This window comes from Pinus tabuliformis, chromosome 7 (assembly GCF_031772625.1).
Source record: "Pinus tabuliformis cultivar Carrire ecotype Pingquan chromosome 7, CPIR1, whole genome shotgun sequence".
Lineage (NCBI taxonomy): Eukaryota > Viridiplantae > Streptophyta > Pinopsida > Pinales > Pinaceae > Pinus > Pinus tabuliformis.
In genome coordinates, this window is record NC_142293.1 from 1,098,172,335 (window position 1) to 1,098,244,423 (window position 72,089).

General features: G+C 37.0%; 1 protein-coding gene across 1 annotated transcript; it reads left to right on the forward strand.

Annotated features, from left to right (window-relative positions):
* The first annotated feature begins 18,783 nt into the window (after window positions 1–18,783).
* On the forward strand, window positions 18,784–22,917 carry LOC149251383 (putative membrane protein At4g09580). The gene is given in 6 exon segments (XM_089453869.1): window positions 18,784–18,928; window positions 19,077–19,139; window positions 21,157–21,233; window positions 21,235–21,450; window positions 21,936–22,106; window positions 22,786–22,917. Coding segments are annotated over 6 exon segments (804 nt in total).
* The last annotated feature ends 49,172 nt before the right edge of the window (window positions 22,918–72,089 follow it).

Below are 72,089 nucleotides of genomic sequence, written 5' to 3' on the forward strand. Positions count from 1 at the left end.
TTTGATGAATGGATGGATCGAGATTTATTTATGTTTGCATTTTAATGTCTGTTACTGATGTTGCACTTCTGTACTCTTAGCAGATATTAGAACAAGTAGAAATAAATCGTTATTGCTTGAAGTTTATTAGTGAAATCAGTCATAAATGGTACTTTTATCTCTTGACTAATTTCTGCTTATATTCCTAAAGTGATATGCAGCTGAGTTCTTTATATGTTAATGTATGAATGTGTGTATTACCATTTGGCACTTCTGTACGGTGGAGTCATTTATTTGTGCTTGACATATGAATAACTAATTATGCGATATGCTGTTCACAACTGTTTTGCCTAACTTTTTATGCAGAATGGTTTATCTTAATGGATTTCTATTCTTATGATAGCTGAATGATCTTTATTACCAGCTATTGTTCGAAATCTTTTTAGATCGCATAATAGAAGAAAAATACCCCGGGTTAGCGTAGATTAGATGTATTGTTTTTCATTAGATTATAATAACATAGAGTTAGTTTAGAAGTTAGAATTAAATTAGCTTAAAATACCCCTAGATCAATACCATCAAACTCTACACACACACGCACCCCTCACATTGGGAAACTGGTCCCATTACCCCCAGTCGGACCCGCTACACCAAACGGGCACGGAGCCGCCAACCAGGTTCCCGACCGGGTGGGTATCCCCCTTGTTGTTGACCCGATTTCGGGGCCCTCAACAACTTACAAAGCTGAAATGAATTTAATTTTTGCTGCAATAAAGTGAGTTTGCATACTCAACTTTTCCATTCACCTTATTGGTAAAACCCTGCAACTTGCATCTCATTAGCAAAGAAATGCATCAAATCAAAAGACATGCAACCTTTAATTAGATAAGAATTCTAACCATATCTTACCAATCCCTTTCAAAGGTGCTTCCTTTGTCTACACATTGACATTAACATGTGAATCATCCTGTTAGCGCTTGAAATTTCACCTCAGGCTGAGAAAGGTAAACTTCAAGGCAACATCAAACCACTTAGCCTCGTAGCTAGCCCTATGGGGCAGGAGAGGGCTCTCTCCGGTCTATCTCAGTAAAGATCTTCAATGGGTGAGATGACCAATAGGAAAACACTGATTTTAGGCTAGTAAACTGATCAAGAGGTTTAAATTTGGGATTTTTAAAGTTTTGGTGGAAAATTGGGGAATGGCAATTTCGGGTGTGGGGATTGGACACAGTTTTCGCAGGGAGTTCTTTGGGGCGAGGTAGGAAACAATATTGATGCCTTTGATAGAGATGGATGGATGAGAATGACTGGTGAGGAGTTAAGGAGAGCAAGCAATAACCTTGAATTCCCCTTAAACAGTTGAAAACATTGATATTAAGCAAACTTAAAAGCAGAGCATGACAGTCATGAATTCTACTTTAACACTTCATTTGCCTAATTTGCAGAAGGAAAAGTAAGGAAATGATTCACATAACACACTTACAAGTACAAAGAGAAACACACCATCAATACATGTGACCACAAGAATCCCAAAAAGGACTGCAAAACCCTGGTCTTCCTTTGCCAAAAATTGCAGAGATACAATGAATAATACAATAAGAGCTTCTCCCTCAAGAGTCCAACCATGAAAATGAGCAAGAGAGTACATAATATAGATCATCTAACATCTTTCCCTGCCTCTAGGGGTCGAGCTCACTATCTTAGGAGTTGTTTCAACCAATTCTAAACTAAGCACTGGAAACTAGGCAGTCAAAACAACTTGCCTCTATAAACTTGGAAACCAATTCATTCATTTAATTTTCACCTATCTCATGAATGAATCTTCTAGAAGAGATACATAAGTGTAAAAGTGTCATAAAATTACATCATTTACAACAAGGAGGATAAAAATCAACTCCAAAAAGTCAAACATAGTCAAAACTGCGTTTTTCTGAGCTGTAGGCTGAAATCCTGAGCAATTTGCCTGACGGGTCGCGTGCCAAATCCTGATGGGTCGCGCGACGTTGAGAGCACTTTTGGGGCACTTCCAGGTCTCCAAATGGGGCAAGAGTAGGCTTGTTGGAAAGGTATGGATGTCTACTTTCCAACCCAAGTGGAATTTCTGAATTTGGTGGTCATTTACCCCTCCAAAATTGCAATCTCCCAAGACTGCTTTATGTGTGTCAAAAATGTGGCAGAAAGTCATTTTTTGCTTGTTTTTTGACTTTCTAGAGGCCCAAAACTTCATAAAATCTCTTGGCAATGGGTGAGCATGTGTAAATTTTCATGACAAATCCAGAAATGCTGAGTTTTCCCGGAATGGAGTAGCCAAATGAAAGGGTCGCGCGGGGGGTGAGACCCGTTGAGGGGACAAAACCTGTTTTTTGCCTGAAAAAACCAAAATGACCCAAAATGCTCAAAATTTCTTGGAATTTGTGTTGGGGCTGAGCTATTTAGTGCCATGCTCCTTCAAGGAAGCCTCGGCCAAGATGTGGAGGGGGTCGGACCTTTTTCTTCGTTTTTGTGCTTTGGCCAACCGCCTTTGGAGCACCTTCATTTTTGCCTTGCATACATGCATTCGGGCCCAATAGTGGTTTTTCATGTTCCGGAGCAGGCTCAACTTCTGGTGTTGACTCACGGTCATCACTTTGCTCATAGTCGGTTTCGGTTTCTGACATGGTTTCAGGGGCAAAGTGGCTGAAATGTACTGCTGCTTCTGCTTTGAAATCTGCTCTTTTAACTGTTTTGAAATGCTGTTTCAAGGGGACAAGTAGCACAAGGGAAATGTTAGGGAAGGGAGACTTGGAAGGAAAATTGGGAAAAATATATGAAACAGGGGTTAAAGAGAGGAATCATGACATCAACATCATCATACAATTTCATTTGCAAGGATGTTATGAGAGGTAGGGTTTAGGGTTTGATTTTTGATTTCTTAATATTTTTGGTAGGGAAATTAAATAACAGTGATAAGGGAGTAAGAAATGGGAGGTGGGAAAATGTAGGAACAATAGGAATGAAAAGGAATACCTTAAAACAACAAAACAAACCCTAGCAACTTTGATATTTTCAAGCAAAAGCACATGGAGTCTTTACTTGCAAATGAAGGCTTTTAAAATATTATCATGATCTTCTCAAGCTTTAGCAAACCATAATTTATATGATTGAAGACCTACCAGACAAGCTTGAATAATTTGTGGTCGCTTGGCAGCTTGCTGGTAATTTTCTGTGGAGGAAACCCTGATGGGTCACGCGCACTGCCCAACGGGTTGCGCGCCCTCAACGGGTCGCCTGTGTAATTTTTACACTGCTGGAGGTGCCCTGACGGGTCACGTGCCTTCAACAGGTCGCGCGCCAGTCTCGACGGGTCGCGCGCCTCCCAAACTCACCGAATTCACTCAAACGCTCTTGCAACTGATTTCTCTATCACTTGGATGCACAATGGAGCTTGATGGAGGGAAATAGAGCCTTTATAGCCTGGCTTTGAATAAATTTCATGTCACAACCCACTTTCTAATGTTTTTCCATGACACTTTTTAAACTTTGAATGTTGTTGTCTTTTTGGTTTCCTTTTGTCCTGAAATTGATTGATTTGATGTTTTTCCTTGATAATTTTTGCAGGGATAGCTTCTGAGGGGTCTTGGCAAGGGAGCCAGGGTTGTATGCTGTCCTTTGAATCATTTTGAATTTTTACAAGTTTTACAAAATTTTGTGAAATGACCTTGGCTTTAAAAACAAGGTTTTTAAATCCAAGGTGAAAATTAGCTGCACAAGATAGAATCTTTCGAAGAAACACTTTGAAAATCATCCCTCTGGCTTGCTGGGCACTTATTGACCTTCAGAGACATGACCTTGAAGACAAATTTGACCTAAACCCTAGACCTAGAAATTTTGACCTCAAGACAAGACAAATAACCTTGAAAAAGTTTAATGACTGAAACAACTTGATCCAGCAGTGCCAAGAGGGGAATAAAGACACCAGCTCCTCCATCAGGGTTATGGCATGCCTAATGGAATGCAAGACACTGCTGAGACACCTACTTATGCAAATGCAAAGAGCTTTGATCGCTGATGGAGGGCTACTAGACCGACTCTAACATTGGCTCCAATGGGGATGGTAGCTCCTTGGAGGTGCCAAGAACCGCAGATCTCTGTAAGAGCTAGACCAGTGCCTTTCAACCATTGGGCAATGGAGTCAAAAAATCAAGCTGAAATGCATGACTAAAAACTGATAAATCGACAACACAAATTGACTCTCACTCAACTAAAAACTGACTCAATACTTAAACACAACTGACAAACTGGAAATGATGCTCAAAGCGGAGCTTATTCATCACAACCTACCCTAACAGTTTCATTCATCACCTGATCAAGTGAAATGAAACAACCAATGCAACCAAGTAAGTATTCCGTCTGCTGTTTGAAATCTCCGCAAGTGCTCACTTATGAACAACAAAAGAGTACTACTGAAAGGCAACTCCCATGACAATTTAGAAACAGATCCGTTGAAAGATATGAATTCTCTATCCACCTCCAAAAACACCGCATAAGGATCTTGAAATTCAAGCACACTGGAACTTAGCTCATCCAATGGATTACTTCTCTTTCCTTCATACCATGAATGCAAACTTTGATCTGAGCCTTGTGACAAGACCTCTGCTAAAAATGACAAAGAAACCAGCTGCCAGATCAAATTCATATCAGCACATGTTTCAAGCTCACATGTAGTCAATGGAGAAAGACTTTGACTGCAAACCTCATCCAAAACATCAACTATTGGATCATGAAAAACTTGAAAAGACTGATGTAATGTATCCATTGAAAATGTATGACATCCTTCTAGTTGTTCATCTTTTTCTTGAGAGATTTTACGAAGATTCTTCCTTATAAACTGAAATGCTTCGAAAGAAAAGGGTATAGAATCTTCCTGCATCATCAAATCATGTATTTCATCTTCCACAGCTTCATCTGTAATTTTCCCTTCAATTTCATTTGGTGGCTGCAAATCTGATGCTACAGGCTGCTCAAGCATTTTGTTATCTGTCTCATCCTCAACATTAACACTAAGAGATTGCTGATTTGTTATAGGCTGTTCATTTGAAGATTTACTATGCAATCTACCCTTCAAAAACTGAAATTTCAAAACAGAAGGGTACGGAGTCGCCTTGAATCATTAAATCATGCGTGTCCATTTCCAAGTCTTCAGCTGCAACTTGACAATCAATGGCTTCCGGGGGTTGCAAATCTGAATATGTAAAGTCTTGAACAAAATTTTCATTGCTCTCAAGATGATTCAAATCAAGACTTGTTGACATTTGATTTCTGATTGCATGGTAGTTATCTCTGATGAAATGAAACGAATCAAAACAAAAAGGCAAATATCCTTCACTTACTTCAAACTTTGATGCACTTTCCTCAGCAATGTCATAGCTGATATGTGATGGCTGAACATTGTATTCAAGCTGCTGTAAATGAACTTTCTCCTCCCACAAACTAACTGCTGGTTTATCTACAAGATTAGCTTCTGTTTGGAGAACATAATCATCGTCATACTGATCAAACTGAGGCAAATCATCAGTATAAAAGACATCATCAAGCATGCAGGTCATATCAACAGTTCTTTCTTCGCCAAGGTGATCTACAAAACAATCATCATCAGATCTATAACAATTGGGATAAGAAACAAAATGTTTTGGATCAGCAACTTGTTCTTCTTCAATCAGCGAGCCTTGAATATCATAATCATTCCTTGCGGTGATCTTCTCCATCATCTTTTCCACTGCACTTACCAAAATGTCAAGCTTCACCTCTAGAGATGTCGATTCGGCCGGATCTATGTTTTTCATCTCTTCTTCTTTCAACCTTGCCCTTCGGATCAGCAGATGAGCCTCTACATTTACTGCACTGTTCTGCATCTCGTGAAGTGTTGCAATATCCCTTTCTCTCAGCTGAAACTCCATCTCCGGATCAAAGGCACCCGGATAGTGCAAGAGAGCAGATCTAGGAGAAGGTCTAATATCAACTGGCATCGAATAATAAACTTGGTTAAATCTGGCTAAAAACTGTTGTACTGTCTCCCCTGGCAATCTTTTCAGCTGGTTATACTCTTCTACAATCAAGAGAAGGTTCTGTCCGATCATCCACCAGTCGAGAAAAACTTTGACAAACTGCTGGAAATCTGAAATGCTTGCATCAGGCAGGGTTTTGAACCAACTCTTCACTTTATCTTGCAAAGAAAGAGAAAAAAGCCTAATACTAACATCTTCATCATCAACTTCAAAAAGATCTAGAAAAGTCTCAACATTCTGCACATGTTGCTCAACGTTGACATTCTTACTTTCACCGTCAAACCTCGGCAAGTATAGATCATAGTTTTTGGGGAAAGCATGGAGAACATAAGGTAAAACAAGAGGTTTATACCGATCTGGAATTTTACAAGGTATAGGGGTATGTACAGAAGGTATAGAATCAGTCTTGGTCTCTTGAGATTCATCAATCTGAAGATGGTCATCACAAAATTTAGAAGAAAGGTCTTGATCAAGCTCAAAGGTATGCAAATCTTTGGTATTCACAATCTTCAAAGGGAAATAATCAACTGCAGGCCGAGGATCTCTTCTCAAGCATAGTATACTTTGCAAAGCCTTCTTGACATTCTTGGGAAAAGAGAAGAAATAATTTATGACAAAGAACAAAATGTCTTGGATGAAATTCCAACTTGAATACCTGATCTGTTCATGTTGTCCTTTCATGTTTTTGCTGGTCGGGATCATCCTCCAGTGGAGTCTTTGGATCTGATCTCGAAAATGATTTTAGAGTCGCCAAGTGAATGATTTCAGCCTTTCAAGTGTCTGATCATTGTTCACCATCAACAATCAGATCTGAACTTGATACATGTACTGGGGTAAAATGCAAATGAAGTGCTCGTATTCACAAGCTCACGGAGATTGACTGAAGCAGCATTTATCTACTGCCACTTATGCAAAGCAAAAGCGTTTCGAAGGCTACCTGGCATAACTTCAGGCTCCGTCTAAGACTTATGAAACAAACACATCAATCCACAAACAAGTTTGTTCTCCCAAGTCAATATTACGTTACATGCATGTTTTAAAACAAATCAATCGACCCTTCAAGTCAATTACACATACATGTCCAATACAAGGAAATCATCAACATCCCTATGTTCATACATATCATGCTCATGTATGTATCCCATCCTTCAACTTTCTCTTAAGCACACTGTACTTACAAAGCTGAAATGAATTTACTTTTTGCTGCAATAAAGTGAGTTTGCATACTCAACTTTTCCATTCACCTTATTGGTAAAACCCTGCAACTTGCATCTCATTAGCAAAGAAATGCATCAAATCAAAAGACATGCAACCTTTAATTAGATAAGAATTCTAACCATTTCTTACCAATCCATTTCAAAGGTGCTTCCTTTGTCTGCACATTGACATCAACATGTGAATCATCCTACAGTACATTAATTATGGAAACTTCCTTTCCATTCTTGCCATTCTCTCTTTCCACCTTCTTCAGATTTTGTGGAAGCATTGTTGGATTCAGAGTCCAACAATTTTCAACAACATGTCCTTGCTTATGGAAGTAAGTGCAACACATGTGCATCTTCTTGACAACATGATTTTCCTTGTCGAGTGGACCTTTGGCTTCTTGTCTCCTTTCCTTCAATAGTTTCCTATACGTGGCCATTCTCTTCCAACATCTAAAAACACTATGGTTATTCAAACCACAAAAGGAACATGCAATTCTTTTCCCATGCTTATGTGGAAATTTATCATGCTTTACATAATCAAAAGGAATATGATTGAAATCAGATTTATACCTTTTTCTTTCACCTTTATTACCTTCATGAGGAGGTGAATCGAATGAAGAAGTGGCTTCCTTTGGAACACCATCGATCTCTTCAATGCTTTTAGAGATTTTACAACTCTCTATTTTAAGTGCATGCTTATGAACACCTTCTTCTTGCAAAGTGTGTTTAAAACTATTGCACTTCCCAAGAATACAATCTTTACACTCTTGAGGTAGAAGACCTGACATGATACTCCTTCTAGGAACTGTTTCATTTGCCTTCATGGCTACTTTGGAACTTTCTCCATAAGCTTGTCCATAGCCAAGACCCAAATACTTAGGCCTTTCCTCAACCATTACTGGCTCAACAATTCCCTGTGCATGTTTTCCAATCCTTTTCCTTCATAGCCCATTTTCGACATCAACTTGGACCCCATGCCTCTTGTATGCTTTTCAAATGAACCAACATAATCATTTTTAGAGGAAATTGAAGAAAAACTAGAATTGTTTACCTTTTCTTCAAGTTGATACTTGACTAAGGCTTCTCTGGCAACAAGGAGTTGTGTCTCCAACTCATGCATCCTTTCCAGGTTCATATTTGCAATATGAAGTTGGCTTTCCACTTCCTGCAATTTGTCAGAAAGCAACTGCTTCTCTTCCTTCATGGAATTCAACTGCTCTCGAAGTTTGGTGCTCTTCCTTTCATCCTCATACATTTCTCTCACCATATTCATCATGATGAACAAGTCTTGCTTCATTTCTTCATCAAAGAATCTTGTGAAGGAGGAAGATTTTGAGAACTCACTTGTAGAAGTTGTCATTATCGAAATGAACAAAAGAACTTCAACAAAATTCACAAAGAGCTTATTCAAGCAACCTTTAGCAATCAAACCTCTTGTGCTTCAAAGATTGCCTTGAGGTCCTTGGGGTAAGGAGAATGCCTTCAGCCCTTCTTCCTTCTTGTCCTTCTTGGACTTAGCTATCAGTAGCTTTCCCTTCACCTTTGAAAACTCAAACAATAGTCAGTCTACAAACAATCAAACAGTCAAATCCCTTGTACTGTTTAAACACCTTTCAAGTCAAACAAGCAATCTAAAGCTTTGTCAATCAAGCAACTATGCTCTACCAATTAAGCAGCTAGCTCTGATACCACATGATCTGAAATGAGGGTTTAATAGATTGTTATACTTACAAGAACCTCCCACTCCAAATCTTAACAAATATATGATCTAGCTTATGTTGACAATTACAGAATTAAGTACTTGAATTAGGTGTATGTCTTTGTTTATACTGTTTAAGTGCCTATTTGTTCATGTTGATATTAAAGACAAATAACAGTAAATGCAACAAATAGACAAACACACATAACAACAATATAATCTAGGAGTTCACCCTGATATCATGGGCTACGTCTCCTTGAGCTCTTGTCAACTTGACTAGGCTCTTTGGGATTATGGTAAAAGCTTCTTTTACAAGTTCCACACTCAACTCCAAAGGTTTACAACTGAACCAATGGGCTTAGAATACCATCTTATCCCTGGTTGTCCTTACTTTGCAAACAATAGGCTTTCTTAGACTTGATTCCTTCAATCAGAGCACTAAGCTGACTTGAGCTTTTGGATGGCACCAACTCCCTCAGAATTCTGCAACTATCTCTAGAACTCCTTCTTTTGTCTTCAACACATATCAGACACCAACAAACAAACTGATCATTTGATCATTTGTTGTTCTGAAACTTCCCTGTAGCTTCTTGGCTCTTAGAAGTCTTCAGATGCTTCTTAAAATCCCTCCAATGGATTTAGAAGGTCCTTTACAGCCGGAATTGACTATTGGATCACTGAGAATGAGCTCTGGTAGCTCCTGCAACTGCCTCCAACCTCTAGTGGCTTCTGAACTCTAGAATCAACCTTCTTGGATGGAATTCTCCATGAATATGGCTTCTTTAGCTTCTATGGATCATTCCATTAGCTTCAGAAGGCTCTCTTTAGTCTAGCAAGCCTCTTGTTTCACTCTCTCTGAGTTTTCTCTAATTCTTGGGCTCTGCCTTTGTCTCATTGGACTCTCTGGACTCCTCCTTTAAAACTATTTTGTGTTTGCTTTTATGTGGTATCTCCACCAATATTAGCAATCGCACCTAACTCCCACTAAACTTAGCATATCCGCTAAACTTTAGCCACTCTGCTAGGCTGACCGTCAGGTGTAGCCGTTTAACCTTACCGCAATTGTTGGGTGCACATATGTGCGATCTAACCCCGACGGTTACGGACATTAAGCCATAGAGCTTTTGCGATCGGGTTAATCCTAAACTGTCAATTTATCCCATCCATCGAATGACTATCATGTCGTCCGCTGGCCAACTTTCTCGGACAATCTCCACTGTTGACGTGACCCCGCTCAATCCGACGGACATCGCTCATATTGCGCATATTTGCTACACGAACGATATCTGACCTAGGGTGCACGATAAAAAATGGTTTTGCTCTGCTACGTGTCGCCTACTGAATGGAATCGTGTGCTCTTGGTCGATTACCGCCTCTAGCCTTTCACCCGTGCGATATACGTTTATTGCTTGGCCAATACTGCCCATGTGCTTTATTTGGATTTAATGAAAAAAGCGCTTTATAAAGTTTCACGCTTAAACAAAGGTTTTAGCGCTTAAGGCCAAATTTAACCCTTTAACACTAATTCACTTAGAACTGGTGGTCATGTACAAACATTTGTTCTTAACCTTTGTTCTTTAACCCTGGTTAAGGTCTTGGATCATTTTCTGATCACTAAGGATGGATAGCAACCTAATGTAGTGCTCCCATATATACTCGAAAGTACATGAAGGCCCAATCCGTGTTAGCACTGTCTAATGTGAAACGTACGTGGAATGAGGTATCGCACTCGGAATGTATCGCAGACAAGTTAGCAATAGCTGCTATTTTTTACGACGCTGGAACACGTCTCTAGCCTAGAACCTCTAAATGTTTTGCGTTAGGTGACAATGCTCCATTAGGTTAATTGATGTTAATTTTAAGTTGATCTTGATTAAGAATTTGCCTTTCAAGGTTCACCACGTGATGTATTTGAAATTCCTAGAATGCAACTAATATGATAAGCATTCTTTCCATTCAATTTTAACAATGAAAACCTTAGCTAGTAGGGATAGAGCAATCAGATTCTTTTAATCAAAGAGCAGAGAACACATCTAATGCAATTTCCCTAAACTATTCCTATGAACACACACAAACTCTTTCAATGCACAATGCAAGTTTTGCTTTTCAATTCCCTTAATGTTATGATGAACAAAAGGAAACTAATGCACATACAATCAATCAATCTTTTTGAAAGAACAAAGACTTTACGACAATTCCCCTTTCAAGAAAAGATTGATCGATTATAAAATAACTTTGACAATAAATTGATAGTGATAAAGAAATCATTTAAGAAACACTAAACAACCAAGGTCAAAGTAGGGCTAGCAAAGGAAACACAAATTGATTTTAGAGACACAAGCATCATTGATCTTTCAGCAAGTAGAAACAAAAGGAAATTTGGGAAAAATCAAGTCAAAGGAGTGATTTTTGACCTAAGGAGGATCAACGCAGCCTTGAATGGGAGACAGTGCACTTCAGAGCACTGTCCTCAAGCCAGGGCTGCTCTGCAGTGTTGTCTCTTGACCAGACCTGCGCTGGTGCCAGAGAGGCCATCCTAGGGGCTTGCAAGCACAATTTTTACCAAAAAACACTTCAAAAAAGGCTGAAACAAGATCAATGGAAGCAAGTAAAGTCTACTAGGGTGTACTAGGATGAAGGTAAACTACTTGGAATGATGATCGTTCCCTAGTGTGGTCACCAATTTGTTATGTGGAATTTTGCATCTACGGATAAACACAATTTCCCTAGGTGGGTAGCTACACCTAGAACAACAGATTTAAAGTGCTTAACCTTTTTCTATAGAAGATAAATAAGACAAGGGACCTACTTGTTATCTTTCACTTTCCCTTTGTCTCCTTTGTATGGCTCCCGTCGCTCCTTCTCGAACTTAATCTACTCGACAAGTACCTGCAATCATAAACAGAGGACAAAAACCAATCAAAGCAAGAGATCTATCTACTATAAGCAAATGGAATCGAAAGCATTTACACATATAATCATCACACATAAAGACAAGAATATGGGAAAAGGTGTAAACAACTTTATTAAGTAAAAGGAAGAATTACAACCATGAAGTCCGATCCATTGTCACTCTTCCAGCTTGGGTTCCAACCAACATCACATCAAAATCACAACACTCTGGCAGCATAACAATACTTGCTTACAATCTCAAACCTCACACCAATAGTATCTCCTTACAAATTCTCAAAGTCCAGCCCCTGATCACTTAGATGAGTGCTCAATTTATAGGAAAATGGAGGAGGTTTGGTCATAAATGAGGGTATTGAATGGCCTTCCAAACTTAGAGTTAGTTTCCATGGAGGAAGGGATGAGAGGATAGGAGGTTACTTAACTCATTCCCTATCCAATTTCGAGCTCATAGGAGATGATAAGTGTGGGAATCTTCTAGATGGCTCTAGAAGATAAGAATATTCCCAGAACCCTATGATGATTTCGCTCAATCTCGCCCAGCGTAGGTCAAAGTGGGCCTAAGTGCTCTGGAAAGTACCCTGGCATGGGCCTACTTGCACTGAAGCGCACTTACCCCTGACCAAGGTTGCGTTGGTCCCTCAAGGAGGCATTTCTGGAGGGCTTCAGGCCAAGAAACTCTCAGGGAAGGAGGCATTCAAAGTGATGACTTGTCTAGGGCATGTAGCAACTGAATTAGGGTTTGATGAGCCCTAATAGTATTGATATGAATGATGGGAGTGGTGCGACCAAATGGATCTGTAACAGTCTTTCCAATACAAGATTTTGTTCAAGATACAATACCTCATAGATTTTAGCTTGACAAATCTGGCTTTTGATTTTGATAATTCAGGAGGAGTTCTATGATGCTGTAAAACAAAAATGACATCCTTATACTAGTTTGACATAATGAATTTTTGTTCAACAGGGATCAGCTCTTCATCTGCAATTACATCTGAAATTTCTACTATAAAATTAATGTCTAGACAATCAAAATTTTACTGAGTCATCAACTCTTCAAATCCTTTCCTTTCACCAACTTTGTAGGTTTGATCTCCAAATCATATTCTAGCAAAGTGGAAATCCACTTACTTCTCTTACCATATGGATAAGCTTGAGTTAATATGTCTTTTACTACAACATTAGGTACGAAAGCAAAAATGTGTGAATGGATAACATATACCCTCAAATCTTTGAGTGCTTTCACCAAATAATAAGCTTGTTTTTCCATAATGATACTTCAATTCATAATTTCCAAGTGTCCGACTGAAAAAGGAGTTACGCTGTTCATTACCTCGCTGTTTTTTCTACAATAATACTCCTGCAATTGTATGTTCCGAAGCAAAAGTAAAGACCATAAAATCTTTTGAAAAATCAGGATTTATGAGTAGTGGAGCTTGAGTAAGAGCCTTCATTATCTCTTCAAAAGAATGTTTAGCCTTCGATGTCCACTTAATATTACAATCCTTCTTAAGCATCTTGGTGATATGCTTCATAATTTCTGCAAAGTTAGGAATAAATCTTCTAACAAAATTCACCTTGCCTAAAAAAGATTGAATTTCTTTTATGTTTCTGGGCAAGTCTATCTTTTGAATAGCAGCAACTCTACTTGGATCAATTTTAATCCCTTCCTTTGATATTATATGACCCAATAACTTTCCAGATGTCAAAGCAAAAACACTTTTCGTGGGGTTCAGAGAAATACCAAATTTTTTGCATTTTTGAAGAATCTTTTCCAAGTGCTTGAGATGTTCCTCTTCCTTCTTTGAAAACACAGTGATGTCATCCAGATATACAACCACAGATTTGTCCTTTTCTTCTGCAAATGCAATATCCATGGCCCTCTGAAAAGTTGCTCCTGCATTCATGAGTCCAAAAGGCATCTTGGCATACATAAATGTTCCCCAGGGCATGGTAAAAGTTGTCTTCTCTTGGTCATTAGGATGTACCAATATCTGATTATAGCCTGAGAAACCATCTAGCATTGACATCCTTTGTGATCCTACAATGTTCTGTAGTATGTAATCCATCTTGGGAAGAGGATAATTATCCTTTAATGAGGCTTTATTCAAGTTTCTGAAATCAATACATATCCTGATCTCTCCATTTTTCTTCCTTACAGGAACCAAATTAGCCAACCAACTGGAAAACCTCAATGGAACTATGATCTTTGCTTCAAACAAATTTTTAATCTCCTTTTCAATCAATGGTAGAAGTAGTGGATTAATCCTCCTCAACTTTTGTTTAAAAGGATTTTCATTTTCCTTTATTGGTATTATATGTTGTATGATACTAGGATCATAACTTTTCAAATCTACATAACTCCATGCAAAGACATCTATGTATCTTTTCATCAAATCAACATATTTTTGTTTTACCTCAGAAGAAAGATACTTGGACAACTTGACACACTTAGGATTATCTACAGTACCAAGATTACAATTTTCGACCTCTTCATCATCAGATTTTATCTTAGGATTCTTGGCTACATCATTCTGGTCAAACAATTTTTCAAGAGGAATCAACCCTTTAGGAATACAATTGTTTTTCAGCTGAATGACTTCTGTACTGGCTTTGGTTTCAACAAACATATTTTGTTGGTCAACATGAGTAGTTTCAAATTCTTCTTTCAATTCTAGAATGTTTTTGACTTGTTGATCATTGTCAAATACCTGCCAGTTTTTTATGTTATCAGGAATGGCTGGCCTATGTTTGATTTCAATCTCATATTTCTTGCTAGAATGAGTTGGAATTGTAAATTGGCTGGCTGAAACAGCTAAGGAATCTGCAATATTGTTCTGTTCTCTAGGCCTGATTGTGAAATTGTGTTCTTCAAAATTTTCCAGTAACTCAAGAATTAAATTTTTGTATGCTCTCATTCTAACATCTTTGGTTTGATAGGTGCCATTTACTTGTTTGATGACTAACTCAGAATCACCAAAAACTGAAATCTTTTTAGCACCTAAGTTTTTTAAAGCTTCTAAACCCAAAACCAAAGCTTCATATTCTGCCATGTTATTGGTGCAATCAAAATTTAGTTTGTAAGAGAAAAACTTACTTTCATCTCTTGGGCTGATTATCCAAATGCTAGCACCAACTCCATCTCTTCCAGCAAAACCATCAAAGCTCATGTGCCACCAACCTTCTCTGTCAATTTCATCAACTCGCTGATTTTCTGTTTGTTGATTTTATGTTTCATTAGTGATTCCAGTGAAAATAATAGAGGATCCTAACTTTGTTTCCACTGCATAAATTGGAAAATTTTGAGGTTTTTCTTTGTTTTTGATCATATATGTCGTTCTAGATTCTCGATATAATCTTCTCTTATCAACAAAAATAGGGATAGTGGCATTGGACATGTCCATTTGTATGGTTCCCTTGATTTTAGCAGCCCATGATCTAGACAACAACATGCCAAACTTTAGTGGAATATCTGCTACAATTATGTCCATCATTACAGTTTTAGCAGGAACTTGAGTTAAACCAACCACCAGATATTTGATTAAGCCTATACATTGATTCCTTTTAGAATTAAATGAGAATAAATCTTTGTAAGGTCTAGTAATGTCCAAGCCCAATCTTTCCATGATGACCTTTGGCATTAAATTGTGAGATGCCCCTGAATCTAACATAGCATTTTGTAATGTCATGTCATGAATATTTAAACTTACATAGAATGGTGGTACTTCTTCATTTTGTTCATCTTCCACTCTTGGCCCTAAGAAAATGGTTGGATGATCTTCTTGCAGATTTAGAGTATCAGAGGGTCCAACTTGAGTGTTAAGCATTTTCACAATTTGATTCCTGTATTCTGTAACTCTCAATATTTCTCCAAAAGGGACAACAATTTTTATCTTTGAAATCTCATTTTCAAGGCTAAAAACTAATTGAGTTTTTTCAATTTCTTTCCCAGGAACATCCTTCTTTTGGACCATCTACTTTCTTAGGCTGATTCTTATTAACAACTATAGGGACATTCCTATTCCTCAAGTTATATTGCTTTTTCATCTCGAAAATGGCATGATGATATCCTTTCAGGTAATCTGATTGTTTTTTAGTTTCATCAATACACATGTCATTACTAGATTCATCATGCTCTTCTTTTGTTAAAAACATCCATGTCTCATCCTCATCTAAACAATGTATGATGTCTTGTTGATTTTCTGCCTGCATCTCTTCTTCATCAACTAGATAATACTGAAAAGGAGGTCTAACTTGCTGATCGGGCTGGTTTCTTTGTTCTCTGGTTCTTTGTTGAATCCGAACTCTCCTAAAATTAGGGTTTATTATCTATGGTTCTGGTTATGCATCAGGAGGATTATTTTTGAGTTTTAGTTTGTCCATAAGTTTCTCCATGGTTTTCATCATGCTATCATATTTTACATATGAAGACGAAGAAGGTTGATCTTCCTCCTTTACTCTTGCTTTCCCAATCTTTGTCCTTTTTGTTGCAACCATGTTAACCTCCACCTTAACAACATCATTTTGCATGTCAGCCAAAGTGGCAGATTCTCTCTCTCTTAGAAAAATGGAAAACTCATAATCAAAAGCTTCAACATAATGCAACTGAGCAACCCCTAGGGGAGGTTTAATATGAGCAGGAATGGAATTATACACTTTGTTAAACCTTTTTGTAAAGTCTTGAACTGATTCATTACTTTCTTTCTTCAAATTATTATATTCGGTCAATGCTTGAATAGGATTCACCTTACTCCCCCATTTCCTTACGAAAGTGTCTTCTAATTTATCCCAATCCTATATACTTCTTAGGGTTAAGGCTTTAAACCATTTTCTGACTTCACCAATGAAACGTTATACAAACAATGTCATTTTAACAGCTTCATCATCTGCTTCCTCCAAGTCTATGAAATCATTAAATTGGTCAACATGTTGTTCTGCAGTAATTCCCTCCTCACCTCCAAAAGTTTTTATTCCAGTGGAATATCCTTGTGGTAGGTCATGAAGTTGAACAGGTAAGATAAGAGAAGCATATCTAGCAGGGCCTATAAGAGGTGGAGGAGGAGGAACTCTTGCCATTGTAGAAGTAACAACAGAAGATGTACTAGTAGAAACTACAACTGGTGGGGTAATTATCAAACTAGTATGAGTGGTAGTAAAAGCATATGTGATTGTAGGAAAATGAGTTACATGGATCTTCAACTCATAAATAAAAGAACTCTGCTCAAGTAAAGGAATACCAACTCTTCTTTTCAACAATAATTCAAAAGGATCAAGCTATTTTAGTTTTTCTAAAGACTCTTGTTCCAATAATAATTCTAGTGTGTTAGTTTCCTAAAACCTTTCTTTATCTTCTTTGAAAACAATAGTTGTGGTATCTACCCCTAATATTTTTAGATCTAGGACAATTTCTGTTAATTCATTTTCTGATTTAGACCTAAAAAGTGTTTGCTCAAACTTTTCATCAAATTTTATGCCTTCAAAACTTTGAACACCTCCAGGGGGTAAAGATGAAGACCTAAAAAGATGTGGAGTACTTGATTTTGATGAGCTAGCAATTTCTTTGAGAATTTTCTCTGGATCGTCAACTATCTTTGGTGGAGTTGGACCTGGATTGCTCCTTGTATAAATCTTCTTGGGAGCCACCTTTAAGTTGAAAAAGTCAATGAAGTCGCCAAGGTAGAAGTACAAACTTGAAATGTCTGATCTCCTGCTACCTTTAAGAGCTCAGGTACTTTGAAAAGAATCACCCATGATAATAAAACTTTCGAACTCTATCCATGATAACATATTCCATCCAAAAAAACTATATAGATAAAACATCTCTTATACTTACTCAACACATATATAGATCAATTGTATTATGTATTGTCGAACTTTATCATACAATTTATCAAATCTATGTGCATAAAACATATCTCTCCCATGTTATACATATTATATTATTATGATCAACTACATTATATATCTTTTTCAATTTTCCACCTAAAAAATAATAACCATTAGAATTTACCCTTTTCTATGTTGCTTAAAGCTTCGATAAATTCTTCTTAAAAGCCATTTACACCGAGCATATCTTATCTAATACTCCATACTTTTAAAGCAAATATTCTTGAAAATATTTTTAATGAGCTTCGACATTTTTGGTCATGGATTTTTAACAAAAATGTAATGTTTGTGTACTCTAAACACCTTACAAAATTCATTGATGTAGTTAATAAGAATATCGTAAGATTCTTCAAATCTTAAAATTCAAATATGCTTAAGGTATTCAAAGTAATAATGGGTAGTTTCATCGCCATCTTTAATCCAATGCAAACACTTTTGAGTACACTAACATGGTATTACACTAGTTTATTTTTCTTGGTTGGCGATTTATATTAAAAAGAAAAGTATTATAAATTTGAATTATTATGTCATTGCCATAGCAGTGACATCTAGTGACTGGGTTGTATTATTTCTGCCAATACAAGTATTTTAAAGCAAATATTCTTGAAAATATTTCTAATGAGCTTCGACATTTCTTGTCATCAATTTTTTAACGAAAATGTAATGTTTGTGTACTCTAAACACCTTACAAAATTCATTGATGTAATTAATAAGAATATTGTAAGATTCTTCAAATCTTAAAATTCAAATATGCTTAAGGTATTCAAAGTAATACTGGGTAGTTTCATCACCATTTTTAATCCAATGCAAACACTTTTGAGTACACTAACATGGTATTACACTGGTTTATTTTTCTTGGTTGGTGATTTATATTAAAAAGAAAAGTATTATAAATTTGAATTATTATGTCATTGCCATAGCAGTGACATCTAGTGATGGGGTTGTATTATTTCTGCCAGTACAAGTATTTTTTCTTATTTACAATGTTCAGCCTTAAGTTTTGAGTTTTTATAATGAATGACATCAACTCATTGTTGCATGCCCACTCCATTTTTCGAGGATGGACATAAACGATAGGAAACATGCTCTAGTTTTCAAAGTGTACAGTCCTGTAGCACTATCACTCTCCAATCTTTTCATAATGCTAGAAGCAATTATCTCGCTGTCAATCCGAGTATTTGTAGTTTCACAATTTTTTGTGGGTGGTTGGTTAGGGTTTTACGTGCAAATAAGAATTTGGAGCGGTGGTTCATCTTCTCAAAAAAATGAGGAAGGCTAAGAAATGGCTTCCTCTCGCAAGGGAAGGAGCCAAGTTTGTAGTTGCTTTTACAATTTTCATGTTATTTTCTATAGGTCTCCTAAGCATATATCTGGAAATGCTAGAAGCAGAGTATGAAATCCTTAAACTTCCTCATAGTATTATAGATCTCTGATTACTTAAGTAAGTTTCATATGTTGCTTTGACTTATTTTTATTGAGGCATCATCATTTCTATCTTGCATGAATATTCTTGAATCCTCATTTTTCTTTTTCTAAGATGCCTTTAGTTTGAAAGTTTGGAAAGTTTGGCACTGATGTAGTAGAGAGCTTGAATGAAGGACTAAAGTTTCTTTCTCAAATATTCATTAATTTTATTTCCAATCAAGTCCTTATCAATAAATTCTAAGTTAGTACCATGTATGCCTTAATACTTTATATAAAACTCAAGTTTTCAAATGAAATTGTAGCGATATAGTGGATCTTTTAAATATTGTGGCAATCAAGACCAGTTCGTTCTATTGCAAGATACTATTGAAATCTCCCTGGGCCCTGTATCTCTTGATTTTTTATTATGAACTTATAGTTTGAACCTTGAAATTCCATTTTTAGGAAGAGTTTTTTAGGGCTGAAACAATACCTTCGAACCCATTCTCAACCAAGTTGCCTTCACCTAAAGCATATTTACAGATTCCCTTACCAACTTTTGAATCCAAAAGATTTCATCACACTTTTCAAGAGTTATTAAGGATGTGTGATGCTGATTGTCAATGATTTTAAAGGAAGATTGGTAGCTTCAAAAGGTTCAGGGCATTGAAATCATTGGTCATAAAAAGATTCCGTGAGAAGGCTTGAGTTCTAGAAAACTAGAAAAGTTGTCAAACTTCCTGGTCAAGATTGTTAGTGCTCTTCTTTTACTAGAAAAAGCAAATTTCTAACCTAACAATTCTCATAAATAAATTATCTCTTGATATGTTACTTGGCCCCCAAAAATGTTCCTTTGTAGAACTTAATTGTGTAATTGAAAAATGGCCTCAAAAACACACTGCACGGAAAGTTACAGATTTATAGATTTTCTGTATATAGATATTGTACTCTTTTAGGAATAAAAGAAACCATATAATAACATAACCAATTTTGTCATTGTTTTTCTTGTGAGACAGTTATGTCTTCCTCTGATAGAAGTGATTATTCATCATCTGCTCAACAATATATCTTCTTACTTATCATTTGTGCTATGTTTTTATGGGACACTGCAACCCTTTTCTTTTCTTTGTGTTATTGATTTGCTTGAATGAATGAAAAGAAGGATGTTAAATAAACAAACCCAAAGACATGATAAAATGAGTCTATTCGTTTCGACACCATCCTGAGGCTTCCTTATCTTTTTAAGTTCTTTATCCTATACCTCTTGTCAAAAGGGTTCGTTATAAAAGTGAAGACCAGAGTACTCTATTTCCAATGCATCCATATGACCTCATACCATGGTTAAGTTCACATATTACCCATTACTAGGTATGGTGATTTGGTGCCTAATATATGTGATCCTTTTAGTCCAAGTGAAGAGAGTTGATGAATTTACTCGAGTTTTTGCCATCATATCACTCGTATAAGTTTTTTACAATGTTTTAAGTGTTTTGCTGAGTTGAACATGAGTGTTTGGATGGGCTGAATAGTCAAATTGCATAACTATTAGAAAAAATGTTACGAATGGTTTGGGAACAATTTGGGAACTTGGATGTGAAATGGGAATGATTGTGATTGTCATGTTTATTTGTTTGATTTTTCTATTATGTTTTTTCCTCTATTCTGGCATTAGGTTTTCAGTTGAGTGTGAATTTTTTTTTTAGTATGTGCACTTCGACCATTAGTAATGTAGGTGGGTTGTTTTCTACATTCTGCATTGTGCAAGTTGTAAATAATTGTTTCGGTGTGTTCTAGATGGTGGAAAAGTATACTACTTGAAAATGTCACAAATTGGGTGTGGTTTCAAAAACCTATAGTTTGTCTCATCTGGGTTTATATTCTTAGCTTGTACATGTTTGCATTGTCAACAAGCAATGTTGTATCTACATATTCAAATAATTGTCTCATACATGTAGAATGGAACATTTAAATGCATTTTTCTATTAAAGTGTTTCTTATTTTATTTTATTTTTTCAATTTTAAAATATAGTAATTGTTGATATTTCAATTTGTAGAGACCAACTTGCAAACTGTACTAGAGACTACACAACTTAGTTTATACTGGGTATTGTGCCATGTGCATTTTATGCAGACATTTATGTTTCCTGGTACCATATTCTTGTCACTGCTAGCAGGAGAACTCTTTGGAGTAACCAAGGGCATGACCTTGGTTTTATTTGTTGCAACTCATGGTGCATCATCTCGTTATTTATTGTCAAAATTGATTGGGAGGCCCATTTCTTTTTGGTTGTGGCGAGAGAAACTAATATTTTCCCGAGCTCAAGTATACGTTTTATGTACTTTATTAGATACTTACATACTATATGCATATTGACAATAGTGACACATCTGCTAACCTTCCCAATACCCTTTTTTTCTCTGGCATCCTATTTAAGTCTCATATGTAATTATTAGCTTCTAGTGGGAGAGGGGGGAATTGAAATGCCTACATTATATAGGAATGCTCTACTTAATTTATAGCTAAACATGCAAGTGTTGTAGAAATTTATCATTGATGTCATTGGTGTCATTAGATTATCTTATGCTATCTCGAGGAGAAAACTGACCACCAACTACTTGGAAACACCTATTATTAATTGTTATAGAGTGGTTGCACAACCTTTTGCTCATTAATCCTTGAAATGCCAAAATTTAGTAACAACTATAGTTAATAAAAATATGGACTTGTTTTATAACTCTTATGATATTAGGAAATACAATTCCAAAGTTTCATCTATTATTTTTAACTTTGCCTACACTTTATTGTAGGTAGCTCTACACATGGAAAGATTGTTGAACTATATGATCTTCTTAAGGATAATACAAATGTTACCAAACACTTTCATAAACTTAGCATCACCAATTGTGGATGTACCTTATCACATTTTCTTCTTTGCAACATTATTTGGTCTTCTTCCAGCTACCTATATTACAGTTCAAGTAAGCTACTTCATCTATTGAAATTCACAATTACTGGTTTATATGTAGAATTTCAAGTCCCCAGTTCATTTTTCATGTTGTTTATGCAAAGCTCTTTTTCACAATCTAATTATTGTTTTAGAACTATTCACAACTTCACATGTTAACTGTAATTTTTCCATCTTGATGATTTTAATATATGTTCCTTAGTAGATTTTAAACTACAAGATGATTATAGTTACTAACCAGTTTGTATTGCATTGCTTAGTAGTTTATTGTTTAGATGCCCTATATCGAGAGCTTTGAATATGGTATATGCCACTTGTCAAATAGCAGCTTCTTGTCTCTATAATACTTGTCTCTCTTGGTAGAAACAACGATCTTTTTGTTTTCATGCAAATAGTTCTAGGGAGGTTGTCTTTACATATGTGATTATGATGATTGCTACCAAACTACCTATTCAATAATTCAAATCCATGTATTTTTAACAACAGTTGAGTTTAAAATTTGGATGGATTGATAAAATAGAATGGTTTTGTTAGTAATTTTTGTATTTCTTTAGTGAAATCATCAAATATCAATAAGCAGGACAGAACGTGCACTGATTTTCAGTTGATTATTGATATATCTAATTTTGAGATTTCCTTAAACTGTTTAGTAAGTTGGATGTATAATTGATTTGTTACTGTTATTTTTGCAGACTCGTCTAACTCTTTGGGAGTTGAGGTCTATGACATATTTGTATGATTTTAATACATTTGCTGTATTATTTTTTATTGGCTTTGTAATTGTTGCTCCTACAATTATAAGCAGGACACAGACGCATGAATAAAATGGAGTTTATCTAAAATTTTAGGTTGTTGTTTATGCTATGGTTGGTACAATGGGAATTAATTTGGTTCTTTAGCCCTCGACTAGGACAACCTAGTCATTGAAAATTGTTCCAATTAGGTAGATTCAGAGGGCCTGTATAGGATGTTCAATTACATTTATCAAGGAAATATTTTGCAAACTTTCTTGAGATTTCATTGATTTATGTCCTGTGTTTATTGGGCCAGTTTTGTTGATAAGCTATCTTTTTCACGGAAACAATAATCATGCAATTTTGAAGACAACCCTTCTTATGCATGCTTTGTAGCATGATTTTCTGATCTGCCATCACAACATCTTATACTGCTTGATTTGTTGTTTGCTATATGAACACACTTAGTTTTTGGATTTGAAGGTAAGGGTGAGAGTATATAACTAACACATATTTAGTTTGCTACATAAATCAACAAATTGATGATGTTGTTTTGCAGTTTAGGCAGTTTTGACAATGTGGTGTTAAATTTTCTTTAAGTGTTCTTACAGTCCAGGCACTTTACAATTTCGTGCTGTGCTGACATCTTAGCAATAGCGTGATACCAAGGATGACTCGCCTTTTTTCGTTTTTGTTTTGAAATGTGGATCTCATATTTATAATTAGGAAATTCACCTCATCTATTTAAACTTAGGCTTTCAATTTGTACTTGCACATTTGTTCAAGAATGTTACCTTTGCTTGGGACTTTGGTTCGAAAGTAGAGAGTGAAGGATCTTGAAGATGGGATATCCCATGAATAGTTTTATACTGTGTTATGGATGTGGATTCCAACTTTATTTGTTTAATTTTTATTTTTTATATGGACATTGGAGTTAACGTATTTGGAATGTCTTAGAAATCTCATACTCATGTTTATGACTATTAGTGAAATATGTGGATCATGGTTATACAATTTCTACATATATAGCAAGGACTTTTGAACTTGTTCAAATACATGCAATTTTTGATGACTTTGCTTATGACCTCATAATTTAGAGTGAGAACTCAATTATGTTCAACAAGTATTTTTGAATTTAAATCAAAAGTTTATGCTCAATCAAGCCGCCCCATGTTTATCTTTTGTTTTAGCATTTCAAGGTATATTTTAGATTTTTAGTTTTTTGGCTTGAAGTTTGCATCTCGAAGTCTCCATTCCGATAGTGGTGACTCTAATCAGAATGCATGTTAACTTATTGGGACTTTTATTTTACAAAATTGAGTTGCGGTAAACTTAATTCATATTCTTTTTGTCGATACAAAGAGCTAGTAATAGTTTTCAAATTCTATCACTTCACAATTAAAGTCGTGGAAATCCATGGTTGCGTGTACAACTTTTTTTGAGAAATAAAGTATGTAATCAAAATAAAGTGGCTAAACAAAGACATATCTTTATAATAGACAAAGATATAAAAAAATGCACATATCTTTATAATACACAGATATTTAATTTGTAGTTTGGTATTATATTATAGTGAAGGTTTAATTTTTGTTTTGTTTTAGATTATATAATTTTAAGTAAATTACTAATTTGTTTTGTTATTTAAAATATATTTTTATTATATACACTAAAATTATACAAATTAAGTAATTCAAATTTATAATTACAAATAAGTTTCAAATTAACTTCAACAACATAATGAGGGTAGCCACTCGTCCTCTGTTGATGCCAGCAACCGAGATACGTAAGAGGATGCGGCCATATCTATTACTCGCTCTTTGGTGCAAGTTTTAGCTCCAGTCACCCTGGATATGATTGCAGACCAATTGCACCATGTCCAACTAAATATAGATATTATGAGGAACCAACGCTACGAGGATTGGAATGAACTGGTGGCTTACATCAATGATGTACAACATGTCCAGAATGAGATCCTGGACAATTTGGAAAGCCTTCAATGAAAACACTAGTGCACCAACGATCACCTTCACACTCTAGGCGCGAGGATAAAACACATTGACTTCCACATGCATGATCATGCAACTCTCTTTGTTGCCCCTCCTATTTTTTCGCCCAATCCGCCTCCTTGAGAGGTTGTTTCTTATTGTAGATGTGGCTCAATTTTGGTAAATGTATGGTATGGCCAGTAGGCCAAGTGGAAATAAATTCTGGTATTGGGTGTAACTGTTTTCCTCTAGGCCCTATGCTCTCTAAATTTGTCTGGCATGAGAAGAAAGGGTCTTTGGAGATGAATTTTGTACTTAGTTTCCTTTCGATAATATAATGCAAGCTTATTGACCGACAAAAAAAATAATTCAAATTAACTAAAATTTTAAAAATCCGAAACTTTTAAGAATATGACATTCCGTGGTACGAAGTTTATATATATATATATATATCCTCTACAACCTTTGCTAAGTGGCGACTGTAACAATTACTCACATGCCCATTCACGAGCTATATGCGCGACATGCAGGTGGAACTGGACATTCCCCTTTATGTGGATTTAATTAGTATTAAATGCCCATAATGCTTTATGCGGATTTAATTTAGTACTGCGAGTAGTGACAATGGTTTTTTCCTCAAGTGTGTAATGTCCCCTAATAATAAAAAAAAATAATAAATCATAAATAATATAATATAATATCAAAATATAAAAAAATAAATGATAAACAATAAAGAAAATATAATAATATTAAATAAATAAAATAGTAAGTAACAATACTAGATAAGAAAGAATTAAATTAAGATAACTACAAAAATAAATAAAGTTATCAAAAAACAAAAAAGAATAAAATAAGAAAGAATTATATTAAGAGAATTACTAAATTAAGTTAAACTTAAAATAAATAAATAAAAGTTGCATATTGACACATGGAATAAGAAAGAATTATATTAAGAGAATCACTAAATTAAGTTAAACTTAAAATAAAGAAATAAAAGTTGCATGTTGACACATGGAATATGTGCATGTGGTTCCCCTTCCAATGTTTGCTTTATTTAATATACGGTGAGGAAGATGAGAGATCATTCCATGATTCTATCATCCATTCTCTTGGGAGAAAAGTGCTGTGAGACAAATGATTTCCTAGCAATAGTACGTTGATTGAGGGCTCGGGGGTGGCCAGTTGTAGCAAGATTTTGTGCAATTGAGCCTATGGTTGGGTGGAGAGTCGTCTTAAAAACTTTGTTGCGTTTAGCAGGTTTCAAATAACGTTCAACTCTGAAATCACAAGTAAGGAATATCATTGCCACAAGTAAGTTGTCTATGCTCATATTTCCGAAATTTTATGTTAAATAGTTGATAAATTGTGTGTTGATTACAAATCGCATAATTAATCTAATTAATTGTATGTTTTAATTTCGAGATTGTTACATATGGTATTAGAGCGGGTTCAATGCTGAGTGACCTCGAAAAATATTAAGCCTATAGAAATGTAAAAACAATAAAAATAAAAATATTAAAATGGTTAATGATGGAAAAAAATAAAAAAATCGAGCGACACGCATGAGGTGTGATTAAGTGATAAGTTTCACTCGAATTTTTTTCCTTTCTAAATTTTATATCGTCATGATATAATGAGTATTTTTTTTTCCTTTCTAAATTTTATATCGTCATGATATAATGAGTATTTACTTTTTGCGGAGTATTTAAATGTAATAATTTTAAGAATATATAAGAGTAATGGATATTTAAAAATAGTATTTAAATTTGTTATACTATATGAAAACAAATTATAATATATAATTTTTATAGGTTATTTTTTTATTATCGAAATATATATATATATATAAAGAGCCCTATATTATTTGAAAATAATTAATGCCCCCTTCCTCCCCGATATGAAGATTTGGTGGGTCCCTTGTTGTGCTAGTTCCTTATTTTTCCTTTCTTGCGATGACCAATCTTGAAACCTAGTTTATGTGGTAAAACCGTATTCTCAATAACCATGGATCTTGTTTATCATAATAATAATAATAAATATATATTTATATATATAAATCCAAACGCCTTTGACTGCAGGTTTTCCAAAAGCCGATGCGGCTAAGGAAACGTCAACATTGAATGCCGTTGCGGGTAAAGAAATGTAAACATTAAAGAAAGGTCCTACCGGGATTTGTACCCAGGTTGCTGAATTCAAAGTCCAAAGTACTTCCAAAAACAGACTCAACAAAACCACGACTTTTAGTGCACACAACAATTCGATCCCAACTCTATTGTTTTTCTTCAATTTTCTCAAATGAAGTGGTGGTGAAATATAAATGTTTAAGAAAAGGTTGTATTATGTTGAATAATTTTAAGTAAATTTAAGTTAGTTTTATATGTGATAAGGGTTAATTTAATGAGTTTAATCATTTTAAAATATATTAAGAATTAAGGAAGTCTAAAGTCAAAGCTTAATTATGGTTATTGCAAAAGTGAAAGGTTGAAAGTTTAATAGTGGTTATTACTTCAAAAGGAAAGATTGAAGTGTATCAATTTTTTTGTATTACTTTTGCTTTTGCATGAATATATTATTAATTTAAAATATGATTTTGTGGGTGGTTAAAATTTTGTAATTGACATTCGTGTAGCAAGTTAGTCATATTGTTTAAAATTATATTGATACACTATGGTATTATGTATGAGGTTACGGTTCTAGTTATTGTTATGTCAACATATAAATGTTGAAGTATAATGTTGTGATGATGTTTTGTGGTGTGATGGTATGTGGTAATTGGACATAATTCTGACGAGAGGGTAATGATGCATATGTGGTGCTTATTTATTTATTTTGTTATGATAATGATGTTGTATGTTTATGATGAATATGATATGCATAGGGATTTTGATGTCATGTTGAGGTATATTGACAAGTGGTTCATTTATTATGCGATGATATGTTTTTTATGCTGATATGTTGATGTTATAATTTATGAGAGTACTTTATGTGGTAATCACATGTTGATTTCTCGATATGCAAGAGTAAGCAATACTTTACTATTCAAAATGTGATGATTAACAATGATGTTATGTTATCACGATGAAATGCAAGGATTGGCATGTGGATTATTTCTATCATACTATGGTTATTGCTAATGCATTGGTTGTATGTTGAGATGTGGTGATGGACAAGAAATCTACAAGTGGGCCAAGAGGGCTAGTTTATTTAATGATCTCGTAGGAGCCCATACCTACGAGGGAGAATATGTAACACCATATGGGTTGTGAACAAACTCAATCAACACTACATATGTTAGTGGTTCCTTTGTTTTGTATAGCTCTTGAGGGGTTATGGGACCATCTTGAGGAGGCCAAGTGCTTGATATTGTAGGCTAGGTGCCTAGTATTGGATTAGGATGCCGAAGTCTAGTGGGGGTGTAAGGACTTCGATGCCTGGGGCTGTGCACCTTAGTAGTTGTGAAGGGAGTGGGCTAGCCTTGCGAGATGCTTGGAGCCATTGAGTACCGTACCAGATGTCTACCTTGGGGCATATGAGGTCTAAGTTAGGCACGAGCCTTGGGGTTAGCCTTGGACTAGGATATAGACCGGGGAGGCTTATGCCTGGGTCCGAAAGTGGAAAAAAGGACAGAGATTCCTTGAGATTTCCCGGGTGTTGTGAAAACTTTCGATGCCTGCTGGTTATACTAGTTCAGCAGAGGGTGTAGGGCAAACATGAAGTAATAAATAACTAAATAAATAAAATGTTAAATAATTCAACTTAACTTCGGGACGAAGTTCCTTAAAGAGGGGGAGTATGTAATGTCCCCTAATAATAATAAAAAATAATAAATCATAAATAATATAATATAATATCAAAATATAAGAAAATAAATGATAAACAATAAAGAAGATATAATAATAGTAAATAAATAATAAATAATGAAGAAAATATAATAATATTAAATAAATAAAATAGTAAATAACAATACTAGAGATCTAAATAAATATAAACAAAAATAAACTATAAAAATAATAAAAATAAGTAAAGTTAACAAAAAGTAAAATAAAATAAGAAAGAGTTAAATTAAGATAAATATAAAAATAGTAAAAATAAGTAAAGCTATCAAAAAGTAAAAATGAATAAAATAAGAAAGAATTATATTAAGAGAATTACTAAATTAAGTTAAACTTAAAATAAAGAAATAAAAGTTGCATGTTGACACATGGAATGTGTGCATGCGGTTCCCCTTCCAATGTTTGCTCTATTTAATAGACGGTGAGGAAGATGAGAGATCATTCCATGATTCCATCATCCATTCTCTTGGGAGAAAAGTGTTGTGAGACAAAAGATTCCCTAGCAGTGGTACGTTGACTGAGGGCTCAAGGGTCGCCAATTGTAGCAAAATTTTGTGCAACTGACCCTACGGTTGGGTGGAGAGTCGTCCCCAAAACTTTGTTGCGGTTAGCAGGATTCAAATAACGTTCAACTCCGAAATCACAAGTAAGGAATATCATCGCCACAGGTAAGTTGTCTCTGTTCATATTTCCGAAATTTTATGTTAAATAGTTGATAAATTGTGTGTTGATTACAAATTGTATAATTAATCTAATTAATTGCATGTTTTAATTTCGGGGTTATTACAAAGTGACTACAGCCTAGGGGATTCTCCTCATAAACATCACAAATATGTTGAATTATTTTACATGTTTGTCGCTGGCATGTTTAATTATTTTATGTTTTGAGTTGGAATATGGAAATTCAATTTACATTGTAATTTTTGTTGTTAAATTTATATTTTTTAACATATAAATATTTTCAACATCTAGAATTATTTAAAAATAGTATATATATATTTTTTACAGAAATGGATAGTGGATATATTAGTTACTTGGCCTTAATGCCAAAAATCGGATTATAAAAGATGAGTCTAATTCCACAAGTACTGCACAACCATGCAAAACCATGGCATTTATGCTTAGCTGACATCTCTTTTTGGCTGCTACTATGAGGTCAATTTAAGAGATTTTCCCAAGTTTATGGATACATACAAACTGGTTTAACAAAAGGCAGTAAAACATGACAACTATCTAAGTTAAGGAATTGGATCCCATGTTTCTTGTCCGCCTCTGAGTAAGGCTCCAGCCGTAAGGAGGGCTGCTTTGTTGGCTTCAATGTCTGCCTCCTTATTATTTTTTTTTTTTGAAAAAGTCGGTTGCTATGTATTATCTTCTGAAAAAAAACGAGGGTCTAAATCCCTCTTTGTACATAAAGTTCGCAGATTGAGAGGAGACCAGGGGTTCACAAAATGAGGCTGCCCCCTTGGTCCTTAGTCTACTTTTTTCCTTACTACTGCTAGAGATGGTACTAGTATATATTCTGATGAAAGAGGATAACAAAAAGATGCATTTGACTTTCATTCAATCGATCATTATGTGTTGAATGTGTCTCGCTGTTGATTCTTCTGGATTCTCATCTTTGACTCCCTGGTTTGCGCTGGAGGAGCTAGTGGCATTGGGGTGCTTGTCCATCCAGGATTTCAGAATGGCGAGCGATTCCTCAACATGGCCACAGCGATTGGAGAGCTGCTGGAATTGGTCTCGGAGAGAGGAGACCCTGTGCATGAAGAGCTGAATTTCTGCTTTGTATTTCTCCGTGTTGATGCGATCTTGTTCAAAAAGTCTTCTACTGTGCTCATCGAGACGCCTGTCATGCTCTTCTAGCCTTGCAGCAAGCAGCCCTTGTTTTTCCTCTATCAATGATTGTTGGGTCCTTATTTCTTCCAGCTCAAATTGAAGGTCTGCACAGTGCAGACAGTCCTCACTGCGTGCCATGGAGAGGATGAAGCAAAAAGGGGAAAAGGTCCAGTAGGCGGTGAGGATTTTGAAGATTTTAGAAAAGTTTTGCAGACTGATTTGGAAGACCCAGTCAAGAAAGACAGCAGATCTTACTTTCTGAGCAACAAAAGAGAAGTATAAGTAGTGCCGGATGATGGCGCGCAAGCTTGGAGGGTGAATATTGAGGATAAGGGAGAATGGACCAGAGGGGGGCGTGTTAGCAGAGTTCACTTTCTGAGCAACAAAAGAGAAATATAAAAGAGGCCGGATGATGGCGCGCAAGTTTGAAGGGATAATACTGAAGATAAGGGAGAATGGGCCCGAGGGGGGCGTGCTGTAGGGGCAAGTTTGGAAGATGGAAGGCGGCCAACAGAGGAGAAGTAATGAAAACAGAGAGTGAAGAAGGGATGGAACAGTAATACTAGCCTCCCCACAGAGACTATTCCTGAAAAACACCAAGACAAGGATTAGTGAAGAGATAAACAAAGCAGGGAGTAGCAATACCAGAGACTGATTTCGGCTTCGACTCTGGACGAGAGCGCCTTCATCAAACCAGAGTCGCTGCTCTTGCGCAAAGCAATGAATGGTAATTCTTTGCTTTCCTCTGCCCGTATTTATGGAGCGAAACCAACAATAGCCTGAGTGTATTACAGGAGACGGATCCTTTGAATTGATTAGATCTTTTCCTAAATCTCGATGGCGATTTGCTGGTGCAGTGTATTCGATCTTCCGTCCTTCGCTGAGTTGATTGGTTTTTCTTGGGATGTAAGTTGTTCTTTGAGTCGATGCTTGAATGTGACTACTTATGCATTTCATGCTCTCTGTCAAGTGTCCTGAAGCTGTTGAAGCCATGCCCGTCACACGCTTGCTGGATCTGTGAGCCTGGGCAATGTCAGGATTGGCCTGTGTCATGGCAGAGGCTGGAAGGTATCTCTGTTATTGTGCCTCAACGCACCTTCCGGATTTCCAACTGCGTTATTCGCATGTTTGTCAGCTTCCCCATTGAACGTGCGAAGGATATGGTAGAATCTGATTTTTTCAAAGTGTTTGAGAAGGAGATTGATGCGTTGGATATGTTGCTGAAGGTTGCTGTTTGGTGATCTCCGATTGTGGTTCATGAAGCCAATGATTATGGAGGAATCTCCAAATACAAGAGCTTTTCTGATCCCCATGCTTTTTAATTGCAACAACCCTTGATAGAGAGCTAGGGCCTCTGCATTATTATTTGTTTTTTTTCCAAGACTCCATTCATAATTGCAAATTTCTTCTCCTAATTCATCTATGATGACACCTCCTGCGCCTGCTGGTCCTGGGTTGGCCTTTGAGGCGCCATCAAAGTATAAAATTGGGCAATTGTTACTCTGAATCCACCTCTTGTAGTCCTGGGTTGGAAGTCTGATTTCCCATTCCCTGGTCTGATTTTGATGCTGTCTGTCAGTTCTCTGTATACTCTGTTGATGTCCTGGACTGTCAAGAATATGCCTAATCATTGACCTCTCCTCAACTGAATAATCTGCTGCTTTGGTTGTCCCTGAGTGTTTTGCTGCAATTGTCTCCTGCGCCAAGAGGTGAGCTTTGTTGCATGTCTTCCATACATTACTCTCTTTGTTTTGGAAGATTTTTTTGTTTCTTGTGAGCCAGATTTTCCATAGTAGGTTGTGAGGTATGATATCCCAAGTTCTTTTGACAATCTTGCTCCTTTTATCTTTCCAAGGGCAGTTCCTTCTCCAATCTTGAATTGCCTCTGCGATGTTCTGATGAGATTGCCAAGTTATATTGCCCAAGTTGGACAAGTTGATCCAGCATTTCTTCGCGAAGGTACAATCAAGGAATAGATGGTGGATGGTTTCCTCTGCTGAGCAGCAATTGGGGCAAATTGAAGGTCCATGTATCCCTCTCTTTCTTAGATTTTCAGAGGTGAGGATTTTGCCTTTTAACAGCAGCCATATGAAGAATTTGACCTTGGGGATTGCCTCAGATTTCCATATTGTTCTCCATTGATTCCATATAGGAATCTGATAAGTGCTGTTGCAAATGAATTGGTAGCCAGACTTGATGGTGTATCTTGAGCCCGTGGGGTCCCATCTAAATCCATCTGCTTCTCCTTTTTTAATGGGAGCTCTGTTCTGAAGGTTTTTATGGAGGACTTGATAGCTTATTTCTAAGTTTGGGGGAATAGCTGGAAATTCCCAGCTAGTCCAGGCTCCTGTGTCAACATCCCATTTTGAAATTTGATCCAGCCTCTGAATGCCCTTGCTATTAAGATAGAGAATGAAGGGAATGGTTTCTTCGACTGTGTTTAGAGGTTGGAAACCCATTATCTTATCAGTGGCATAATTTATACTGCTCCCTCCCCCCGGAATCTTTGAGGTATTTTGTCTGAGAATGGGAATTGCTTTCTTACAGAGGTGCCAGATTTTAGTAGAATCTCTACTGGGAATATCAATATCAAGGAGTCTTTGCCTATTGTCAGAGAGATATTTGCATTCAATGACCTGTTTCCACCAAGCTTTTGGTTCGTTGATTAATCTCCAAGCCATTTTGATCACAAAAGCGAGGTTTAGAATTTTGGGGGCTCTAATTCCCAGCCCACCTCTATCTGAAGATTGAATTACGCTTTTCCAATTGACCAAATTGAATCTATTTTTTTCTTTTTTTCCTCCTTGCCATAAAAAGTTGCGGAGGGCAGTTTCCAGCTTATAATGAAAAGAGGCAGGAGCTTGGTAAAGAGTGAATCGGTATAGAGGTAAGGAGGAAATACCTGATTTGAGCAAGATTAATCTGCCTGTTGGGTTGAGCCATTGAGTTCCCCATTGCTGGACCTTCCTTTTGACTTTGTCTATTATTTCATTCCAGGTAGTGGCTTTTAGAGAGCCCATGGTGACCGGCATCCCAAGGTAGGTGAAGTGGTCCCAGGTTGCTTTGTAGGCAACACCAAAAATGTTGGCTATGCTGTGAGCTGTTTGATTGGAGATATTCCATCCATAAATACAACTTTTTTGAAAGTTGACTTCTCCCCTTGAGCACGCCATGAATTGATCGAGGAGGATTTTGAAGCGCCTTGCTATAGTAGTAATGCCCCTCCAATGAGCAGAGTGTCGTCAGCAAATTGAGAGTGGTTGATATTCTTCACTCCGTTTCCAAACTTGATACCAGAGATGAGGCCAACTCTTCTGTTGTGTTCAAGGGTGCTGCTAAAAGATTCAGCCATCAAGATGAAAAGATAAGGGGAAAGAGGGCAACCTTGCCTTAACCCTCTTGAGGATTGAAATGCTTCGCAAGGGCGGCCATTTATGAGAGGCGAAATCCAGGGGCCAGAGATACAAGCAGCAATGGTGCTGATGAAGGCAGAATTAAATCCCATTTTCCTCAAGACAACAAACAAGAAGGAGTGTCTTACTCGATCAAAGGCATTGGCTAAGTCAAGCTTAAGAACGAAGCCTTTCTCCTGCCTTGAAGTGCTGGAGTGAATAGCTTCTTGGACCAAGGTGATGGTATCGTGAATTTGCCTGTTGGACATGAAGCCTCCTTGATTTTCAGATATGAGGGAAGGGAGAAGGGGCTGGAGCCTAGCTGCTATAATTTTTGCAAAGATCTTGTAGGAAGTGTTACACAATGAAATAGGTCGAAATCTGGAAAAAGAAGTGGGGCGATTTTCTTTAGGAATGAGGGCGAGGAAAGTTGAGTTTGTGAAGCCCCCCATTTTCTTTTTCCTTTGGATTCCATTCATCATTTTAACAAGGTCTTTTTTTATCAAATGCCAATGGTCCCTATAAAAATTTATTGGGAACCCATCTGGACCTGGAGACTTGTCTGGTTGTAAAGTCCAAATGGCTTTTCTGATTTCCTCCTCTGTTATTTCACTGTTTAAGCTGTCATTCTCCTCAAGAGAGATTTTTTCCGGTAGATGCTTAAGGAGCGCCGAATAGTCAGCGTCTCCTTGGTTTTCCGTGAGGAGACATTTATAATGGAGGAAGGCAGCTCGTTTGATGGATTCTTGGTCATTATGCTGGCTGCCATGGCTGTCAATTATAGTGTTTACATTGTTCCTTGTTTTTTTTGCAGTGGCCTGCTTATGAAAGTATGCCGTATTTTTATCACCTTCCTTTAAACATAATTCTCTTGATTTGATTCTCCACTTAATCTCTTCCGCTCTCTTGATTTGAATTAGCTGTCCCTGAACATCCCATTCTTTACTTTTCAGCTGATGAGTTAATCCATGGTCCTCTATTTGTTTATGAATCTCTTCCAAGTCCTGCTGTATTTTTTTCCTTATTTTTTCTGGCTCTTGATAGCTGACTTTTGCCCAATCCTTGAGTGCTTTCCTTATGTTTCGAAGTTTTGTTTCCCATATGTGATTTGGAGAGCCTTCAACATGATGCTTCCAAGTTGCTTCTATGATAGCCTCGGCCTCAGCGTTGTCTCTCCACAGAGGATTATACCTGAACGGAATTGGTCCCAAATGAGCTTGGGAGTCCAGCGTTAAGAGAATGGGGAAGTGATCAGAGGCTGTAACACTGAGAATTTTGGTGTGGCCGGCAGCAAAGGAGGAGAGGAGGGAGACATTGACCAAAATTCTGTCCAACCTTTCCATAATGTTGCCTGGCCCCAACCTTCTGTTGTTCCAAGTATATTTCCTATTTTTTGGGATGATATCCAGCAGATCATGTTCAACCATTATCACTTCCATCTGTCTTCGGAAGGGATCGGAGGTGAAGGTGCCCCCCCTTTTCTCATTCGCATGAAGGATTAAATTGAAGTCTCCAGCGAGAATAACATTTGAGTTCTGTTCGTTGTCTATTTCTTCCTTCAGTTCTTTCCAACATTGTTCCTTGTCCCGGTAATGGTTGGGGATATAGACATTATAAATGATGAAGTCATAGCTCTCTTCCTTGTTGATAAGATTGGTCCTAACCCAGTTTTGATTGAGGACAGAGGATTTGCAGTCCCAGTACTGCTTATTCCACATAGTTGTGATTCCTCCAGAGGCTCCTCTGGAGTTGCTACTGGCCCCTGAGAATTTTTTTTGGGCATCTATAACTATTTGCATTTCGCTCTGACTTTGCTTGGTTTCCTGTATCAGAACAATATCAGGTCTTTCTGTTTGAAGAAGATCTCGTAGGGCAGCTGATTTAGAGAGGTGCCCCATACCCCTGCTGTTCCAAGATAAAAGCTTCATCATGAGGCGTTCGAGCGAGGAGGTGCTCGCCTCTCATGATCTTTACCTGCTGTTTCTTTTTCTTGTGAACCTGTAATGAAGGATTCCATAGGGGTTTGGATCCCTAGGGCTATGTCCTTTTGCGTGCTTTCTTCCCGATGCTGCTTGGCTGACTTTCTTCCTGGTCCCGGTTTCTTATGGATATCACTGGAGGCACCAATGTCTTTTGAAGAGCTTCTGGTGGTTCTGGGGGGGGGAGGATCAATGAGGGGCTGAGAGGGGGTCGAAGAAATCAAGGGGGGTTCAATCAGATCCGGAGATGGCTGATCAGACTGAGGATCATCAGAGGATAAAATAAGGAAGGGGTTGGAGGAGGAGGGGAAGGAAGAGTCAAGGGAAGGTCCAGGAGGGTTAAAAGAGGGAGAGGAGGGCCGGGGGGAGGAGGATCCCGGTTGTTCAGAAGGTGGATCTTGTTTTGACTGAGGTGCTGCTTTCTTTTTTTTCACAGTTTCCCACTGTTCTCCTTGGTCCTCAGAATCAAGATTAGTAATTTTAGAGCATCTATTGGCAAAGTGGCCGTATTCGTGACATACCTTACATTTAAAGGGAATTTGCTCGTAGTCCAGCTGCTGTATGTAGCTCCAGTCATCCACCTTCAGCTTGATGGCTTCTGGTAGGCCTTTTCCAAGGTCCACTTCTACGCAAATCCTTGCACAAGCCTGCATGTTATCTTTAGGCTCGCTTCTGTCGATGTACTTGCCTACTGCATTCCCTATTGCTTTTACTGAGTCATCTCCCCAGCAATGCAGGGGGAGATGGGGAAGACGGACCCAAACCGGAACCGCATTCGGGATATCGAGTTCAGGGTCGAAGTCAGGAGTCCATTTGTTCAGATATAACCCTCGAGAGTCCATAAAATAGGGCCCGTTCCTGAATATCAGATCCTTATCTACTTTGGTCTCAAAATGGAAGGTATAATAGCCTTTGCCGCAGAATCGAATCGAAATCTTTCCTTGAGTTTTATCAGACCAGTTCCTTTCCACCCATCTCTGGACTGTCTTTGGTGAAGGCCATAAGCCTGTGAACTGCCCTATGAGCCCTTTTTCTGCTAGAGATAAAGCAGTCATTCGTGGAAGAGATTTTACCAAATCAGAGAAAGCTTTCTCTGCATCCCCAAAAGATGGATCAGAATGGGCCATGGCGGAAGCCAGGCCCCAAAACAGGCCTCGCGGCCCAGGCCGAGGCGAAGCTGCTGCTGCTGCGATTCTCCAGTCCCGCGCTCCAGCTCCGCGCGCGCTCCTCCTTCCAGAAATGCTACCATCTGCCTCCTTATTATTAGCTCTAAAAACATGGTAGAAATTCAAATTCTGGAAAGAGTCTCCAAGGTCTGTTATTCTAAAGATCAGCCTTGCAAGCCTTAGATTAGTTGGCTTAGAATGTGACACCATAGTGTTGATAATAACCTGAGAGTCCCCAATTACAATAGCCTCCTTGATGTTCAACACTTTCAAAATCTTGAGTCCTTGGAAAAGAGCCAAAACCTCAACTTGAATGATAGAAGCAATGCCCAAACCCTAGGCATAATTGTGTATCCTTATGCCATCTGGATTCAATATGACGCCTCCAGCACCAGCTCTTCCAGGATTGGCCTTTGCAGCCCCATCAAAAAATAGAGAGTATCTCTGCTGTTTTGTATTCCAATCTTGGAATTCTTTTGCTGAAACTCTTATTTGCCAATCTTTGGGAAGGGAGATACTATTGGCAATTTTATGGAACTAAAGATCGAGAGAGGAGCCCCAATTTATATCTTGCTGGTTGAGATTTAAATCATCTTTATGATCTCTCAGACACTCTTTTAGCTGGCATTTAATATTAACTACCACAAGCTTGGCATCCTGTTCATAGTTTCTGAAGATCCTCTTATTTCGCTCAAGCCAAACCTGCCAACAGATTATTTTAGGGAGAGCAAACCAAGCAGCTCTGATGATTTTTTTTTTTTGGGAGGTCCAGGATACCTTTGCAACCAATTAGCAAAAAATTCGGGAATAGAGGAAGGCAACGCGAAGCTGGAACTCAAATTTCCCAACAGATCTGTCCAAATCTGCAAAGTGAAGTTATATTCAAGCATCATGTGAATTAGACTTTCCTAGTTAACCTTACAAAGGTTGCACCTTCAAGGACCATGGAAACCACATTTCTGAAGATGATCATCTGTCAAGATTTTGGAGTGGCATAGCAGCCAGTTGAAGAAGTCGATTTTAGGCAAGGAGGGATGATGCCATATCCCTTTCCACAGCTCAGAGTTTGTGGCCACGTGAGGGAGCTCACACAGCTTGGCGTAACCTTGAGCAATGGTGTATCCACTAGCCTGCGTACCCCATCCTCTTGAGTCCCGTTTTCGATCCAACGATGGAGCCAATCCGTGGAGCTTGGAAAGCAGGATCTCACGCTCCATAGATAAATCAGGGGGTGTTTGAAGATTCCAACTAGCCCAACGTGAATTCTGCCAAACTAAAATATCCCACAAAGTACGCATTCCAGCCTCATTCATCCATCTACGCAGCGCTTGACGTGAACGACAGTCTCCAAACGGCTCGTTGTTCAATATTTTGTCTATCCAAAGATTGATCCTTTTCCCATTACCGGGAACCTAGAAGGCATGAGTGTTTATGAGAGGGCAGGCTCTGTTGCAAAGCTTCAGAAAGGGCATATTTGGAAGTGTCATAGGGTGATCCAGGCAGCGAGAACGCTGGCCTTTGAAATATTTTTTCCAAAGAGCTAATTGCGCCCAGCCAGGGTTAGGAGCAATAATTCTCCAGATTAATTTAGCTCCCATTGCAATATTATGGTAGCCAAGATTTTTGAAGTTCAAGCCTCCTTCCAACAGCGGTTTGGAGATGGATTCCCAGCTGACTAGCAGAATCTTTTTCTCATTCTGCTTGCCCCCCTTCCAAAAAAATTTCCGAATGATCTCCTCCATTTTTCTGAGAATACCAGTGGGAGCAAGAAGGACAGAAAACTGAAATAAGGGAAGACTGGTAAGAACAAATTTAATGAGGACAGACTTACCAACAATGTTAAGCTAGGAAAACGCCAGGCAAGCAACTTGTTCTTGAATTTCTCCAATTGGGGGAGCCAATCTCTGCTGTAGGCTCTTTTGAGGAAAACCGAGAGGCCCAAGTACTTGAAGGATGTCCAATTTGAGGATGTGGCAAAACCTAAGGTTTTAGAAATGGAGTTGAGCAAGCTGGAAGTGGTGTTTTAGCAATAGCTATGGCATTTGCCATTGTTTAGACTACTTCTCGAAACCATGCAAAACTCGTCCAAAGCTCTTTTAAATCTGGAGGCCATAGGCACAAAAGCTGCTCCTAATAACAAGGTGTCATCTGAAAAGAGGGCATGATTTATGTTTTTAATACCTCTTGCAATACAGAGCCTAGTGATATCCTGATCTGCCCTTTTTTATCTAGATAGAAACTGAGGACAGAGGCTTGAAGAACAAATAGAAGAGGTGGAGAGGGCACCCCTGCCTGAGCCCTCTCGTGGCTTTGAAAAAATCTATAGCTCTGCCATTTACTAATGGGGCAATCCAAGACTCCGAGATGCAAGCTCGAATCCAATTTATAAATTTCTCCCCAAATCAAAACTTATGTAAGACTTTCAGTAGAAAGCTATGCCTAACTCTATCAAAAGCATTTGCTAAATCAAGTTTGACCACCATACCTTTTTCATTTTGACTCAGGCTTGAGTGGATTGCCTCTTGGACCAAAATGAAATTGTCCACAATCTGTCTACCTTGAATGAAGCCTCCTTGGCTTTCCGGTATGATTTTGGGGAGGATGGGCTTTAGTCTATTAGTGATGACTTTGGTGATCAATTTGTATCCAATATTACAGAGCGAAATTGGGCGAAACTTTTTAAAGGAGTTCGCTCCCTTCTCTTTGGGAATTATAGCAAGAAAAGCAGAGTTCATGCTTCCTTCGATTTTCTGGAAAACTTGGGATTTTAGAACCATTTTGTAAAGATCCTTTTCCACAATAGAACAACAAATTTGGAGGAATCTTGCTGAGAATCTGTCCAGCCCGGGGGCTTTGTCTGGGTCCATGTCAAAAAGGGCATCCTTGACTTCATTCTTGGTGACTTTAGCTTCAAGGAGGTGATTTATTTTAGTAGAAATCAAGGAGGGAACCACGTCCATCATATCTGAATTTTGATCCAGATTTATATCTTCACTATATAGGCTTTCAAAATGAAGGGAGGCTGCTTTTTTAATGTTTGCATTATCCTTGTGAATGATAGAGCCATCTTTGATTTCGGAAATGGAATTGGTACATTTCCTAACCTGAGCTTGTTTGTGGAAGAATGAAGAGTTCTTGTCCCTTGCTTTAAGCCAAAGACTACGAGACTTAAGTCTCCAGTATTCTTCCTCAGCTAGACAAGCCTTGTGATAGTTTTGCTGAAACATGGCTTCTTTATCTAGGATCTCTTTTGTTATGTCAGTTGTTTCAGCTTGAAGATGATGAATTTCCAGAGCACGATGAATATTTTTTCTTTCGTTGGCTGGATTGGGCAGAGATTTGGCCCAACTTTTCAAAGCCCTTTTCACTCTTCTGAGCTTCTCTTCCCAGACGAAAAATGGGGAGCCTTTGACCGGCTGCAACCAAATGCCCTTGACTAATTGCATGAAGTCTGATTCCTTAGCCCAGAGCGGGCTAAATCTGAAGGGAATAGGTCCAAGCTCAAGTTGAAACATGAGTTCCAGCTTGATGGGTTTATGATCGGAAGTGCTGCAAGGGAGAATATGGACTCTAGCCTCTAAACCAAGAAGAAGAAATGAGATTTGAAGAAAGAATCTGTCCAACCTGGCAGCTATGTGGCTAGGACCAATTCTTTGATTAGTCCAAGTATACTTGCCAGAGATTGGCTTGATGTCCAGCAGGTCCCAGTCCTGCATAAGGTCCTCTGCCTATTCCCTAGCCGGATCACGAACAATGCTGCCTCCTCTCTTGTCTGCTGACAGGAGAGTGACGTTCAAATCTCCAGCAATGATGATATTCTCGAGGTTAACTAGATCTGCTTGATTTCTTAAGGAGTCCCAATAGGCCTTTTTTTCCCCGGCATTCACAAGAACGTACACGTTGAAGTGACTGAAAATCTGATTTGTATCTCCATGCTGCAATTTTAAGAACAACTAGTGCGAGTTGAGGGTCTCAAAAATGACTAAGAATTTGTTCGTGTTCCAAAGGGTGACCACCCCCCCGGAAGCCCCTCGGGCTGAGATTGCTTTCGCCTCATATTTATTCTAGAGTTTCTTACTTACCTGAAGGAAGGCGAAGCCCTCCAGTTTGGTCTCCTGGATGAGAAGTATGTCTGGAGCTTCTGTCCTGATTAAAATTTTGATGGCTTCTTCTTTGATTCTGCTCCCCATACCTCTACAGTTCCAGGAAACAATCTTCATCATTTGTATTTTTGGTTGGCTCCCTTGGAGCCTTGGGGCTGATTTCTTGCCATCTTAGGTTTTGTCGCTAATAGCTTCTCGAGAGTTGGTTGGCTGCCTTAGAGATTGTCTTTGAAAGTTTCCAGCTCCCTTTTTTCTCGATCTCTTTTGCAGCCTCTTATGGATCTCCTTGTCAAGGCTTGGGATCCTCGTATTTTGCCTTCTTCTTCCAAGCCTTCAGATCTTTCTCAACTTCCTTGACTTCTATAGTGTTTCCTTTGGAACTCTCAGCAAGGCTTGCCCCTTTGGGAGAAGAGGGGGTACCTTTTGTGAGGGGGATTGATTTTTGGATTTCTGCTTCCTGAGTTTCCTCTATTTGTGAGCTTAGAGGGGCGAATTTATTTTCTTGCTCCATTCTGGAAGGGGGTTGCTGAGAAGGGGCCTGCTGAGGGCCTCTTTCGGATGTACCAGCATGATTTTGGGTTTTCTCGGCATGCTTGACCTGATTCCAGCCTTCTTCTTTACCCTTATCTGGTTGAGCATTGGTTGGAAATCCTCTGGCGAAGTGGCCGTAGACATGGCATTTTCGACACTTGAAGGGAAACCGCTCATAGTCAAGCTTCTGCAAATGAGTCCAACTTCCTACTTTGATTTTGATGGCTTCCGAAAGTCCCACCTCTAGACCTACTTCTATGCAGATTCAGGCACATTCATATTGATCTTTGTTGTTTTCCTAGTCTATGAATTTCCCAAGGGCGTTGTCAATGTGTTTGAACGAGTCTCAATTCCAACAATGCACTGGGAGATTTGGAAGCCTGACCCACACCGAAACAGCCGTAGGAACATCGACTGCAGGGTCAAAATCCGACATCCATTTGTTGAGATAGAGGCCCTAGGGGCCCATGAAATAGGGGCCATTCTGGAGGATCAGATCCTTGTCTTCCTTAGAGGTGAATTCGAAGAGAAAAAACCCTCGTCCTAAGAAATAAGATGTGACGTTATTCTTGATCAAAGGAGCCCAGTTCTTGTTGACCCAGTTCTTAGTGGACTTAGGAGAAGGCCATAGTCCGGTGAATTGACCAACAAGTTCCCGCTCAGCCAAGGACAGGGCGACTTGGATCAGAGTCTCTGGCGGTAGGGAGATTTCAGGAATATCTTCGAGCCTCTTGACGAATTTGGCAGCTTCATTCTTTTTCTTTTGCAGCAAACCGACCAAGAGCCGAGAGAAGGCTTCGGCAGAAGAAGTCGGAGGAGGGGGGAGGGGGGCTGCCTGGGTCGAGCCTGGGGCCTCCATGAACGCGAACTCCTCCCAGCGGAAAACGAGCCACATAGCAGGCTCTCAACTAAAGAGCGCAAGTAAGCAAAGACAGAGGGCCCAGGGCCTCGGGGCCGCAGGGCAGGGGGACCTAGGGCGTAGGCGCCAAAGCACAGGCTAGGGTTCAAGGGCGCTTGCACCAGGTCAATCCGTTCTCTGAAGAACTATTGGTTTCTCCTAAAATAGTATATATTACTCAACTAAAATATATACATTTCACAAAAATCTCTATTTAATTTTGTCAAAATCGATTAAAAAAATAAGCGTAATTGAGAATTTTATAAATTTCACAAATCCCTATTAAACTTTGTCAATATTGATTTACATAATAATAATATTATTAATAATTAAAAAAAAGACAATCAAAACATCAAAAAGTAAAACTAATTGCAAATTTTAATTAAATTCACATCTTAACAAATGATTATTTTCTCATGGCATAAAAAATTTTAATCTTTATTCTTTTAAGTGTTTAATGATGTTCATATTTTTAAAATTTAATAATAAATGGAAATGACAAAACGTACATTTTAATTGGTATAATCTATTTAATATATTTAAATATTTAAAAAAAATTATCTTTATATCTATCATATTATTAAATCTATGAAATAGTTTATATCATCAACTGAAATTCAAACAATTAAATGGAAGCAACATGGACTTGTTCACTGTGACTTATGCCCTCCAATATGTCACACTTTAATCGTATTTTCTATTGAATTAGAACAAACACATTAAATAAAGTTCCACCAAATTTCCAAATTTGTTAGACTACGAGCAAAAAATCCACTTATACAAAGAAGCAATGACATGCCACCACGTCACCACGTGACTCTTGTTCAAATCATTTTCAACAATTTTTTTTTTGATATATATATATATATATATAATTTGTAATTTTCTTAATTTATAATTATTTCTATTCATTAATATCTATTTCAAATTAAAATATGTGCTTAATTTATGTTGTGTAATTAACTTGTGATTATGTAATTCCATTAATATATTTAAAAATGATCAAATTTAATTTGGAATAGATATTGATGAATCAAAATAATTATAAATTAGTGAAATTACAATCTGTTGAAGCCCCGAAAATCGGGTCTACAACAAGGGGGATACCCGCCCGGTCCGGACCTTGGTTGGCAGCTCCTTATCCGTTTGGTATAGCGGGTCCGACTGGGGATATGGGACCAATTTCCCAATCTATGAGTGTGTGTGTGTGTAGATTTTGATGTTCCTGATCTAACAGTTCCTAATTGAGATATTCTAATTCTAACTTTAATCTAATGCTATGCTATTGTAATCTAATAAGCAGCAACATCTAAGTCTATACTAACCCGGGATGTAATTCTTATATTATGCGATCTAAAAAGATTTCAAATAACAACTGGTAATAAAGATCATTCAGCTATTATGAGAAAATAAATCAATAAGAATGAACCACTTCGCATAAAAAGTTAGACGAAACAGTTGTGAAAAACATATCGCATAATGAGCTATTCATACATTAAGCATAAATAAGTAGCTATCGCCGTACAAAAGTGCCAAATGATAACTCAGGCATTCATGCAATAATACATAAACAACTAAAAACTGTATATCACTTTAACACATAAGCAGAAATGGTCAAGAGATAAAAGTACCATTTATGACTAGTCCTACTCATGAGCTTCAAGCGACAATGATTTATCTCTCTTTGCTCTAACATCCACTAAGAGTACAGAAGTGCAACATCAGTAGCAGATATCAAATGCAAACATCAACAAATCCTATTCCATTCATTCACCAAAACCTCATCTGAGGGTGAAAAAGTTCATGTTCTGAGGACAAGTTTTTGATAAATTTCTGGACCCTTCTCTAAATGCATGAGAAGGGTTTAAATACTACTAACTAAATAACTTAATTACAAAGATTCAGGATACGGTTTAAATGACCGCCCTTTTTCTAAGCAAAAATAAAACAAAACTATTTCTAAAAATTAAGTTTTAATATCTAACTATTTCTGCATTTGCTCCTTAACATTGCAAGCATTCAGTATTTTCCTGAGTAGAGTCGGCTGACTGTCTTCCGCTTTTGGTTGAGCTAAGCAAACAGAATTGGCAAGAGCTGACACCATCTTCTCAGAAAAATAGATGATATACTCTAGAGTCACCCACTGACTATGTGGCTTTACCGCTTATGCCCAGTAATAATCTCAGTTCAACTTGGTTAACCCTTTGGATTGCTTCTGCCTTTTCTTTAGCTTTCTGTTTCCAGTTTGTTTTTTACCATTGCTTTCTTGCAATTTTCGGGCTTACAGGTGACTGAGTAGTTAGAGGCTTTCCTTCTCGAGCAATTTTCTCAGCGATGCGCGATTAGCGCTAGGCGCTAATCGTGCATCGGAAACTGCCTCCGTTCTTTGATCCGGGCTTCTCTGATGCGTTTTTCGCCTTTTGCGCCTCTTCATCTTTATCGGGTATAAAGCTTCAAAATTTGTAAAAATAATGACCTTGTGAGCTCTTGACCCTGAACATTAAACTGCCTGTTGATATCAGCATCGCTCAGTACCACCATGGCTGTCTATGAAAGATCTGTAATGGATGGCTCAGCAGTATTTTGTGAATCTGCGGCTTTGTCGCATGCGGTATCTGTTTATGAGGGCGCCTTTTCTCTGTCTTTGAACATTGGAGCTCTACCCTTTTTCCCCATAGCTTCCTGCACATTGCTTTGTGTAACTTTTGTTCTTCGTTCCTGCAGTTCACAAGTGAGGAGAGAGTAATGATAATAAATAATGACAGGAAAGCTTTAAATGCCACGGATATGCAAAAACATGCCATCTGACATGAACTGGCTCTTCGAAAAACACAAAACCATACTTTATTAACAACTGGTGTGTAATTCATTAATTATCATTAAGGCGCGTATCCAGTTCTTGGTTTATGGAAAAACTTTTTCTTGAATATTGAGCCAGGAAAATCTGCGATGGAATGTTTCTGTGATCTGCATCGCAGTATCGCATTTCACTGTATCGCATTACCGCAATTTCATCGTGCTGTTCTATCGCAAGGTTGCTTGATCGCACTATCGCAAAGATCGCAGATCGCAATATCGCAAGATCGCGGATCGCTTAATCGTTTAATTGTTATGTGCATTTTATGCGATTTTGCGACATGCGATATGCGATATCGCATATCGGCGATTTCAAGGTTTTCCAACGTGAGTGTTTATTAATGCATGCGATGCGATGGAGTTCGCGTCGCAATCTCGCATTTTATCATTTTGACCCATAAGAAAATGCCCTATCGTTCTTGGCGCGATGCGATATTTTTTTAAGGAGTGACATATAAGCACTAATTGATTTTTTTTTTTTGACTAAGGGTCCCCACTTACATAGTGTTATTGCTAATACTAAATAAGGAGGGGGGTTGTTGGTGGCCACAACACAATCATATATATATAAAAAAACGGCTTACTTCGGATTGCATACAGTTTCTCTTTGTCGTATATGGTCTCATTTCGACGTTTGTCGTTTTTTCTTTTTTGCTCAATCGTCAAGGTTTCTCAGGCTTGATCTAGCTATATCAGGATATGGTTTCACTGATGTTACAACTTCATTATCTTTGGAACATAAGCTATCTGCTGGCTGAATGTACATTTTAGACTTTTTATATTTCTCATATAAATAATATTATGCTTTTTATGCCCTGAAAAAATATATATAAAAAAAACAATTTTAATGAAAAAGAATCATGGACCTGTGTTGTATCAAAAGAATAGATGATTCTTTGCCCAGGGAATCAAATGCCAAGTTGTTAAAAATGTTTTCAAATATCTCTAATTGCTATATATATATATATATATATATATATATATATATATATATATATATATATATATATATATAGATCCTACACCAAGCATGGAGGAAATCTTTTAGATCTATATCAATTGATTTCAATCCAATATGTAAAGTCTATTAGGGTTGTTGAATATAGGTACGCCAAACAAAATTTCAATACCATTGGTCAATGCTTCTCGATGTTAGTTAACCACATAATGATGGAAGAGTTGTTATTACTTGAATACTCGATGAAAGCTTCATGGATTTACTTGAATGCTCGATGAAAGCTTCACCTAAAATTTAAATTGGAACTCTAACTTAAGAGGAGATAGAAAGACCAAGAAAGAGAAAAGATCCTCCAGAAGAAGAATTGACCTATTGGGAAACAACACCATTTTCCCAAAGCTTAATTCATTCAGTTGATTGTTTTGAATTGAGACCAATGTGAATAAATAGAAGGTATAATTAAACTTGGTTTAGATTCACCACGCAAGGAGGACAAGAGTAACAAAAGTAGAGAAAATGAGGTAATCGCCTTATTACGCCGTAAGGCGTTCCCATCTGAACTGAACTCCCCCAAATGCCTTTCTGTCCCAATCTTAACTGTCAGATCCATTGTTAGATGATTCAACAATGATCTGCCATCTAATTTAATTAGAAAACATTAAAAAACATTAAAAAACCCTTAAGGTAATTAGTTAATTAAAAAATTAATTAATTTTCGTTTGTCATTTTGTTACCCTACCCAACCCGTCCGTCTACCCAGTCAGTCCGTCGTGCGTGCGTGGATAACCGCGTTTGCTGCAGAGGAGGGCGGGGGGCGAATGCCTTCTTCTTGGCTGTACGAGGATGAGGAGGGTCGCGTAGGGCCGCTATTTCAGAAGGAGGAGGAGGGACATGAGGATGAGAAGGGACAAAACGAGGATTAATCAGTTGGCAGTTTTGCCTTGCATCCGAACCTGGCGGCCTCTACATCAGAACCAGTTATGGTGGTATTTATTAGGTTATGGTATACATTCTGGGGTTACTATTCTCGTTTCTCATCTCATATCACATTTCTCATCTCATATCAGTATTTTCCGTATTTGTAGCCTTCTCATATCAGTATTTGCAGTATTTGCAGCCTTCACATAGTAGCCTTCAGCAGATTTGCCTGTCAGGTTAGTTAATTTACCTCCAGATTTCCCTTTTCATGTTGATGAGCTTTCTGTCAGCACTCATTCATTCTACCATTTGTCTTTGCTTCTTGTTGCTTGCCTTTACTATTGTCAACCAATGTTCCATTTTGATTATATGCATTGTTGTTCCTAAGAACCTGCAACTCAGCTGTATGGAGTGTTTTCTTGTCCTGTTTATTTAAAATTTTGTTAGTTTGTTGTTTGAAACCATTGAAATTCATGATTGCACATGAGGTTGCCACTTAGTCTGTTTCTTGGTTGTGGGTTTTTTTATGTAGCTTATTTAAACAATGTTTGCAATATACAAGGCTCAGGTTAATTGCCTATGTTTTGTAGGATTGTAAATCTTTTATGGAAGATAATATCAATGAATCAAAAAACAATGTTTGCAATATTCAGGGCTCAGGTTAATTGTTTCTGTTTTGTAGGATTGTTTCTACTATGCCTCAGGACAAAGCTCCGGTTCTTTTCGAAAAAATATCTTCACTAGCATATTAGGAGTTGGAAAGGTATTACAAGGTACCTGTTGAAAAGCTTCCCTCTTCACCTAAAAGCCTGTGCCTATACTCGCAATAAGCTAGAAACAACAAACAAAACCAAATAGGTGTGTGTTTCATTTAGAACCTAACACATTTTTTTGAAATAGTTCATCATTTTGGTATTGAGAACCAACAAACATATAAACGAAACATTGCATCTACTTCATAGCAATACGTAATCGCTTCGGTAGATTGTCTTACTATGGTGGTGTGGAAATTTTATAAAAAAATTGCACCCAGACAATCCATCAGCATAACATAATTATATATGCAGCTCCATCTGCACATATAATCAAAAACACATCTACACTACATGTTTACAGAAGCATAAAACATCTACTGACACGACTTCTAATTTATTATATGGTCTTACACTACACATTTACAGAAGAATAAAACATCTACTAACAGGGCTTCTACTGTATTATGTAGGCTATGCAGTTAAATGCATGCAATAGATTTAAATGAAATGAAATAGGTTAATTGTTCCTATTTTCTAGGATTGTTTCTGCTATGCCTCAGGACAAAGCTCCAGTTCTTTTTGAAAAAATATCTTCACCAATGTATTCTCCTCTCATAGAAATGAAATTTATACCTATCCTCCTCTCCTCTATCTGTGGGAGATGATCAACCATTAGAGTTTGAGAGTTATTTGGGTCTGTGACCATTCTTTGGGAGAACTAGATAGATTTTTGTCCAAATTTGTCCCAGGTCATTTTTACACAGTCACTATTGTAAATCTTTTATGGAATTCTTGTAAAATTTATGCAATCGAGTATTTGTGAAAAGCAGCTCACTGTTGGTTTAGAAACATAACCTTGCATAGTTTGTTTCCAATAAAAACTATTGATGGAAAACTGCCATTGGCTTCAACTTCCCTATATATATTCTCCTCTCATAGAAATGATACTTATACCTATCATCCTCTCCTCTATCTATGGGACATGATCAACCATTAGAGTTTGAGAGTTATTTGGGTTTGTGACCGTTCTTTGGGAGAACTGGATAGATTTTTGTCGAAATCTGTCCTAGGTCATTTTTACACAGTCACTATTGGCTTCCAAGTTCAAATTCTCTCTAAGGAGCCAAGTTGCTGATGCATTTTATTCATTCCAAATTTTTCATGTTTTTCTTTTGCCCTTCATCATCGAGCTCTTTTTTTCTCTCTTCCCTCCAATGTCCTTTTTATCCACAACTAACTTGCATATTTAATGGGTTGCTTGGAAGTTCAAATTTCAAACCCTTACCCTCCTACACAACCTTTGGTTGCAAACCCTTTTGAGATCATATGCTAACTACATTGAAGATGAGCAACATCTCATGTGTGAACTTTAACAACATTCTTTCTCCGAAGTCCTCATAGAAGTTGGAACCCGAACCCTTTTATGGGGGATATCCAAGTAAGGGATTTAACCTCCTTTATGCTACTTATGCATGTGAAGCTAAACTGCAGTACTGATATCATTCTTAGGTGCGACTAACTCATGAGCTATCAAGTCTAATTGAACAATGCAGATACTCTATTTCCAATAAAAACTATTGATGGAAAACTGCCATTGGCTTCAACTTCCCTATAGCTATCCTCCTCTCATAGAAATGAAATTTATACCTATCCTCCTCTTCTCTATATATGGGAGGTGATCAACCATTAGAGTTTGAGAGTTATTTGGGTTTGTGACCGTTCTTTGGGAGAATTGGATAGATTTTTGTCCAAATCTATCCCAGGTCATTTTTACACAGTCACTATTGGCTTCCATGTTCAGATTCTCTCGAAGGAACCAAGTTTTTGATGCATTTTATTCATTCCAAGTTTTTCATGTTTTTCTTATGCCCTTCATCATCGAGCTCTTTTTTTCTCTCTTCCCTCCAGTGTCCTTTTATCCACAACTAACTTGCATATTTAATGGGTTGCTTTGGAAGTTCAAATTTCAAACCCTTACCCTCCTACAAAACCTTTGGTTGCAAATCCTTTTGAGATCATATGCTAACTACAATGAAGATGACCAAAAACTCATGTGTGAACTTTAACAACATTCTTTCTCTAGAGTCCTCATAGAAGTTGGAACCTGAACCCTTTTATGGGGGGATATTGAAGTAAGGGATTTAACCTCCTTTATGCTACTTATGTGTGTGAATCTAAACTGCAGTACTGATATCATTCATAGTTGTGCTAACTCATGAGCCATCAAAGTCTAATTGAACAATGCTCTCTCCCATATTGAGTACAAAGAAAAATATGTCAAAATATGGGTTAAAGGCGAGAACTATTCTCCACCTAGGATACTTAGGGAACATGAGAGTTTATTTAAATAGGTTTGGTTTCCTTAGATGGACTCATCAAAATAAGTTCTTTGAAAATATAAAAAGAATGAACTATATTAAGCTAAATTCTTTACTAACTTCACAACTAATATGGGAATGTTTAACTAAGAATCAAAGGAAATGAGGACCTATGGGCTATCCTAACTTTAACAAAGATTTAACCAGATGTGAAGGGTTTATATCCTACTTGAAACAATGTGAGACTCAATGTATTGTCCTACAATTTCATTTTCTAATGACTTGGTGTCTATCACCCAAGTACAAGTATTGTTTCTTTTGGGAATACAGGGAAGAGGAATTATTCTAGGAAGAATTTATTAGGACAATGGTTATTATGAATGAGGGGAAGTAGGTCATTCCCTTAAAGCTAGAGAAACTTCCATGAAAAATTCTCTTACCTTGTTTCCTCCTATTTCGATTCAAATGATTAAGTTAAACTCATTTTTACATAGTCACTATTGTAAATATTTTATGGACTTCTTGTAAAATTTATGCAATCGAGTATTTGTGAAAAGCATCTCAATGTTGGTTTAGAAACAAAACCTTGCATACTCTGTTTCCAATAAAAACTATTGATGGAAAACTTCCATTGGCTTCAGCTTCCCTATACCTATCCTCCTCTCATAGAATTAAATTTATACCTATCCTCCTCTCCTCTATCTATGGGAGATGATCAACCATCAAAGTTTGAGAGTTATTTGGGTGTGTGACTGTTATTTGGGAAAACTGGATAGATTTTTGTCCAAATTTGTCCGAGGTCATTTTTACAGGGTCACTATTGTAAATATTTTCTCCTACACAACCTTTGGTTGCAAACCCTTTTGAGATCATATGCTAACTACATTGAGGATGACCAAAATCTCATGTGTGAACTTTAACAACATTCTTTCTCTAGAGTCCTCATAGAATTTGGAACCCGAATCCTTTTATGGGGGATATCTAGGTAAGGGATTTAATCTCCTTTATGCTACTTATGTGTGTGAAGCTAAACCACAGTACTGATATCATTCATAGGTGCATCTAACTGATGGGCCATCAAGTCTAATTGAACAATTAAGTTCATCTCATTTTTACATAGTCACTATTGTAAATCTTTTATAGACTTCTTGTAAAATTTATGCAATTGAGTATTTGTGAAAAGCAGCTCAATGTTGGTTTAGAAACAAAACCTTGCATACTCTGTTTCCAATAAAAAATATTGATGGAAAACTGCCATTGGCTTCAACTTTCCTATACCTATCCTCCTCTCCTCTATCTATGGGAGATGATTAGTCATTAGAGTTTTAGATTTATTTGGGTGTGTGACCGTTGTTTGGAAGAACTGGATAGATTTTTGTTCGAATCTGTCCCAAGTCATTTTTACACAGTCAGTATTGTAAATATTTTCTCCTACACAACCTTTGGTTGCAAACCCTTTTGAGATCATATGATAACTACATTGAAGATGACCAAAATCTCATGTGTGAACTTTAACAACATTCTTTCTACGGAGTCCTCATAGAATTTGGAACCCGAACCCTTTTATGGGGGAAATCCAAGTAAGGGATTTAACCTCCTTTATGCTACTTATGTGTGTGAAGCTAAACCGCAGTAATGATATCATTCATAGGTGTGGCTAACTCATGAGCCATCAAGTCTAATTGAACAATGCTCTTTCCCATATTGAGTACAAAGAAAAATATGTCAAAATATGGGTGAGAGGTGAGAATTATTCTCCACCTAGGATACTTAGGGAACATGGGAGTCTATTTAGATAGGTTTGGTTTCCTTAGATGGACTCATCAAAATAAGTTCTTTGAACATATAAATAGAATGAACTATCTTAGGCTAAATGCTTTACTAGCTTCACAACTAATATGGGAATGTTTAACTAAGGATCAAAGGAAATGAGGACCTATGGGCTATCCTAACTTTAACAAAGATTTAACTAGATGTGAATGTTATATATCCTATTTGAAGCAATGTGAGACTCAACGTATTGTCCTGCAATTTCATTTGCTAATGACTTAGTGTCTATCACCCAAGTACAAGTATTGTTTCTTTTGGGAATACGGGGAAGAGGAAGTATTTTAGGAAGAATTTATTAGGAAAATGGTTATTATGAATGAGGGGAAGTAGGTCATTCCCTTATAGCTAGAGAAACATCGAGGAAAAATGCTCTTACCTTATTTCCTCCTATTTCGATTCAAATGATTAAGTTCAACTCATTTTTACACAGTCATTATTGTAAATCTTTTATGGACTTCTTGTAAAATTTATGCAATCGAGTATTTGTGAAAAGTAGCTCAATGTTGGTTTAGAAATAGAACCTTGCATACTATGTTTCCGATAACAACTATTGATGGAAAACTGCCATTGGCTTTAGCTTCCTTATGCCTATCCTCCTCTCATAGAAATGAAATTTATACCTATCCTCCTCTCCTCTATCTATGGGAGATGATCAACCATTAGAGTTTGAGAGTTATTTGGGTCTGTAACCATTCTTTGGGAGGACTGGATAGATTTTTGTCCAAATTTGTCCCAGGTCATTTTTACACAGTCACTATTGTAAATATTTTATGGACTTCTTGTAAAATTTATGCAAGAAAAATGCTCTTACCTTATTTCCTCCTATTTCGATTCAAATGATTAAGTTCATCTATATTCTAGCATTCTAATTATTTTCTTTGTATTCGATCACATTGTTTTGAATGATTTTTCTAATCATTTGGTGTCTATCACCCAAGTACAAGTATTGTTTCTTTTGGGAATACGGGGAAGAGGAAGTATTCTAGGAAGAATTTATTAGGACAATAGTTATTATGAATCAGGGGAAGTAGGTCATTCCCTTATATCTAGAGAAACATCCATGAAAAATGCTCTTACCTTATTTCCTCCTATTTCGATTTAAATGATTAAGTTCATCTCATTTTTAGATAGTCAATATTGTAAATCTTTTATGGACTTCTTGTAAAATTTATGCAATCTAGTATTTGTGAAAAGCAGCTCAATGTTGGTTTAGAAACAGAACCTTGCATACTCTGTTTCCATTAAAAACTATTGATGGAAAACTGCCATTGGCTTCAGCTTCCCTATACCTATCCTCCTCTCATAGAAATGAAATTTATACCTATCCTCCTCTCCTCTATCTATGGGAGATGATCAACCATTAGAGTTTGAGAGTTATTTGGGTCTGTGACCGTTCTTTGGGAGAACTGGATAGATTTTTGTCCAAATCTGTCCCAGGTCATTTTTACACAGTGACTATTGTAAATATTTTATGGAATTCTTGTAAAATTTATGCAAGAAAAAAGCTCTTGCCTTATTTCCTCATATTTCGATTCAAATGATTAAGTTCACCTATATTCTAGCATGTTAATTGTCTGCTCTGTATTCGATCACATTGTTTTGAATGGTTTGAGAATCCAATTTTCAATCACATTCATAATACTATCTTTGTTATTATGTTAATGGTATGTAACTATAAAAAAAGACGTACATCTATGATTCTGATACTAGAGGATATTTCTACCATGTGATAAGTACCTCTTATTTTCTTTAAATATTTCTATTTGTGTGATGATTGTAATTTTTAATATAAATGGTTAAATACAATGGGTTTTCCTGTTTTCGAAAAAATATCTTCACCAACGTATTAGGAATTGGAAAGGTAGTCGAATATTTGTGAAAAGCAGCTCAATGTTGGTTTAGAAACAGAACCTTGCATACTCTGTTTCCAATAAAAATTATAGATGGAAAACTACCATTGGCTTCAGCTTCCCTATACCTATCCTCCTCTCATAGAAATGAAATTTATACCTATCCTCCTCTCCTCTATCTATGGGAGATGATCAACCATTAGAGTTTGAGAGTTATTTGGGTCTGTGACCGTTCTTTGGGAGAACTGGATAGATTTTTGTTGAAATCTGTCCCAGGTCATTTTTACATAGTCACTATTGTAAATATTTTATGGACTTCTTGTAAAATTTATGCAATCGAGTATTTGTGAAAAGCAACTCAATGTTGGTTTAGAAACATAACCTTGCATACTCTATTTCCAATAAAAACTATTGATGGAAAACTGCCATTGGCTTCCAAGTTCAGATTCTCTCTAAGGAACCAAGTTGCTGATGCATTTTATTCATTCCAAGTTCCATGAAAAATGCTCTTACCCGATTTCCTCCTTTTTCGATTCAAATGATTAAGTTCATCTCATTTTTACACAGTACTATTGTAAATCTTTTATGGACTTCTTGTAAAACTTATGCAATCGAGTATTTGTGAAAAGCAACTCAATGTTGGTTTAGAAACAAAACCTTGCATACTCTGTTTCCAATAAAAACTATTGATGGAAAACTGCCATTGGCTTCAGCTTCCCCATACCTATGCTTGTCTCATAGAAATGGAATTTATACCTATCCTCCTCTCCTCTATCTATGGGAGATGATCAACCATTAGAGTTTGAGAGTTATTTGGGTCTGTGACCGTTCTTTTGGAGAACCGGATAGATTTTTGTTGAAATCTGTCCCAGGTCATTTTACACAGTCACTATTGTAAATCTTTTCTCCTACACAACCTTTGGTTGCAAACCCTTTTGAGATCATATGCTAACTACATTGAAGATGACCAAAATTTCATGTGTGAACTTTAACAACATTCTTTCTCCGGAGTCCTCATAGAAGTTGGAACCCGAACCCTTTTATGGGGGATATCCAAGTAAGGGATTTAACCTCCTTTATTCTACTTATGTGTGTGAAGCTAAACTGTAGTACTGATATCATTCATAGGTGCGTCTAACTCATGAGCCATCAAGTCTAATTGAACAATGCTCTCTCCCATATTGAGTACATAGAAAAATATGTCAAAATATGGGTGAGAGGTGAGAATTATTCTCCACCTAGGATACTTAGGGAACATGGGAGTTTATTTAAATAGGTTTGGTTTCCTTAGATGGACTCATGAAAATAAGTTCTTTGAACATATAAACAGAATGAACTATCTTAGGCTAAATTCTTTACTAGCTTCACAAATAATATGTGAATGTTTAACTCGTGATAGAAGCCTAACGCAATCTGGTTTTCCCACTTTTCTAGTTACGGAGAGAGAAGCCAACTCTACTTCATTCACGAAATAAAGAGTTCCAAAGGCTAACGTTCCAAACCCAACGTATGAAGATGCTGTTCCATAAGAATATAATTCCTACTCGAATCCAACCGAATAAGCCATTAAAGAGGCCGTTGTTCCAAGCCTAGAACAAGAGTGGCTCCCTGACTTCTTTCTACCTTACTAACTATACCTAGATAATCAATGTCTTCACCCTAATCCATACACCTATCCATATTTTGCCGTATCCACTGCACGCCCTAAAGAAAGATTGTCACCGGAGCTTGTATCATTCGAATAGAAATAATCAGTGACCTGTCCGTGTACCAGAAAGAAGTTGTTGAAAGACATGATGCCTCGAAGCCCTCAATTGGTGGGAGGCCCAGTCGTAAAATCAAGATCGACCCGTGAACAAATGATCGATGCCCAGCCCTCAAGTGGTGGCCTAGTATAAGGAGTAGTCCCTTTCCATGCCTTCCTATGCTATGTTCACCATGCCATTAATCCCAAGAGCTGCAGTTGATAAATAAGAGTCGACTGACCAGAAAGGAATGTCCCTACCTTAAAGCCGAAATGATTGACTATGAGCCGAGAAGAAGGAATTCAGTTGATTGATATGGGTTGATAAACAAAATTCGTTGTCCCGAAAACTGAGACAAAATGAGATTGAATAGAAACAAAGTACATGAATAAAGAAATGTTCCGAAAGCGCCATTGTGACATAAGCCGAGAACAAATGAATGACTATGTGCCAAGAAAGAATGACAGGTTGTTGTTCGCAGATTGTATTCTGTTCATCGTGGAATCATCGGTGCAGTTACTTTGAAGAGAAAGATCAGCTTAAGGACCATGGACAAGAGGAGGCTATACACATAGGTAGGTTTCGACTATTCTAGACTTATGGTTAAGGGTCAAGTCTTTTTGGCTAGTGTCGATACCTTTAATAAGCAAGCGCTATTGCCTGGCATGAGCGCACTGTAGTTTTATTGCTGGCTTTCGAGACTCCATGTGTTGGGAGTTGGCACCTACATAAGAGGTTGCTTGCTTACTAAGCCATCCGGGCAAGCTTCAATATTCCTTTACTCCCTTCGAAACATGATCATATTCACATTCCATTTTCTGTAACTTACTCGCCCAAGACAACACTAACTATAATTACACCCACCATTACGGCAAAAGCCACTGTTCTATTGTCTGGTTGTAGCTTGAAAGGATTGAATATCCCTGGTTCGGTGAAGGCTTCTACAATCTGATCGTGGAACTGGTTCTTGTACACACGGGTAGCCAAGATGCCGTAAGGGGCAAGCTTTCTCGCAATAAATTACCCTTACTTTATCAAGCGCTTTACCTTCTCAAGCTTCGAAACCAAAACAAGAACTTGAGTAGTAATATATAGAAAATAGGAATAGCCAGAAATAGTCATAATAGGAATACCACAATTGCAACCATAACAGTAACCGCTACAGAAAAAGGAGCAGGCTATTGGATCTCCTCGCCCGCTAGCCAATAGAAATCCCAATCGAAAGTCAGCGGGAGAGCAAGCAGAACATGAATAAGAGGAATATTAGCAACTAGAATATGATTCTTTTGTAGTATTTCCCTCTTTCATAGCCTTGTTAGTAGCAGCCTTAGGTGAAATGAGTAGTTAACCAGAACCCGAGTCCACGATCTAAAGTAGGAGTAGGTCTTTCAAAGCCTCCTTCTCGTATGTATTATAAATCGTAACCAAAATAGGCAGAGTAACCAGAGCAGTAACCGTGACAGGCAGATATACCAGAAGGAGTAGGAGCAGTAGGAGCTGGTATATTCACAATTGCCATAGGAACCGTAACCGAAATTGCAATAGCAAGCCATCGAGCAGTTATCCTCTATTTGATGTATCGATTCCTATTGCTTGCAAGCGAGTTGAACGAAGGGTTTAATAAGGGAAGGAAATATCGTACAATGAAGGAAAGTCCTAAGGGTGAAAGGAAGGAGGGAAAGGCTCCCTGAAGGGGCACTTTATCCTACTCATTCATTCATCTAATAAGAAGCTCAAAAAGGTAAGGGAAACTTCTAGGTAGTATAAGACAAACTTCCCTAATCATTCATTCAACTAATAAGAAGGTTGTAAGGAAGGTTGAACTCATTCACTCATTATTCCAGGCTTTACTCACCTAATTAATAAGATTAGAAAATAAGATGATTTAGCCTCTCCTCGAAGGGACATAAGAAGGAAGCTAATAAAGGATATGATGAAACTACTCCATTAAGAAGGAAGAAGAAAGACTAAAGAAAGGATCCCGCTTGATTGACGTTAGGAGGGCAAGGAAGAAGAGAAGGAAGATGATTTAGCTACTCAGAAAGAAGCTAAGAAGGTTTGACTTATCTACCTAAGAAGCTAAGAATGCTTCTTACTCCCTCATTCATTAAGCTAATAAGAAAGATAAGAGGGAAAGGAATGTAAGAAGGTTTTACTCCAATACTCATTAACTCAAGGTAGGAGGGGTAGTAAGGAATGCCTTATAGGAAGGAATAGGAATGGCTGGAACTAAATTTGGAAAGAAGGGGAAAAAATTTAACTTGTCTTCAGCAGAATCAAAGTCTTCATCGTCCTCAACCCTTTCTAAGCAATCGTAGAAGCACTCGCGGAAAACTAGAATCTCAAGGGAACTTCCAAAGTAACATCTGGTCTCTATGAAAGCTGTGAACATTCTTTCTAAAAGAAATATAGCTTCAGCTTCTCACTATCCATCCCTTCAATAAGTGCAGTCATAGCTCAGACAACTGAAGAACTACACCAAAGATCTTGATCGTCGTATCACAATCCTTGAAGAACAAAATCCTATAGGTGATGTAGTTCCATAGAGTGAGATGGAGATCACAGTGGAAGCAAGTATTATCAGTGCTATGTCACACCAAGCTTCGAAATCGGTAACACATCTTTCAATAAATGTCTTCCGAAAAACCCACACTGACATTTATGCTAACTTGGATTTTGGCTCAGATTTGAATTGCATACGGTCGGGATATGTTCTGGGTTAATACTGGCAGAGGTGTGGTGCAAGAATTCATGCAGTAGACGAAAAGCAAGTTGAGACCAATTGGTTTGGTTGGGGTTCAAGGAATTCATGAATTGAAGATCCGACTTCTAAAGTTAGATTTTCTCATAAAAAAGGACTTGAAACGAAGATTCTCCTTGGCAATCCGTTCCTCACCATGATCCAACTAATCACACCCAAGTACAAGTATTGTTTCTTTTGGGAATACGGGTAAGAGGAAGTATTCTAGGAAGAATTTATTAGGGCAATGTCTATTATGAATCAGGGGAAGTAGGTCATTCCATTATAGCTAGAGAAGCATCACATTGTTTTGAATGGTTTTTCTATTGACTTGGTGTCTATCACCCAAGTACAAGTATTGTTTCTTTTGGGAATACGGGGAAGAGGAAGTATTCTAGGAAGAATTTATTAGGAAAATGGTTATGATGAATGAGGGGAAGTAGGTCATTCCCTTATAGCTAGAGAAACATCCATGAAAAATTCTCTTACCTTATTTCCTCCTATTTCGATTCAAATGATTAAGTTCATCTCATTTTTAGATAGTCACTATTGTAAATATTTTATGGACTTATTGTAAAATTTATGCAATTGAGTATTTGTGAAAAGCAGCTCAATGTTAGTCTAGAAACAGAACCTTGCATACTCTGTACCTGCAATAGAAGCCAATCAACCAACAATGATGTTTACTGTAGCTAGATTTCTATTGTCTTTGTGGCATCCACATCAAGCTCATTATTGCTTCTTCAATATTAGTCATATGAATCCCATATTTAGTAGATAGAAATGCTCATAATCTCTTCGTTAATGTCTTCTAATAAGCCGCAAGTTTTCTTGAGAGTTCATTTTCTTGCTATAGCCTTCATACCCATACTCTATTTCCAATAAAAACTATTGATGGAAAATTATACTTGTGCATCATATTTGGATGTTGCAATCACTTTCTAACTGTGCAATCCATATGAGCTCATTTTCTTGCTACAACCTTCATACCCATACTCTGTTTCCAATAAAAACCATTGATGGAAAATTCTACCTGTGCATCATATTTGGATGTTGCAATCACTTTCTAGTTGTGCAATCCATATATGTTTGCCATCAGACGATTATTTGCTTGCTTTTAGGCTATACTGAATCACAATGATGGTGTACATAACAAGATCTATCAACCTTTCCATCTTTCCACTATTTTATCAAGAATAAAACACTTTGCTTTATGCCCTATTCTTGGTCATCTTGTGAGCAGGAAGAGACCTCCACAAGGATTTCTTTGTGATCACTGTCATATTCTTATGGTTGCAACAAAGTTGTTACACATAGATCAAGTATTCACAGAACTCCTTGTCACAGATTCTTCCAGCAAAGCACAAGTCCCTCACAGCATAGCTCCCTCCTCACTTTTTCTACTGCGTTCCTCTCCTTTCTCTCTTCACTCCAAATTCTTCCCCATGTATCTACTCCTTCCTTAACCTTTCTCTCAAAGACTAAGACAATGAAAAGTAAGTGTGGTTGGACTGTACCATGTAAAGTAGTACCAAAACTACAGTTTTGAAGGGGAACAGAGACAAACGTTGGCTTTACAACTTCTGCAAAATCTGGTAAGGTGATGCTGGGCTCTCCAAGGATAATATCTTCATATTTAGGCACTGCATGAAGGAATTCTAAACCAAAAGGTGATTTTCACTATGCCTTTGTTAGGCCCCTATACTACTAGTGTAACCCCTTATTGTTATTAGTATAACCCACTTATTATATTGATGTACCCATGTAGTTCCCATATTGTTACTATTGTGCCCCATAGAAGCCCACTATTGTTATTATTGTGCCCTTACATTATTATTGTTATGTCGGCTCTGATTATGTTATGACCCCTTAGACTCCTATATATAGAAAGGAGGTCTTTTCATTTGTATCATCCAAGAATTGTTCATTTATGTAATGTAAAGGAGGTTGCCCCCTCGAAGAGGTTGAATTCTAAGGCATTGATCTATCTTTTCTATCTTTTTCTTGAGCTGGTTTCATAATAGCCTTCCATACGAATCCCATATTTAGTAGATATAAATGTTCATAATCTCTTCCTTAATATCTTGTAATTAGCAACAAGCTTTCTTGAGAGTTCATACCCATTCCATTTCTTCCATACCCATAGTGACCATCTTTCCACTATTTTATCAAGAATAAAACACTTGGCTTCATTTCTTGAGCTCCAACTTTCATTACACCTTTCTTTCCCCAGTAAAAAATTACTGAAAGAGTCAAAGCTAATAGGTTTATAAGGGTGGTTTTGGACTTATAGTTTTGGTAACCCATGCTAATAAATTGCATATAATGAAGCTTGTAAAAAGTTTATAGATTCTTCATTGTAATGTGTTGAGCTAAATGCTTAGTTGCCTGATCCCTAATGTTAGCCAGCTTGGCTACCTAAAAGGCGAGGCATGCATAATAAATCTATTATTGGGAGAACTACCCTAACATAGATCATTCATTATACCATATTTGATTTCCTATATTGATGGTGAAACCCAAATCATGCATTTCATAGGCCAATTCATTTAGGTTATTCCCTTTCCTTGAGCCAAATTATGTGTCTCATGGGCCATTCCAATAAGGCCATGCTTTTCCTTGGGGGACTTCCCACTCTGTCAATCTATGCCTGTCATGGGGATCTCCAACAGATTTAGAAGTTTATCTACCTGTGTGCTTCTCACATGGAGTTTCGAACAGATTGTCATGTAATCAGACACAACCACTGTACATGGTTTATTGGTTTGAATGTAATCATCCATAACCATTTCTCATGATTATGTTTGGTTTCATTTGAATTGTACAAGGTATTATTAGGTAGTACATTATAATTAATTTCATTATTTCTGCTTTGTAGCAATGCTTCTTTGGTTATGGTTACACGTTAAAGTGTCATTGACCTATTTTGGTAATTTTCTAGATTAATACAACTTCTTCCATGTTTTCAGGCATTTCTACATATTAGGTTCCATTTAAATTGTTCAGATAGTTATATTGGGTTCCATTTGAGCTGTATTATGTATTTGTCTTCAATGTTTTGTTGAAGAATTAGTACTTCCCATCATAGTTATTTTATGCTTGAAACAATGTCATGTACCTATTTTGGTCGTTTGCGAGATTAATAAAACTTTGATTATGTGTGAGATGAATGTAACATTTTCCATATTTTAAGAATCACAGCTGTAAGGTCAGGGCATTTCTACATGTTAGGTTTCATCCCATGTTATACTAAGTTCCATTTGAACTGTGTTAGGCATTTGTTTTCAACGTTTTAATGGAGAACTAGTAGACAACACGACTTATTAACTTTCTGCTTGCAACAATGCCTCTCTGGTTCTAGCTATACTTTGGTTATTTGTGAGATTAATAAAACTTTTTCCATGTTCTAGGAAGCACAATTTAAGGTCAGGGCATTTATACATGTTAGGTTTCATTTGAATTAGACACATGTTATACTGAGTTCCATTATTTGTGAGATTAATATAAAGAAATCCATGTTCTAGGAAGTATAATTTAGGGTCAGGGCATTTATACATGTTAGGTTTCATTTCAATTAGACACATGTTATACTGAGTTCCATTTGAACCGTGTTAAGCATTTACCTTAGTAATTTTCTGGTTGTAACATTGCCTCTCTGGTTCTGGTTATACTTATTTGTGATATCAATAAAACTTCTTCTTCCATGTTGTAAGAAGCACGACTTGAAGATCAAGACATATCTACCTATTAGGTTTCATTTGAATTGTACACATGTTGTAGTGAGTTCCATTTGACTGCGTGAGGCATTTGTTTTCAGTGTTTTATTGGAGAATTACTACACAACTCGTCTTAATAATTTTCTACTTGTATCAGTGGCTCTCGGTTCTAGTAATACTGAATCCTATTACTCTGACCAACCTATTTTGGCTATTTTTGAGATTAATAGAAATTTTTCCATGTTCGAAGATACACGATTTCAAGGTTTCAAGGTCTCAAGGTATTTCTATTTATTGGGCTCCATTTAAAATGTTGACATGGCTATATTGGGTTCCATTTGAGTTGCAGTAGGTATTCTATTTCAAAAGTAGGTTTTATTGAATTGCAAAAAGTGAAAAGTAGGGACACTAGTGTTCTCATAAACTATTTTTAGTTTAAAATATCTATCGTTCATTTATTGAAATATTTAAATTTTTGTGTTGACTGCTCTCAGTTGTGGAAATATCTAAAACTGAGTTGTTGTATACATAAATTTCTTAGAATGTTGTTGTATACATAACTTTCTTAGAACATACCTTTTATTGAATTGAATTGCAAAAAGTTATTAAAGCATATGTTTTATTGAATTGCAAAAGTGAAAAACAAGGAGACTGGTGGCTCCATAGACTAATTTTAATTTTAGTATCTTCGAACATACATTTTATTGGAAACAGAATCTTGCATACTCTGTTTCCAATTAAAACTATTGATGGAAAACTGTACCTGTGCATCGTATTTGGATGTTGACTGTAAGGAATGTGTGGGGAGTCCCTTTACTATAAGGCATTTGAATCATATGGGTTTGGGCGCAACAAAGCTTCACATATCCCCTTGGAATTCCAATTATTCATTTGAAAGAAAAAGGTGCCTCATGTTGAATTTATGGTAGACATTTATCTTAATCCAATCATGGGTTTAGTTTTATTTGATAGGAATTTGTTCTACTACGTTTTATATTTTGTTGTTCTTTCTAGCAATCCGTTTGATTTTCTCATTTCAATCCCCTGCTCCATAAAAGTTGTAATATTGTTTTTGTTATTTACATGATGTATGATAAAGAGCTCCCCTGCCCAACTACGAAGTTCTTGCACTTCCTTCTTTTCTATGCATTATTTCCAATTTCAATAGGTATTAAATGGTACTATATCTGAAATTGGGCTAGCATGTTTCCCTATTCTTGGTCATCTTGTGAGCAGGAGGAGACCTCCATAATAATTTCTTTGTGATCACTGTCATATTCTTATGGTTGCATCAAAGCTACTACACATAGATCAAGTATTCTCAGAACTCCTTGTCACAGATTGTTCCAGCAAAGCACAAATCCCCCACAACATAGCTCCCTCCTCATTTTTCTACTGCGTTCCTCTCCTTTCTCTCTTGACTCCAAATTCTTCCCCATGTATCTACTCCTTCCTTGACCTTTCTCTCAAAACCATAAGACAATGAAAAGTAAGTGTGGTTGGACTATACCATGTAAAGTAGTACCAAAACTACAACTTTGAAGGGGGACAGAGATAAACATTGGCTTTAAGCCTCTCACATCTAGGCAAGGGCATGATGACTGAGAGCCCATTTTTTCTGACCCTAAGCCAATCTAGGAAGGATGTATGAATATGAAATAAAAAGATGCTTGATCTAATAAACAATTTCCCTCCCTTTTAAGTTTGTAATAATGAAATTTATTTTTGCAAAATTGAATGAATAATCAAAGACTTCTCACTCAAAATATGAAACGAATCCTTATGATGGTTGAAATTCCAAAGCAACTCATTAAATATGTAAGTTAGTTGTGGATAAAAAGGACATTGGAGGGAAGAGGGAAAAAAAGAGCTCGATGATGAAGGGCAAAAGCAAAACATGAAAAACTCAGAATGAATAAAATGCATTATCAAAGTCAAAGGCCATCTCCAAGCCAAAGCTATTGCATTCTTACGACTGAGTGAAAAATACATGAAATCTTTTTTGAATGTAGCTCACCTTTTTAACAATTTCCAGAGCATATTATTAGAAGCTCCCCTTAGTCTTTTTGTTGTTTTTCGTTTATGTATCTCACTGAAAGCATTCCTAACAATCCATGAAAGGATTCCTAACAGTCCCCAAAATGTTCATAGTGTCATGACCAATACTTCCAACACCCTCAAGCATTTTCATTAAAACATCTCTAATGATTTTTTTATGTCGAACTTCTCAGCATTAGACCATTTATCAATTTGTTTGTTTCAAATACTCAGAGACTATGTTTTTCTTTGTCAGTTGATTTCAGCATGGTTTCATCAATAATTTACAATATAATATGATTACATTATTGCTAAACTGTCACTATCTTCTTATTCTTCATAATTATTCTTTGCCTGTAAATTTCAGATATCAGCGAGAGGAAGTAAGAATTGAAGCTTGGATAAATCTGTAGACTTCAAAAGTTGAAGCTGAAACCAAAAAGCTTGAGGTATAAGGAGTGTGCCTATAAATATTTGTACACATTTTTCTGTTAAAATATTCAATGATATTTCATCCAGGCAACATCTTTGTCTACTGCCTAACAATTGGAAAATTATCTTGGATAGCTTAATAATTATATTGTAGGGTACATAAATTTGAAACACCATGCATTTGGCACGAATCTTACTTCTATGAATCTTACTTCATTTTGATGTATATTATTTTGTGTCTCTTTATACAATTAAGATGCATTTTACAAAACGGGAAAACAAAGGGAGAGCAGGGTAGACACTGTTTGCATATAAGAAACGAATCCATGAAATGGTACAGACACCATGAATCCATACCTGCAAAATAACATCTTAAATCAGACAGGAGTTTTACTTCAAATGCCTTTTTGGGCTACACATTCAAAGGCTACACAATTTCTAAATCTACACCCATGCTTATTATCACTGGGTGCTAGGGCGCTTGCCTGATTGTTTCTAACATGCCTAGGTTTTTGAGTTTTTTAATTTATAATATTAAGTATGTTATGCCTGTCTGATTGTTTCTAACATGCGTAGGTTTCTGAAATTGTCAATTTACAGTTTTAACTATGTTTGAAAGAGAATGATCATATGGAAGTTGTTGTCATAAATCTCTTCATTTTTATGTTTACAAGCCTAGATAACCACTCAATTACAAACAAATTGAACATGCTTCCTGCCCTTTAGTTCATAAATTTTCATGTAGTGTTATAGGAATGTAATGAATGTTAAACATCTTACGCGAAGAAAACCACATTTATGAGTTTTGTTCTGTATAGTACTTATTTTGTTATCTCTACTTTCAAAAAATGACAACAAACCTTACTGAGAATGCTATTTTCTCAATGCTCTTTGGATCAACTCATATTCAACCATACCTACAAATTGTTGAACTTGAACCCATTCAATCAATGCAAAATTCAACTCCACGATATCGCACTGCCATCTCTGATGGCACACATATGAAACACCTTATGCTTCCAACAGATTTCAATGACCTCGTAGCAACATGCTTGCTACAAAAGGGTTATGTTATACATGTTAAGTTGCACTACTTCAGCGATTGGTCCATCAATATAAGTTTTTTATAAATTTCTTATTTCAACTTTAACATTTATATCAATAGCATTTCCGACTCTAACAATTATTCCTATGACTCTCATTTGTCGTGTAGGTTTATAAAGCTAATAGACTTCAAGATTTCTACTTGATATGCACCCTTAATTAGTAATCCAAAAAATATGAGTATCTCGATCACTTCTGAAGGAGACACCCCCTCCTCATCAAACCAAGATCCTTCATAAAAAAGGCAATGACCTCTTCCAACTACTCCAACCCCATCCTTCATACCAGTCCAAATTCCCATCAAATCATGAAACAATTACCATTCAAATTGGTGCATAAAATGATATGTTCAAAGAAAACAACTCTTCGACAATTTCAGAGTCAATAAGGACCCAGTAAAGTGTTTGGCTTTGATCTGTTCGATACAAAAGGTGGAGAAATACATCTTACTTGTTTCAACAACGTCGCCGATTATTTTTTTGACAAAATCCAACTTAGAAATGTCTACATTGTGTCTAAAGGGAATGTGAAAATGGCTAATAAGTAATACAACCACTTAAACAATGACTGGGAAATTTTGTTCAATGCAACATCTACCATAGAGCATGTTGCCAGTGAAAGAAAACATAAGCCAACAGTGCAATTCAATATAAAATCAATCAATGACATCAAAACAACAAACATCAGCTCCATTGTTGATGTTCTTGGTATTGTTACTAACATTTCCAGTGTGTACACCATACGTAGAAAAGACAGCTCTGAAGTTACTAAAAAAACACTACAACTTCAAGACATGTCTGGGTATAACATGGATGCGATCTTTTGGGGAGGAAATTTTGATGCCGTATCACAAGAAATATCCTCCCTATGTGCTGCAAGAAATAACCCCATCATTGCAATCAAGTCTGCCCGTGTTGGAGAATTTAATGGAAAAAATGTCGGCACTACAATGAGATCCATTATTCTTGTAGATCCTGACATTGAAGAGGCCCACATGCTAAAGTCATGGTTTAAAAAAGAAGGTTCCACTGCAACTTCTACATCCTTGAAAACAAGATATTCAGCTCCTTTTGGCCATAAAAAAAAATAACAATTACTGATATTTACAATATGGATTCCTTAGAGAAACCAACATTCTTCTAATTGAAGGGCACAATAACAAAAATTGGGATGAACAATTTTTACTACATTTCTTGCCCGTCCATCGTTGATGGGAAAAAATGCATGAAAAAAATTATTCCGCAAAATATGGGCATGTGGTTTTGCCCAAAATGCAACGCCGAAGTAACTGACTGTGATTACAGATACTTACTTAAGATCGACATACAAGATCACACTGGTGAATTAGCTTCAACTATTGCTTTCGAAAACGCGAGATCTACAATTCTTTGGAATAATGCCAAAAAATTCTATTTATTATCCTCAGATCTAGATCTAATCAAGGAAATTGTCTCCAAAGCACTATGGACAGATCATATCTTCACACTATCAGTGAAGATAGAAACATTTAAAGGAATACCACGTTGAAATGTGTTATCATGAAAGAAGAAAGCTTGCATTTCACAACAGAATGCAACAACATCCTTCGAGCAATTAATAACATGTCAATATCGTAAAATGTATTTTTCACTTTCTAACAGTTTCTATTATCTTATTTTATAAATACAATTTTGCACCATATACTATTGCATGCCTTCTCGCCAAATTCTCTTATTTAGTATTGAAATAAATATTTGTCCTCCATTGTATCTAGCATTGTGTATGTACACTTATTCACATTCTTTTCATATTATTTCTTTTAACAAATGAGGTAACTTGCTGCATTACACATGCAACTATCTACATGTATAAATGAAAATTACTTAAATGTTATTTCAAACACATTATTCAAATAAAAAATTCACATAAAACTATTCAAAACTTCAATTTCTTTCTCCTCTTTCACTTTTATACAATAACATGGTTGTTCTCTCCAAATAACATTCTTGTTTTCCCCTCTCTTGCCTATAGGTACCATAACTTTTGCAAATGTCTTCTTCTTGTAATGATGAATGCGCCCGAAGATACTATGCAACAAATAAAGAACGAATAAATGCACGTCGACGTGAGCTTTATTAGGCAAAAAAAGGTGTCACAAAATGTCAAAAAAACAAAAAATAGAAGGAAAACCAACATTCATCGTCTGAAACATATGGTGAAAATTCACATTTGCCATCAAACCTCTCCATATTTCCCAATTCCCACCCCGAAAACAATCCTCCTTTGCAATTATCAAACTCTCTATCTTTTCAGCAAACCTCTCAAACAAATACATCCATACCTCATTTCCCTAACCCCTCCTTTGCACATGCTTTCAACAATGTTTACACTAATGATCGAGAATTCTTTGCAAAGATTGATAAAATTGCACCTAAATTTCCATGCTCCATTTGTCTTGAATCATATCCTGGAATACATATCCACAATTCGAACCAGATGTATTGCTGCTCCAGATGCATATCTGAAACAAAGGGTCATCGCTTCTCATTATCAAACAACATGGACCCTGGTCCTCAGGTAGTTCTCCTTATGTCTCTTTCAAAAATAAAATAAATGCTCATTGCTAGGGTTAACCCTATACTCCAGGTAACACATGCACGTGGTGGCCAATATAAATACAGTGGCCACACAATTTGTTATCCACAAGACATTACAAAAATCGCAAGCATGATGCCACGACGAGTTGAAGACTTGGACATTCTAATTGTCACCCGTCATAGTAATGACCATCATGCTTATGATTGCATTGTTAGTAGACATCGTGTTCTTGCTGCATTAGAATACAAATTGGCAAATGACCCATACTATAAGAATGCTCATATTGATAACAACGCACTAGCATCCTTACTAGCAATCCCCATCGATGTCTCCTCCTCCCTTCGCCATTACAATACCACAGAAACAACTATCCACCTTTCACCCGAACCACCACTTGAGCCCACTAAAGTTTCCACAAACCCATCCCTACACCACACATCATCATTCATACCCATTATTCCCAATATAAATACATAAATCCAAGAAATACACCATTATTTACATGCTTACAACCACCATTTTGATACTACAATTGAATGGCCACCAATTGGCTTATCCCCAATTAAGTAATACAACACAAAAGGTCTACTCTCTATGGATTTCCCCACCCTTTCCCCACAGGAGCTGCAATGCCAAATCAACCAAGAATGAAAGTAGTGCAGTTACATGAATACACACTTCATCTCATACATTACTACGATAACAGATTCGGTGAGCACCCACGCTTTAGTTATTACATATATAATCTCATGATGTGACATTGCAGTCAAGAAACAACCTCTGTTTTGTGAAAAAGAACATCGCAGATAACTTTTTAACATATATTGCAGATTTGAACATCCGATTAGAACAATTTCTAGACGAGCAGTTGGCAGAACAAGTCATGCGATTCAGTTGCTCTTTACATGGAACAAGATATTTTTGGCACAAAGCTAAAAATGAACTAATAGACATGATATCTCAGCTCAGTTGCCCAATATTCTTCTTCACATTAGGTGCAGCTGATACAAAATGGTCTGATCTTCATGCAGTGATGCCCGAATGTCAACCTTCTGATATTGCAAAACAACAAAAATGGAGAAACGATAACATTATATCTAACCCACATTTAACATCACTATATATGCGCCATGGATTCACAACATTTCGTGAAGTTATCTTAGAGAAACACTTGTAGACAAAAGACTACTGGTACAGGTACGCATTCTACCGCATTTCTTTCATAACTCTCTAAACATCAAACCTCATCTACTATAAAATTATCTTACACAAATGCATACTTGACATGTATGAATGGCAACATAGAGGATCTGCACACATCCATGGTTTCCTTTGGATAGAAAATGCACTTGATATGGAAAGCCTCAACTGGGAAGACACAAAAGCAGTTGATATTGCTAGGAAATTCTTTGACAAATATATTTCAGCTTGGAACCCTCGTATTCCTTCGGTTTCAAACCAATCAATTGCTCAAACAAATTCAGAAGACCCTTCTCTATTGTCCACGTCGCAAATTTTCAGAACCAATCCTTTCAATGATTATGAACAACTCATCAATTGTGTTGAACGTCACACAAAATGCATCAAAAGTACATGCCTAAGAAAGAAAGGATCCTCATTTGAATGTCGCTATAAGGCACCATGGGAATTACATCCAAAATCATCCTTATTCATTGACTCCAATGGCCAAAAAACATACACCCCTGCTCACAACAATGATCAACTCAATACCTATAACCCTACCATATTATCTATTTTGCGTGCAAATGTGTATTGCCACCTAGTACTCTCCATACATGTTGTATAGAAATATATCGCAAAATATGCATCCAAAGCATATTTTTTTTTTGAAAACTTCACCACATGCTACGTAGAGCTTCACCCATTGCTGACCCAGCAACATCTGCATTTCGAAAATTCCTTGCAGAAACCCTTGTTGATTGTGACATTGGAGCACAAGAAACCTGTCATATGTTGCAAAAATTACCATTAACATTGTGTAGTCGATTATTCTTTTATTTAAATGTAAGCCAAAAAATTTATATGCGCCTTCCACAAACTAACCCCACCTCTTCTACATCCCCACACATCATAGATACAAATAACCAACTCCCATATACCCTAGAATCCACTTCACTTATAGTAGTAGCAAGATCCTTGTCATATGATCCTCGTCGCAAAACAAGCAAATGGAAACTTCGACCTACAAAAGTAATTATTCGGGTCATACCACGTTACTCCTCCATACCATCCATAACAGAAACATGCTATGCTGACTTTTGCCGAGTTGAACTTATGCTATACAAACCCTTTTGCCATATCGTACAAGATATAGGAGATTTTGCTGCAGAATTCATCACAAACTCGTAATGACTTTGTCCTTTCTACAAACCTTGGCATCAACACGACACACTATCTGATATTGAATCTGTTGCAAATGATAACTCAATATTTCATGAAGCCAATCCTCCAGACACCATGGAAATAAATGAATGGGAATTACTCTCCCAGTTATACCCTACAAATGAACTCCTCATAAATGACCTTGACATGCTTGGCCTTTGTGGCTTTGATGACAACCATAACTAGAATCATACCACTATCCCATTAGATCTACACAATAATGCCATACAATTCATTAAGAAGAGCTGCTCTATCCAACACGTTCTTCAAACACATCAACATATTATGATGACCATTACTACATTATCTCCAATGCAAAGAAAATCTCTAAATATTATTTCTAATCATTTTTCTAAGAAGGATATTTTAACCGCTCTCACAATGATAATACAGGGCACTGCTAGTACAGGAAAATTCCTCCTTATTAGTTGCTCCAAAGATATGCTCATAACCCTTGCAAGCCTAGAACCTTCACCGATAATGCTCCTTGCCCCTACAGGCATTGCCGCCTTCAACATACAAGCATCGACAATCCATTCCGCCCTCCACCTTCCTATAAAGGATCTTACGGCCTTAGAAGGCAATGTTCTTGCGAAATTCCAAGAATAACTCCAACATATAAGGTAAATACTAATCGATGAAATGAGCTTCATTGGGCAAAAGTTTCTCATCCATATTAACGAATGTCTTCGAGAGGCATTTCCACTGCAAAGAAACACTCCTTTCGGTGGTTGTTCCATTATATTGGTTGGTGATCTCGGCTAGTTACCGCTCGTCAAAGACATACCTCTATATGCAGGCATGAGCCACAGAAGTGCACTGTGGAACATGTTAGAGTCGGTCTAGTTATCCCTCCGTCAGAGATCAAAGCTCTTTTTTGCATTTCATGTTTAGGTGTCCCATCAGTTTCGATTAGTTGCATTTCGTTAGGCATGCCATAACTCTGACGGAATGGTTTGTGTTACTCATTCCCCTCGTGCTTGGCACTGCTGGTTCAGGTCTTGTACAGTCCTGTTTCAAATTTCTGGGTCATAACAATGGTTCTTGGTCATTAGGTCTTGGGTTGAGTCAGTCTTGTTTTGCAAAGTCTAAGAAGACCAGCAGGCCAGAGGGATGTCCTCGATAGGTGGTTACTTCAATAATTTTCATCATTATACAGATAAATTAGGACTTCTCTTCAAAACTCTGTTTTGAAGATAAGTCGTCATCTCATTTTTGTAAAAATCTTCAAAAATTTCAGTTCTTGAATCGTCCAAGCGCAGCCTTGGTATCCTTTGCTAGTGTTAGTGTCAGTCTT